The 56,315-nt window shown below is 35.4% G+C and overlaps 1 protein-coding gene across 1 annotated transcript; it reads right to left on the bottom strand.

The window, feature by feature from the left end:
- Nucleotides 1-1,764: 1,764 nt before the first annotated feature.
- Nucleotides 1,765-55,968, bottom strand: LOC146158064 (cholesterol transporter ABCA5-like). Its single transcript, XM_083385650.1, has 38 exons — nucleotides 55,891-55,968; nucleotides 52,174-52,346; nucleotides 51,245-51,308; nucleotides 50,583-50,733; nucleotides 49,590-49,687; nucleotides 49,112-49,248; nucleotides 48,781-48,867; nucleotides 48,206-48,347; nucleotides 45,816-46,001; nucleotides 43,240-43,384; nucleotides 42,534-42,696; nucleotides 41,089-41,255; nucleotides 40,409-40,605; nucleotides 38,253-38,372; nucleotides 35,657-35,795; nucleotides 34,133-34,223; nucleotides 31,270-31,409; nucleotides 29,777-29,917; nucleotides 28,044-28,198; nucleotides 27,016-27,133; nucleotides 25,893-26,009; nucleotides 24,330-24,454; nucleotides 23,534-23,675; nucleotides 23,050-23,159; nucleotides 21,200-21,367; nucleotides 18,370-18,483; nucleotides 17,914-18,051; nucleotides 17,349-17,536; nucleotides 15,775-15,937; nucleotides 15,312-15,410; nucleotides 14,563-14,691; nucleotides 12,935-13,006; nucleotides 11,801-11,901; nucleotides 10,346-10,516; nucleotides 9,826-9,945; nucleotides 8,817-8,940; nucleotides 7,998-8,162; nucleotides 1,765-5,288 (listed from the first exon to the last, which is right to left on the bottom strand). Exons 1-38 carry the CDS (start codon nucleotides 55,966-55,968, stop codon nucleotides 5,205-5,207), a joined length of 5,022 nt encoding a protein of 1,673 aa, XP_083241776.1. The 3' UTR covers nucleotides 1,765-5,204.
- Between the last annotated feature and the right edge of the window lie 347 nt (nucleotides 55,969-56,315).

Below are 56,315 nucleotides of genomic sequence, written 5' to 3'. Positions count from 1 at the left end.
GAGAAAAAATTGTCAAATATTTATTAATTATAAAGACAAGTTATAGGTTTGCTTCGCAGCAAAATTTATATTAAGACCACTGACAATCAATCTTGTAAAAGTGCACCATGTCCAACCTATAACACTCAACTTCGGGCCACATCCGCTTTTGCCTGCTAAAGCACCGAAACTGTGGAGGCACAACATTGGGAGTATATGGACACTGACAAATAAGACCCGTTGAAAGAATATAGAATAACTAGGGAATAACACCCTGGTAAAGTATAATGGAACTGCGCTATACCCCCTGATATAATATAGTAGAACCGCGCTATTCCCCCCTTGCAAAATATACAAAAACCGCACACCCTGTCTAGTTTTAAGTTGTATTTTATGATCAAATTACTATGATTAAAATAGTTTTTGCTATTTATTTATGTGGATGTAGAAGAGTGTTTCTCAACCTAAAGGCTGGTTCACAGTAGACCCGTCAGCGTCTGGCGTCTAGCGGCTAACGTCGTCCAGTTCACACATAACGCGTTGCCAGCGTTAACGGCAAATTTCCTCGCTTCTAACCGAAAGCGTCAAAGTTGAAATATTTCAACTTTTTCGCAACAGAAAGCGAAAAACGTTTTCCGCAACCGCTAGACGCGTCAAACCAGCCTTAAGGGTCGCGACCTAAAATTGATTCGCCTTTGATTTGTTGTAGTTTTAGATTGCTAGATTTATTCAGACTGGTTCTAAGATGGAGCTATCCGTCATTATTTATGCTAATTTTTAGAAAATTGGATTGCCAAAACTTTATTCAACCTAAAAACAAACTTTTTAAATTATTTCCAATCGTAAGAATGCCACATGATTGTCTTTAAACCAACAAAAATAACAAATTACAAAAAAATAATCTAAAAAATGTAGTAAAAATTCAATAAGTTTCTTGAAAAAGTAAACGCTTTTAAGACGGGCAGTTCGCTTAAGCTTTGTTTATGACGTCGCACAAACCTTGATTATGACGTCACAGAGCGACGACGGCGATTCTGATTCGCGGAATCGGAATCTGATGACGACAGCAGCGGCAACTCGAGCTCGGATGATGATGACGACAGCTCGTCGTCAAACTCTGAGTGACGTAACGGTGTAGGGCGACGATGACGTCATCGCACTTTTAAACTTATACGCGATTTTATTCTATTTTTTTCGCCTTTTTTTATTTGAATCTCTGTATTTTTTGCATCGTGTCAGCAAATTGCGCAACTGCCATTGTTTTTATGTAAACAACACGACAATGTCGCCACAAAATCGAGTCTGGTTTATCACCAAAGTTTATTTGTTTGTTACTTTTCGCGCCCCTTAGTCATTACGGAAAAAATGCATTTTGGAATTACATAAGTCTAGGTCATTTGTATAATAAGTCAATCTAAGTCAAATTATTTGCAAAATAACTTTATTCTAAATTAGGTCACTAGCAAAAAATGCGCAAACTCAAGTCGTTTGGAAAATAACTTATTTTATAACTGAATTGGAAGTACCGTCGTTTCAACAAGTATAGAAAGTGACGTCCATGACAAAGTATTTGACATAGTCCGGTCATCCGCCAACACTGGTTTTATTTCAAACTGTTGGAATAACTTGACTTATTTCGGTTAGTGCAAAATTGACCGCTTTTAAACTATCAATATTCATTAAAACAAAAAACAACTTTCACTCCATGTACTTCTTTATTTGCAATATAATTAGTAAACATTGCGACTTTACGATTTACACGAAATGCAAAACACCTGAGGCGGCCAATCACAGTTCACGGCGCTATTGCATTTTAATGCTGGACTAAAAGCGAAGTGCAAATGGGTTAGGGCAGTGGTTCTCAAAGTTTTTTTTGAATTTTTCCATTAAAGACTCGAACAATGTTAATTCCTCCACAAAAAATCTACAAAAGGAATATTGCCAAAACTGGATATGACGTGCAAGATGCGTTTTTATGATTTATCTCAGAGATAACTGTGAACATTACAAAAGTAGGGAACGATTATAAAGCAATGGAAAAATGCAAAAAACAATTTTACCGAACGAAATATACATAAGGTATTTACAAAGCGTTAGTTATTGTTAATGTGAACTATGAGCTTCATGTTTAAACAAAACAATGAAAATTGAGGAGAAAAGCATGCCAGTTTTGCCCGAAGATCACCGCGTTTGCAAATGTCAAGTGTTCCTGTTTTTTATATAAATATCTGTAATGGCACTAAAACCACATTCAAATAAATATGTAGCCGGAAATGGAAGAAGTGTTTGCTCTGCACCCGTTAATTTGGCATACTTAGCTCAATATTGTGGATCCAACCACATTAGCCGTTTTTTAAATGAATAAATTGGTTAAAGTCGCTTTTGAGCATTTGCTTTGGAATTTTGCAGAATTTAAAATATATACCGGACCTGGATAACCTCTTATGTTTTTTTTCTTCTGGTGCTAGTGAACTTACTTACTGTGATAAAACAATATATATTGTAAATCAAACAGATTTAAATATCAAATCAAAAAAGTGAGCCATTTTCATCCACTTTTCCTCCCCAATTCCTCTATGGAACAAATTTCCTCCCAAAAATTTAAAATTCCCCCCAAAGGCTCCCTTTGAGAACCACAGGGTTAGAGGAACATTTCAACAAATACGACACATGTTTGGTCAATTTACAAGGCCGCTTGAAAAAAAACACCTATTTTTTCGAAGTTGTATTTCATTTGTTTTAACCTGTTTAAATTGAAGGCTGAAAAATGAAGGAGAAATTGTTTTCTAAAGTTGGCCTCTGAAATAAAGAAACGAATATGTGAATAATTCACATGTAAAAGATTTTAAGTAGACCACCAAATTTGGCTCAAAGGGCGAACTGCGTAAAAAATAAATAGGATTTTAAGCACAGTAAAAAATAATTTGGCGGCTTACTTTGCAAGAAGCGCATTCATGTTATTAAAAATTGGACGGTTCACATAAAGTCGAAAACCGTGAAATACGAAGGGAAAACGATTGGATATAAAATTATTTGAAATAATTAAAAGTTTTACTGATTGAAAACACTCTGACAACTATATACGAACCTATCTTAAGGAGTAAGTATCTCAAAGGCAGTCTAATAGTGACACTACAACAGAAAAGTTATTATTTTCAGTTTGGATAAACACGGTCTGGTTTAACATTACCAGATTCTGATATTTTAAATACGATATTTCATGAATTCCATCTCCACACTACTTGTATATGTAAAAGGGGTATATACTTTATTGCTTTTTGTAATTTATTGTGCCAGTATTAAAGACTTTTTTGGCGAAAATGTCAAAAACAGAAAAAATTTAAGTGTCAAGTTAAATTTTATATCAGATGATACAAAGTTTTCGATTGAGCAATTTGCGAAAACATAATAAAAATATTTACAACATCTAATTCTGCGATTTAAAATTTACAATGCAATTTCAATTGGAATTTTTTTAGGCGGTTAGTGGTTTTATAGCGTTGGAAATTTCAATTAAAAAGTAATTCGTACAACAATTCTATACCCGCCTTCATTATAAAACACTTGAGTTAAACTAACAGAACGAATAGCGAAAGTTAAGTAACTATAAACAAAGACGTTTCGACACATTAGACCAAGGGTTTCTTTCTGGTTATGTTCAATAGTAATAGGGGGTCCATGAAGGCCTAATTGAAACCTTAGTGTAAAACCTAAGACAAGGAACCATTTTTTTAAGAAAAAAGTTTAATTGAAACACACACTTTTTCACCTTTTTTCTTAAATGTATTTAAACTTCATTTCAGTTTCATATTTGTTTGTCCGAAAACAGCAGTTTTCTTAAATCTTTTTGTTTTACAACATTAATTTATGGCGTCATCTCTAAAAAAATGTCCGCCGACCCTTGGTCTCCCCGAAATAAAACAATTCTTAGGGGTCCGCGTAAAAAAAGTTCCCCTGGCCTAAACGATGTACTTTTACACTCCCATTGTGCCATGCAATATTGCCAACAAATAAAATATATATTTTAAATAATCTTTTAAAAATAAAACAGGAAAAGAAACGTTAAAATCTGCAGTTCTGCCGGGACGGTAAAAAGTAAGAATTGGTGCATAGGCTTGTACAGTAACAATGGTTTTCAATTCAGAAAAAAAATTGAGGCGCTTAAAGTTGTGTTAAAACCCGCATTAATTGCCGAAAGGCACAAAATAAAAAAAAATCCGTTAAAAAAAAACTGTTTGGCTGCCTGTGAATATGGCAAGGCCACTGTTTCTCAAGCTTTTTTTCGCGGCGACCGAAACATTAGCATATAAGTTGGACAGCGAAGTTTTGGCGGTCCAGTTCTATTCAATTAACTAAGTAAAAACATACTTTAAATCTCATAAACTTTAATTTCAAAAAACAGAAGATTACTTCTAACAAGACTTTGTACGCAACACATAAAACTAACTTCCTAAATTAAATCAATCGATTAAGTAAAGTAATGGACAGGATTATAACCATAGAAAAAATATAAAATTCAAGGACCAAAAATAGTTCTACGAAAAAAATGTAGTTTTTAAATTTCCTCTTCGCGAAGGATCCTAGAATTCGGCAAATCAACAAATCAACCTTAAGCATCGGTTAAAACCACAAACTGCAGTTAACTATGTGTAAGTTTAAAGCGGATAAAACATAAGATAAATCACATCAATAAATCACCATTTTAAATAACATAAGCCATGTGTTTATATTTCCCACAAATTATTTTAGAATAATCTTGTTCAGGACTAATATAATTGAACCAAACCTATAAACACTTAGTCGATGACCCAAACAAATTAAACAGCCACATAAACTAGGGTCGTGCCCCATGTTTGAGAAACACTGCGCTGTGCATTTAAATACTGCGATTTTTCGTGGTTAGTTTGGCCACAAAAGCGATTACTGCCACCAACTAATAAAAAACGGGACAAAAATTAAAAGTTTATCGTGTACCGTACCAGTAAAAGGTTTACAAGAAGTATATTAATCAAAAATAAAAGAATTAACACGCGTAGATTATCACGGGCACATTAAAAAAAGACAATTAAAATCGGCAAAGCCTTTATATTAAAGATATATTCGAAATGTTCAAAATGGTACCTACTTCTGTATGGGCTTTGATATTCTTATTACGTTTATATTTACAACCTGCCATAAGTTCAAGTATATTTATTTTCCCACTCTTCGTTTCCCACTCTATGCTCCTAAACCTCCTCCGAAGCTGCTCTTGCTCTTTCCTCCTCTTCATTTTCGGCCAAGTCTTGTTCACGCGCAAATCGCAAGAAAACCTGCGGAGAAAATTGAGCAAGTGGCATACATGGGTATTGTGTCATATTTGTTTCTCGACTTGCTTACCTCTGAGCCCGTGTGGCTCAGTTGGTAGAGCGACAGTCGCGGTATCACCGTATAAGCGAGGTCGTGAGTTCGAACCTCACTGTTAACTTGTATTACCAGGTTGTTTCCCTTCTGGGCATTTGTAACCAAGGTCGTGAGTTCGAACCTCACTGCAGGCTTGCATTATCAGGATGTAACATCCAGACTTCTCTCTAAACCTGTTCATCTCTAATGGTAGAGTGTCGGTCCCGGTATGACCAAGGTGTGAGTTCGATCGAACCTCACTGCAAGTTTGTATTAAAGGATGTAATAATGTAATGGTTGTTTCTCGACTTGTTCTCTCTAAACCTGTATATTCAGTTGGTAGAGCGACGGTCCCGGTATGACAGAGGTTATGAGTTCGGACAGGATGCAGCAATGTTGTCATGTTGTGTCGAGACTTGTTTCTGTCTGAACCTGAGTAGCTCTGTCGGTAGAACGACAGCCTCTGTGTATGACTGTATGATTAAGATCGTGAGTTCTAACCTCGCTAAAGGCTTGTAGTAACAGGGTATATCGAACAATGTTGTCATGGTTGTTTCTCTCTGAGCCTCTGTAGCTCAGTTGGTAGAGAGAGTTGTACACGAATAATATGAGGTCGAGAGTTCGAACTACTCCACAGGCTTGAATTAACAGGATGTAGCAAGCAAGTAATGGTTGTTTCTCGACTTGTTCCCTCTGAGCCGGTGTATCTTATGTATCTCAGTTGGTAGAGCGACGGTTTCGGTATGACAGTGAGTTCGAACCTTTCGAATGATGTCATGGTTGTTTCTCGGCGTAGCTGAGTTGGTAGAGCGACGAACGAGGTCGTGAGTTCGAACCTCACTGCAGACTTGTATTACCAGTATGTAATAATGTAATGGTTGTTTCCCTCTGACCCTGTGTGTGTGTATAGCTAACTTGGTTGAAGCGACGGTTCCGGTATGGTGAACCTCACTGCAGGCTTGTTTCTCGACTTGCTCTCGTCTGTGAGCCTGAATAGCTCTCAGTTGGTAGAGCGACGGTCTCTGTATGAGTGTATCACTGCAGGATTGTATTAACAGGATGTAGCAAGCAATTGATTGCGTCATGGTTGCTTCTCGACTTGTTCCTTTCTGAGCCTGTATGGCTCAGTTGGTAGAGAGATGTACACGGATGTCTGAGGTCTTGAATAAACGGAATGGCATGGTTGTGTCTAGACGTGCCTCTCTGAGCCTGTGTAGTTGGTAGAGCGACACTCACCGCACAATTGCATTACCAGGATGTAGCAAGCAATGGTTGTTTCTCGAATTGTTCCTCTCTGAGCCTGTGTAGCTTAGTTGGTAGAGCGACTGTCTCTGTATGAGTGTATAATTGAGATCGTGAGTTCGAACCTCACTGAAGGCTTGTATATTAGCAAATGATGTCATGTATGTGTATCTCCTCTGCTCAGTTGATAGAGCTCTCTGAGCCTGTGTATCCCTCACTTGGTATAGAGCGACATTCTAGGTATGGAAGGCCAAAGGTCTTGAGTTCAAACCTCACTGCAAGGATGGAGCAAGCAGTTCGCGAATCGCTCCTCTCTGAGCGCCTGCCTATCTACTTCAACGATCTAACGCTTCCTGGAAGTAAGCTCCTTGCCTTCACCTCCGCGACTGGCCATAAGCATACCTAGGGCGACAAGTAATGTTGTCATGGTAGTCTGAGTTCGCAGGCTTGTTATATATAACAGGATCTAATGACATCATGGTTGTTTCGCGATTTGTGTTTCTCTCTGAACCTGTGGATTATCTCAGTTACTGCGACAGTCTCGGTATAGTATCCCGCTGTATGACCGAGGTCATGAGTTCGAACCTCACAGTAGGCTTGTATACAGGATGTCACGAACTCGATGCAGCAAGCAATTATGGTTGTGCCTCTGTATGTATCTCAGTTGGTAGAGCGACGGTTACGGTATGACCGAGGTCATGAGTTCGAACCTCACAGTAGGCTTGTATAAACAGGATGTCACGAACTCGATGCAGCAAGCAATTATGGTTGTGCCTCTGTATGTATCTCAGTTGGTAGAGCGACGGTTACGGTATGACCGAGGTCGTGAGTTCGAACCTCACAGTAGGCTTATATAAACAGGATGTCAGCAAGCAATTATGGTTGTGCCTCTGTATGTATATCTCAATATCTCAGTTGGTAGAGCGACGGTTACGGTATGACCATAGTAGGCTTGTATAAACAGGGTCACGAACTCGATGCAGCAAGCAATTATGGTTGTGCCTCTGTATGTATCTCAGTTGGTAGAGCGACGGTTACGGTATGACCGAGGTCGTGAGTTCGAACCTCACAGTAGGCTTATATAAACAGGATGTCAGCAAGCAATTATGGTTGTGCCTCTGTATGTATATCTCAATATCTCAGTTGGTAGAGCGACGGTTACGGTATGACCATAGTAGGCTTGTATAAACAGGGTCACGAACTCGATGCAGCAAGCAATTATGGTTGTGCCTCTGTATGTATCTCAGTTGGTAGAGCGACGGTTACGGCATGGCCGAGGTCGTGAGTTCGAACCTCACAGTAGGCTTATATAAACAGGATGTCACGAACTCGGACTAAATGACTGGACTCTGACTTGTCTAGATTCTAGAACACTGAACATCCGCACACACGCTTACTTGTTCGAGTGTGGCCTGGCTGAAGCTGTATTCTTCAATCCCCAGTTGTTCTTTGGCCGACTCGAACTGGCCGAAGACGGACGACAGCGACCGAACGTTGTCTTGTGTTACTTTGTACACGAAACGGTTGCTGAACTTTTCGGGTTCGCTTACTTCGCCGAACAGCTAAAAAAGAGACACGGAGATTTTCACTTGGCAAATAATTTCTGCAAAAAACAATAAAAATTTACAAAAAACAATAAATGATTAAAAAAATATGTGTAAATGCTTTTGTAGGCTGCCACGTTTTTTTTGCTCTCAACAGTGGAACTTTTAGCTAGTTTTTTTTTAGCATCGGCTTACTTTTTTAAATCGTAAGAACGGCCTCAAATTAGCGGTATTTTTTAATTTGAGGTTCGAATATCTCACAACTGTCTTCACTGGACTAATTTTCATAAAGGCTCAGAAAAAAGTTTACTCTGTTAATAAAAAATGGAATGAATTCAGGAACGAGTTTAATTAGAAATAAGAAAATTTTTGCATCATTTCGCTAGAAAATAGCTGGTTTATTACGTATACTTATTACTTGTGTTGAGGGTCAAATATCTCTAAACTAGACCAATTTTTAAAGCATATCATCTCCAAATCAATTCAACGTAAAGTTATTGGCATAAAAAACGTTAGAGGTTAGAGTGTTAAAGTTAATAAAATCACCCGATTATGAGCAAAAGCGCAAGTTTTACGTGAAAAAAGGGATGAATACCTCAATTTAACCAAACAAATCTTCAACCAGCATTTAAGTCTCTACGAAAACACAACATAATGGTTAGGATTAAAAACCTGGGTGACGAATTCCCTGAGAGCTTGGTCAGCCGCTTCTTCGTCACTTTGATGTTTGAGCTTAACTTCGAGCACATATCCCTGACCAAACTTGCTCTTCAGATGCTGAGTGGAGCCGATGCATCTGTGGGCGAACATATAAATAGTCCCTTGTATTGAGACGTACATATACACAATTTGTATTCTGTGATCAAACCCTTCTGGAGCCGTTAGTCAACGATAACGGCACCAATACATAGTACACAAGATGCCTTCAGAAAGCTTAACCTTAATTGTTAGTCAGTACGATTCCAGAAGGGCTTGAGTACAGGTTATAAACGTTCATATACACAATGTTTTTTCTGCGATAACGGCACCAACACATAGTACACAAGATGCCTTCAGAAAGCTTTACCTTATTTGTTAGTCATCACCAATTTTAAACGTACATATACACAATGTGTATGTTGTGATCAAGCCCTTCTGGAGTCGTACTAGCCAACGATAACGGCACATAATGATATACACGAAACGCCTTTGGAAAGATTTACCGAAATCATTCAGCCTAATCAGGAGTTTAAACCGGGCAAATTTTTAATCCGAACATACACGACTTTCTAGAAATAAATATTTCTAAACCTATTTAAAAGGAAATTAGAAAAGGTTAAATAAAGAAAAATTGCATTGCAGGTTTTCCAATTTGTTTTAGAAATACATACTTAAAACTAATTTTTCAAAAAAACAGTGCAAACTTGCGTTTTTAAATCTTCACTCGAACAACAAAAATTGCGTTGGAGCGCAGTACAAAGTTTCGCCTAGTTGCAATATCATTGGCCTTAGAATATTTCCTCTAAATGTTATCGTTTGTACATTTAATAAAAAGATATTTGCCGGAAGAACAATTTCACATTTCATTTAAATCCTTTCAACACTGTTCGCAAATGTTGCTTACTAGTTATTACTTTAATTTTTTTTATTTTATTTATATTTACAAAGCCTAAATTACAAGCTCTAGTAGAGATAAACCTACTTTAGATTGCCTAGAACCATGATGGCAACTCTTGAGCAGAGGGCGTCGGCTTCTTCCATGTAATGCGTTGTGAGGATTGCTCCACGACTTGTGCCTTCGAAAGCACTGCTTATTGTATCCCTGGATCATAAGAAAAAAGGTTAAGCACACGGTTAAGAAGGTGTCACTGTTTAACGACTAACATTATATTATTAACAAGATTTCACAACCGTGATTTTAAACGATTTGAATAAATGCCTAATTAATTTTTAACATCATATGGTAAGAATGAATCAAGATTTATTCGAAAAGTTCACAAAATACTTCTGTCTTGGCTTAATATTTATTTTATATAGAACTTTGTTTAAGATAAAAAGTATCAAACGACTAAACTAAGAAAAAAAAACGGGGCAACACACACAGTAACTTCCCCGTAAAAAAACTAAAACAAAACGGAAAAATATAAAAAATGGAAAAAAGCTGGAAGCGAAAAATCTTCTCAAAAAACCAGAAAAAAATGCTGTAAAACAAATATGCTCACCACATAAATCGCTTTGTCTTCGGATCCATTCCAGTCGAAGGTTCGTCGAGAAGTACCACCTGGGGATTCCCCATCATAGCGATGGCAAAGCACAGTTTCCGCTTGGTGCCGCCAGAGAGCGACTTGGCCCGTTTGTTTTTGTGTTCAGTAACACCAAGAGCCTCTATAAAGCTGGGACGAGATGTTGGTGTTAAGTGTTGCAACGACTAAGCAGCGGTTCTTAGCCTATGGGTAATTACCCACATATGGGTAATTTCAGCGTAGCAGGTGGGTAATCAGCTGAACCAGATATATTTAGAATTATGATTGTAACAAACAATGTCCCAGCTGTAAGTGGTAAAGTTGCTTTATTACTTGCACTTTCTTGATGTTTTGAGTCCGTTTAAATTTTAAAACAACCAAACAAGCACAGTGATATTTAACATTTTTAGAATTGTTCAAACCCCCTAAACAAGCTGTTAGGTCTGAAGTCAGATTTGCGGTGCAGTATCTAAAATCGCACCTAATATTGCATCGATTGTATACAAAAAACAAGAGCAAATGTCTCACTAACACTATTAATTTCGTTCTTCAAATTAAGTTGTTTTGTTAAATAACGATGTTTTGTATTTTTAGTGTGGCAAAATAGCAAAATGGATAAAATTAGATTTTGGAAAATGGGACTTTGATCTGGACAGAAATGGGTAATAAGGGAAAAAAGATTAAGAACCCCTGGACTTAAGTCAATGACTTGACTTGAGTTTACTATTTTCGAATAACTTAACCTAACTTGCACTCAAGTACACAAAAGTCATTGTTTTTTAAGTGTTTTATTTCGACGTTTATCTTGGTCTTATTTCGATCTTATGGCTGGAGTCATTTCAATCGTAAACATTTCGTAGCAAACTAAACGTACAAATTTGCTTACACACTCCGAAATCGTGACCGTCGCAAAAAATCGAGAGCTTGGTTTTAAGGTGAGTGTTGTACTGACTTTGAACTTAAGCGACTGACTTAATTTAGTTTACAGTTTTTTAAAGGACCTGACCTGACTTAAGTTAAGTTAATTGGACAAATGGCTTGGGTTGAAATCAAGTGTTTTTATAAAGCAATTTTTTAATAATAAACTTGGATAATCGTTTATCCCAATTTTTGCACATAAAACATTTGCTCGCGTTTTTTGCTATTTTTTAGTTTATTTATTTCTCATAATCAGACATGTTTACCAATTTTTAAAGAATAGTTTATAATTGTTTAACGTTTAACTTAAGTTATTGCTCATAATCAGATTAGTTTATCAGTTAACGGTTTATTTTAATGGCAAATATTTAACTTGCAGTTGATTTCCTCTAATAATAACTTAACTGGGACTTGAATTGCTAGCTATTCAAATAGACATTACTTAGACTTGAGTTATTCTGCAATTGACTTCTTTATAATACTGTGTAACTTTAATAACAAGTTCTTGTAAACCACCTTTTGGACGTAGACTTGAGTCGGTTGCTTGGAATCCCATGAGCGGTAGCGTAAATCTCGAGATGTTCTTGCAAAGTTATGTTCTCCCATAGCGAGTTGTCCTGGCAACAACAACACGTCAATCAACTTTTACGATATATCCTAACGCCGTTTTTTTACACAGTGTTTCTCGGCCTTTTTCCGTGGCGACACCAAATGCCAATCGTATTAGTATCATATCAAAGCTTTGACGACCCGTTTCGCATTATTGAACTTTTTGTAAGCGAACAAACATAAAAAATAGCATAAATTAAAGGAATTTAATTAATATGAGCCATGCCTTCGCAATTTTCTTAATTTTTCGGAGAAATTACTCAGAGCCATTCTAACCATGTTAACAACTGCAGTCGGGGACCCAACCTAATGAAACGGCCACACAATGTTCGGTCGCGACCCATAGGTTGAAAAACACTGGTTCAACCAAAGGGGTCACCAAACTTTTTCATGAAAACAAACTATAAACTCCATTTGTAATTTAAAACAGGACAATACAGCATTTTATATTTAAAAACCCCTAAAACGAAGTTTCAAGTATAGTTTGTCAAGTTTCCCATTGCGATAAGCGTAAATTATTAAAAATGGTGCTTTCAATTAAAATCAAAAAAATAAAAAATATCAGCAAATCGCATCAAAAGTTTCGTCATACTTGTCAGTTGGCCTAGTCATGTATTTAAAAAAATCTATTTTAGAAATTAATTTACGACAGGGGTGTCCAACATGAGGCACGCGGCCTAATAAAAAATGACACGCAAGCCCCCAAAATATACAGCCAATTGTTAAAAAAGCTAAATTTGTTATACAGCCAATTGTCATTGTTTGTTCACATGACAAAACAATCCCAGCAATTAAGACAACAAACAATTTCTTCTGATATTATAGGATATACTATAACCGTTACAGCACTATACTGTTTTTATTTTTTTGTATAAAAGCGCTTTTAATATTAGAAGAAAAAAAGTTTCTAAACTTTGGCACGGGAAGAAGTTAGAAGATAAAAATTGGCACGTCGGCATGTTTGAGTTGGACACCCCTGATTTACGAGGACATATATTATTATGGTTGAGCCTTTAGATGTAAAACAATACACTCAGTTACCTGTGAGCAATATCCCATATCCTGGTGAGCTGCAGAAAGGTTCGAGGTAATTTCGTGTCCAGAAACATGAACCTTAACAAAAGAAAAGTATATTTAAAGTTAAAAAAAAAATTTAAAGTTTGAAAGTAAAAATGACTTGACTTAAGTCTTTTGGGCAAAGTAATCGTTGAAATGAAGTGTTTTTCATTAGGCATTTTTATTATAAAATTTGGTTATTTTTGCTCATGTTTGCACATAAAACAACTTGCTTGCTATATGTTGGGGTTTTGTGGTATTTTTTAGTCGAGTTATTGATCATAATCGAACCAGTTTACCAATTTTATTAGATAAGAGTTTATTTTTATGTTATTGAATTGCTCTAATAAAGACTTGTCTGGGAATTTGACTTGGTATTTATTCAAAACGACTTGACTTAGGACTTGACTTGGGCTTGAGTAATTTCAAAATGACTTGTCTGAGACTTAAGTAATTTCAAAATGACTTGACTGGGACTTAAGCAATTTCAAAATGACTTGTCTGAGACTTAAGTAATTTCAAAATGACTTGTCTGAGACTTAAGTAATTTCAAAATGACTTGTCTGAGACTTAAGTAATTTCAAAATGACTTGACTGGGACTTAAGCAATTTCAAAATGACTTGTCTGGGACTTAAGCAATTTCAAAATGACTTGACTGGGACTTAAGCAATTTCAAAATGACTTGACTGGGACTTAAGTAATTTCAAAATGACTTGTCTGAGACTTGAGCAATTTCAAAATGACTTGTCTGAGACTTAAGTTATTTCAAAATGACTTGACTGGGACTTAAGTAATTTCAAAATGACTTGTCTGAGACTTAAGCAATTTCAAAATGACAAGCAATTTCAAAATGACTTGACTGGGACTTAAGTAATTTCAAAATGACTTGTCTGAGACTTGAGCAATTTCAAAATGACTTGTCTGAGACTTAAGTTATTTCAAAATGACAAGCAATTTCAAAATGACTTGACTGGGACTTAAGTAATTTCAAAATGACTTGTCTGAGACTTAAGTAATTTCAAAATGACTTGTCTGAGACTTAAGCAATTTCAAAATGACTTGTCTGAGACTTGAGTAATTTCAAAATGACTTGACTGGGACTTAAGTAATTTCAAAATGACTTGTCTGAGACTTAAGTAATTTCAAAATGACTTGACTGGGACTTAAGCAATTTCAAAATGACTTGTCTGAGACTTAGGCAATTTCAAAATGACTTGACTGGGACTTAAGCAATTTCAAAATGACTTGTCTGAGACTTAAGCAATTACAAAATGACTTGTCTGAGACTTAAGTAATTTCAAAATGACTTGTCTGAGACTTAAGTAATTTCAAAATGACTTGTCTGAGACTTAAGCAATTTCAAAATGACAAGCAATTTCAAAATGACTTGACTGGGACTTAAGCAATTTCAAAATGACTTGTCTGGGACTTAAGTTATTTCAAAACGACTTGACTTAGGACTTGACTTGGGCTTGAGTAATTTCAAAATGACTTGACTGGGACTTAAGCAATTTCAAAATGACTTGACGGAGACTTAAGTAATTTCAAAATGACTTGACTTGGGCTTGAGTAATTTCAAAATGACTTGCTTTACAAACCACAAACTATTTACTTTTCCACCGGAGGGCGCAGTGTCGGCGGTGATCATACTGACGACGGTGGTCTTGCCGGCGCCGTTTGGGCCAAGAAGGCCGAGAACCTGACCGGGAACCACCGACAGTGATACGTCATCTACAGCCACCTGTGGGTTGGGTGAAAAAAATTAAGAAAATTTAGGTTTTTAAAGACTCAAAATTTTAAGCATAATGGCTGGAGGTTGCAGTTAGACGTAAAATGAATATTAAAGCCCATACAGAAGTAGGAAGCATTTTAAACGTTTGAATAAATGTTAAGATAATGGCCGAAGGTTATAGTTAGACGTTGTAAGAATATTAAATCCCATACAGAAGTATGTAGCATTTTGTGGACATTTCGAATAAATCTTTATTCATTTTCAACTTCTATATACGCTTTGGGACTCTTACTGTGTCTTACTACAACCTCTATCTAGCCAATAGCCATTATAATCCAAAGTTTATTCAATAACGTATCTTTTTCACAGACTTGCCAATACTCTACAATCTAACACTTAAGTTTGGACGATTCAAGCTGTGCAAGCGTCAGCTTGTAAACTGCGATTCAAGCTCGAATCATGAAAATGATAGCTACTCTGTATGGGCTTTGGTGTTCATATTATATTTTAAAATTGGATTGCTCTATAAAAAAGCCAAAACCAAAACAGTATGAGTTCCAAGGTCAACATAATAACAAACAGTCAAAATTTTGTTCACTACGACACTTTTATATAAAGGTGTTTCTCACTTTGGTGATATCTTGTTTCTTCTGCTTGGTGCAAGGTTTCCGCTTCGCTCGTTTTACGAATTCCTTGTGAAGCTTGTGGACCAACACAACTGGCTGCTCCTGGAACACATAAGGTAAGCTTTCAGTTATATGCGGACGTCAATAGGCTAGAGTGGCCCAAGTAAAAAACATAGACGCCATGTGGAAAAACCATTAACTTGATTCATTTAAAATTATTAACTTAAGTACGCTTAAGTCAGTTAATTTTATTAACTTAACTGCACTTGCGTCAAATCAGTCAACTTAAGTCATTACAAAGAAGTAATTGAGACTTTAAAGTTGATGTAAGTGAACTTAAGTCAAGTCAATAAAACGTTAACTTGAGTGCCGATGGGATTTTAAAGTGATTGAAAAGCGTTTAAACGGCGATTCACTTAAGAAACAAAAACTTAAAATGGTGCAGAAAAAAGCAATCGTTACCGACCTCGTCCAGACTCCGGTGCGTCACGATGCGCGCCACCTTGTTCTCCTCGTCTCTTACGTCATTATCTATGACGTCAGAAGTAGCAGCAGTTGAGCCGTTGGATTGTGGTCGGTCGTTGTGGGGAGTGGCGGGCCCGCTGTCCCTCACGGCGCGGTATCGAGATCTAGAAGTGAAAGTTGAAAAAAAAAAACGTTTTTCCTTCAGTTCTAGAGGTTAGAGCAGCGGTTCCCAAACTTTTCCAAAAAATTTTGCCTGGTGGACCCTTTGCAATTATTTTGAAATTTCGCGGCCCTATATAAATCCAAGGTTCGGTTGACCCATGTTTCTGTCACGATTCTTTGTAACAACTTTCTAACTAATGCGAACGATAGCAGGTAGTACAGCAAAATATGCTTGATTATATCACAGGAGACATCAACACGCTATATTATCGAATAATAAAGCATGAATAAAGACTAATAATGATGACAGATAATGTTTAAAACAAAGACCGCAAAAGCCTAATATTAAAAAACTTAAGACTAATTCTCATTTGCGTTTTTTTTCTATTAAAAAACTTAAGACTAATTTCTCATTTGCTTTTTTCTCATTTCACCCCCTGAAACTTCTGTACTGTACGGACCCCAGTTCGAGAACCGCTGGGTGAGAGCATAATGGTTGGAGGTTGTAAAACGTAGCAAGAATTCTAAAGCCGATGCATTGCGTCATGTTGAAATGTTTCGAAGTTGAAAATGATTAGAGATAGATTCGAAAGGTTCAAAATGCTATCTACTTCTGTATGGCCTTTAATATTCTTATTACGTCTATTTTTTTGTTTTGTTTTTTATTTGACTCAAAAAAAGTTTTTTGCACTTTTCGAAAATGTTCTATTTGGCGTGTTGCATTTTAGAACCAAAACGAATGATTTGGTTTCCAAACACACACGAGGGCATTTGGAATACATGAACGAGATTTAGAGGTAAAAGTTAAAAAACAACGTTAGGTACACTGTGCACGGATCTGTAATGTAGCTTGATAATAAATGTCAAAATTAAAATGTCGCGTAGATCGACATCATCTTGGTAAAGGCGTTTTGATGCGAACCTGTTTCATCTTCAGGTAACGCCGATTCAGTTAAACGAAATGTCAGATTAACTGATGATGATACAAGTGTGAATTGAAACGTCTTTATCAAGATGATTTTTCGATTGACCCGGCCTTTTTGGTTTTGAGATTCATTAAACAAATTTTTTTTACCCTATAAAAAACGTGCTATTTCGCTTGTTGCATTTGAAAAAACGAAAACTTGTAGAAAGAATTGTCCCAAAACACATATGAGGCTTTTTCGAACACCTACACAAAATTGCAGGATGTTTTTGACTGATTTTTAATAACGTTTTGTTTATTTTGTGCGGTCAGACCCAAAAAGTCTAAATTCAACTCTCTCTCTAAGTAAGCCCAGTGTCGGCCCAACACTATTCTGGTACTGGTAGCCGTAAAAAAACACATTTACAAAATCACTCCACTGAAATATAAACAATTATCTCGGGTGTGTACCACAATAAGTGTTTCCATTCGAAAACAAGGGCGTCTACCTTGTTTTGAAAACATCTGACGCCTTGCCGCCATCCTTGACCACAGTAAGCACGAGCAGGAGTAGGCTGAGTAGAGCAATGTGAACGTAAGTCATGAGGATTGAGAAGGGAACCATTGGCTTGCTCCAATCGAAATAAACATGGACGGGTACCACACTTAGACCGAGGAACTCGTATTCAGTGTAGATCTAAGGATAGGTAAAAACTATTAAAATATAAATTATTGAGTGGTAATTTGAAGATATACGTGTTTACACATTTCTTACGATTAATATGATTAATTTTTGAATTGTATTTTCGAATTATATACTGAAATATGTTTATAAGTTTATAATTGTTGAGCGGTAATTTAAAGATATTTGCGTGTTTAAACATATTTCAGAGTTAATTTTTAAATATATTCAAGTAACGTTTTAAAATATAAGAGCACCTAATTTTTTCGTTTTATCATTTCAAACATGTACGGGTACCACACTAAGACCAAGGAATGTATATTGGGTGTAGATCTAAGACTGGTTAAAAACGGCTTTATTATAAATTATTCAGCGTTAATTTAAACAAATACCTTATTAATGTAGTAAATGCCACTGAATCCTGAATACATTGGACTGATGAGCACGAACACAACATTGATGTAAGTGGCTGCATCAGAAGATCCAAGCTGATCCACCAATGACACGATCAAATACGGGAAGAGAGTTATCTGTCACAAGAAAAACGATTAATATATTTTGAGTGCATGAAGAGTGAAGACAGATTGCCTATATTTATTATAGGACAACGACATATGACTTGTATACTTTCCTAAGAAGAACTGAAACTAGATTTTTATCTAACAATAAGTAAAACATAAAACAAAAATTAAAGTAAAAAACACATGAAAATAGAAAAAAATATTCATAAGGTAAACCAGAAAAAAAAAAAATTACGGTCATGTTCGCAAAAAAATCGTTTGAATGAAAAAAAAAATAAATTACAATTTTTAAAAAAGTTTAAATGTAGACAGAACAAAATCGCTCACCACTTGTGCTAGGCTGATCCAAGCACTCTGAGCAGTCTCGTATTTGTCGAACATGAAGCTACCACAATATGACGTCAGAACACCGGCACCGCCCCAGCCAATCAGGAGCAAGACCTGCGAGAAGTGTGTGACGTCACAGTTAGTGTTTCTAAACCTTTTTCGCGGCGTCCCAAACACTTGGCGTAGGTGTAACAGTGAAGCTTAGTCGACCTGATTCTGTATACTGATGATTTCGTGAGCTTAAAGTGAACGAAATATTATAAAACACTACCATTAATAAACTTAGATTGCAATTTTAAAAATCCCACTGGACGTATAAAACACGTCATAGTAGCTGCGGCATGGTAGTGTCAAGGGGATGGGAGTTTCATTTTCGATGCACGTGGATGCACATCCTTAGGTCCGCCACATCATTTACGTCTTGTACACAACACAATGCGCCTCAACCTTTAACCCAAATACTTTTTTGGCGACCCAATTTTCCTCACTGAACTTTTTGAAAGCGACCGAAGCATGATGGATTACCAAAAATAAGTTCAATTAACACAGGCCATGCGTTCGTAATGCTTCCGCAATTTTTGTCAATTTTGACAAAGAATCTTACTGACAACCAATCTCTTTCGTACCAGTGTTGTAATGACTTAAGCCAATTATTTGACCTGGGTGCACTTAAGTCACTGTTTTTCACGACTTGACTTAGTCTGCGGGGCAAAATGATTTGACTTGGCAAAAGTTTTTTGAACAAATTACTTGATTTAAACGTAAGTCATTTTGTCAAATATCTTGGATTAACATATAGTGGTTTTTTATTAAAATTTATCTCAAGCACGAGTTTACCAGATTTAATAGTTTAACGTTTTGCGAAGTTGACCTCATAATGACTTAACTTGTTATTTATTTTAAAGGACTTGACTTGGACTTAAGTTGTTTTTCAAATGAGTTGACTGGGACTTTACTTACAACACTGGACGCTTTTTTGGTAAATTTTGAAAATCTCTTACTGAGAACCAATCTCAATAAATCGAACAGTTGTGTTCTTGACCAGCGCAATGAAGTAAAAGGAATGAAACGAAACCAACCATGGTTTGAGTAGCACAGATACCATAGCAGCAGGGGCGTATCCAGAAATTTAAAAAGGGGGGGGTCCCGAATTTTCAACTTGGGGAATTCCCAGTTTTTCCGTCTGACGTTAATGACGTCATAAAATAGTGACGAATATGACGTCATAAAATAGCGATTGTGATAACGTCATAAATAATAAAAAAGTCATCAGAAACGAAACAACCGATTAACTTCCAGCAAAAGAGAACCTTTAGACGCAAAACGCACACGTGCGTTGCCGACACTCCTGCCAGGCGCCAGCCGCGAAACCGCTTAGTGTGCAATCGTTAACTTCAGGCGAAAAACTAAACCAAGACCGTGAAATATCTGTGATTGATTTTGGTAGATCCATGTACGGGACTACGCTAAATTACAAGCACGTCTATCGCCCCTGCAATACTAAACGAAGATCGTTTTCCGGGGTGTTATTAGACTAGCACAACATAAAAACGCCACTTCAATAGTTAATCAAAATCAATGTTTTTAACCTTTTTAATTGAGGGCACACCTGTCGAGCCAAGCGAGCGCGATTTTTTTGGTATAACGGCATTTCTTTTAAATTTATTGCAAGTTTTAGTACATTGGCGAAACTAAAAGATAAAAAAATAAAAATATATGTCCAATATTTTTGAATACGTTTTCCGTTTGTCCGCGACGCACTTGGCAGCCTTCTACGGCGCAACGGTAAAGAAGCTCTGTCGTAGTTGAAAAGACAGCATTAAATATAAAAAAACGGCTGTAAAAAAATCATTCGCGCGAAGCGCGAAAATTTTTCGCACTTACGTAGTTAAAATAGTCGAAAAGTGTATGAAATGGATTCGTTTACAGTTAGAGGCAGCGGGCCCGATGAATTACAGCGGGCCGTAGGTTGCCGACCCCTGTCTTACACCAACATCTGAAAAACGGCGTTTTGCGTTTGATTTTGGTTTCGCATTAGCTTAAGACGCGAGACCCAATTACATTTAAAAACACGCAGCTTTTGGACGGTGAGTTTAAACGCTGAAAAAACGAACAAAAAACGATATTATCACCTACGAAAAGGGGGGAGTCCGAACCCCCAAATCCCCCCCCCCTGGATACGCCACTGCATAGCAGCACACCAACCAATAACCATGTGAATTGCTAACAGTCGGCGCGCAACCAACTTAAACGACGATCCTAGGTTAAGAAACAAAATAAGCAATTGCATAAACTAGTTGGAACCTAATAGATACGAGCCGTGTATTTGAATTGTTTTCTCAATTTTCCCAAACCAAAAATTCTTAATAAATTAAAAAAAGTAAAACTGCGAAACAATTTTGGGTCGCTACCCATGGATTGAGAAACACTGCAATAGTTGTAATCGCGCTGGGGAAATTGCCGGGCTTGTAATAGATAGATTGTAGGGTGATGCCAAAATCTGCCGGTAAAAAAACAACCAAAAGGAATGACCTGTACGAGGGTAAACCATATACATAACCAAAATAACGAGGAAAATTGTATGTTAAAAAGATATGAGGAAATAAATATGCTGTTACCAGGCATAGTATACTCAAAAAAGCGAGACTTAAAAACATTTTTTTTCATCGTTCCGGTAGGAAAATTATCCTATTTTCTCCCCTGCCTAGTTGTGACGTAATTTTGTGACGCCATCTTTGAATATTTTACTGCGTTAAAAAAAAAAAAAAATTCCAATTATCGTTTTAGTATAAAAAATAACTTTCACCCCAGACTTGAACGTAACACTTACCAAAGCGCCAAGTGCGCCGCTGCCAAAAGCGCTGACTTGGAATGCCAGGATTGACATGATGAAAACAATTGCAACCACGAGGTACCAGGAGTAGTCGATTGAAAATGAGGAAAGCCAGTAGAGTCTGGTTGTAACACCAGATACACGAAGCTGGGTGTTGATCTTCAACTGTAAAGAAGAAAAAAATGTTTATTTTCGCACAAGTGTTGTTATGACTTGACTTCCCTAAGTCCCAGTTTAAAATTAAATTGACTTGTTAAGAAAAAATGGGCTATTTCGTACCACTGTTGAAATGACTCAAGTGTCTTGACTTGAGTGCGCTTAAGTCACTGTTTTTAAAAGATTGGACCTAAGCCTTTGGGGCAACATGACTTGACTTAAGTTGGGTGGGCAAAATGACTTGACTTGAGTATTTAAACTAAATGACTTGACTTACATTTAAGTCATTTTGTCAAATATTTGGGAATTACATTAAGGGTTTTTTATTAAAATTTGCCCGAGTTTACCAGATTTAATAGTTAAACGTTTTACTTTTATATAGAGTTAGCTCCACCAGGCAACATATCAATAACTATAAATCGCTCTTCTGGTGTAAACAAAGTATAAACCGACGTTTCGGCAGCAGATACCAGCTGACCTCAGCAAGGTTAATAATTAAAACGAGAGTGCGTTAGCCATCTTATATACTGAGAAGTAAAAAATTGAAAAAACCTAGATTAAAATTAATAATTCTAGACGTCGCTGAAGTATGCGATAAGCTGTGACGCGCCGGAGTCTTTTTACTTTTATGTCAATAACACGACTTGAAGTTGACTTGCTCATAATTAACAGACTTGAATTGGCTTAAGCTATTTTTCAAATGAGTTGACTGGGACTTTACTTACAACCAGACTTGGGCAACTAGATTTATTTTATCTTTTTAAAATTAGATTAGAATTATAATTTGATCGTTTTGAGTTTTCTCAAATTAGGTTAGAATTAGTATTACCGAATTCCTAAAAAAAAAAAAAATTTCAACTAGAATCACATATAATGATTTACATTCAATTTAATTTAATCGCAAATTGTTCTTATAAGAACGCAAATGATAAATATGTGTGTGCTAATTTTATGCCGTTTTATGCTTTTTAGACTGTAAAAAGTACATAAAATTCGTTGTAATCAAAGAGTTCGAATTGAATTTATGTTAGCTGAGAGACTAAAAATTGGTTAACTGAGAGACTAAAAATTTGTTAGCTGAGAGACTAAAAATTGGTTAACTGAGAGACTAAAAATTGGTTAGCTGAGAGACTAAAAATTGGTTAGCTGAGAGACTAAAAATTGGTTAACAGAGAGACTAAAAATTGGTTAGCTGAGAGACTAAAAATTGGTTAGCTGAGAGACTAAAAATTGGTTAGCTGAGAGACTAAAAATTGGTTAGCTGAGAGACTAAAAATTGGTTAACTAGAGACTAAAAATTGGTTAGCTGAGAGACTAAAAATTGGTTAGCTGAGAGACTAAAAATTGGTTAGCTGAGAGACTAAAAATTGGTTAACTGAGAGACTAAAAATTGGTTAGCTGAGAGACTAAAAATTGGTTAGCTGAGAGACTAAAAATTGGTTAGCTGAGAGACTAAAAATTGGTTAGCTGAGAGACTAAAAATTGGTTAACTGAGAGACTAAAAATTGGTTAACTGAGAGACTAAAAATGCCGTTGGACAAAGTAGATTTTTTGGAAAAATCTGAATTAGATTAGAACTAGAATTATCTAGTTGTACAAGTCTGCTTACAACACTGGATGTGTGTGGTAGAATTTTGCACAAACAACAGAAATTTTCCGAGTAAACGAACTGTTTATCTTTATCAACCTACCTCTCTTTCTTGTACTGGGTTAATAGCTCCGAAGGTGAGGGTCAGTAGCAAAGCCATACCAGCCATCATTGAACCCCCGAGCAAACCTCCACTGAAAGATATACTCCGCTCTGAACATGTTCAATATGTCTCGTTTATTTAAGTGCAAAATTTTACCTTTATTCTGTCGGAGTAGGGATGTCTGATAAATGACATTTTATCTATACTCTGGACAGGTTTAATATTGCAAGATTTCGAGGCTATTTTACTATACAACTACAGGGTTGCCGCACAGTTTTATTAAAAAATTTAAGAAATTTTTTAGACTTTTCAAAGGAATTTACAGCCTTTCAAAGACCTAAATTTGGGTCGCTTGACGTATTTTTAATATATTTTGAAACCAAAACAGTCTAAATGCAGTGGTCAACAGTCAAGACAATAAAAAATGTTAAAAAAATGATTTTTTTCCGGTCTTGGGCGTTATTATTTAAAGTGCATGACGTACCCTGAGCGGGCCACCTCTTGTTGTAGGTTGTGATGGTAGGTATGGACTGGTTGTATGAGGAGAGGGATGCCGATCCTATGGTGTTCAGCAAAGCTGGGAGGGAATGGACGCCATTGGTGTTGTACAGCGCAACGTAGTTCAACTGGAAAAAGGAAGAATTAAAAAGGTTATTTAGACCAGTGCTCCTTAAACTTTTTTAGTTTTGTTTACCCCTAGCATCGATTTCCAGATTATCGGATCTGTTAATGATCACTTTAGCTAATAACTAAGTAAACAAGGTTATTGTTAAGTAGACCAGCCGGTTTAATTCTATCTGGCGGTGGAAGTTTCACCTCTCTAAAAAAGACTCAGGACTCGACGGAGTCGGTTTGTTTTGCTGGAGTCCGACTCAACAACCGGGACTCAAGTGAGACCTCGTATTGAGTAAAACTACCGGAGCCCAGAGTCCGACGTGCGCATGCGCAGTATCAACTTTTAGAACTGATATGGCGGCCAAGTGGAATTGTAAAGGTGGAATAACATAACAGTGGATATTTTCCAACCATGTATTGTGGATGTATGGATTATATGACACTCTTAGGAGTGAATTGATTTATATACAGTTTATTCATTTACTTAAAATGGCGGAATACAGGCTGTTGAGTCGGAGTCGGACTCAGGACTCGACAAAATCGCACATTTGACCGGAGTCAGAGTCGGACTCGGGTTATTTTTAACCAACTTCACAGCCCTGCTTTCACCAAATGATCTCAAAAAACGGTTTTTAATACTTTAGTCACAAAGTTACTTGACTTACCTTGGTAGCTGTGTACTCCAACATATCTGATGCCAATTGGTTTTTGGCGTCGATTAGGTTCGTTAGATCGTTCATTTCCACAATTTTGTTGGTGATTTGGCTCAAGAAAAAATCCAGCGAGGAACCTATAGAAAAAAAAAATGGATAAACAAAGTCTATAAGGTGATATTTTTTTACGTGCAATGGCCATTGAATGCGTCTATTTTACATTCGTTGTTGTAACTTATTTAGGTGGAAAAATTCTTTAAACTAAGTATAAAGTATTTTTCAATACATTGACTAGGTTTGTCCGATACTTTACACTTTATTCCAAGTCCGATATTTTGGACAAAAAGTATCGCGATCCCATACCAAATGACGTCACTATTGTGCTATGCAAGCAAAAAAGAAAAAATTAAAACGTTCAAAGGCATTATTTTATCATTAGGCAGCCATTTACTTTTGTGGCAGAAGTTTAGTTACATCCAGGTAGTAACATACTTTTAGAAAAATTTACTTTTTAAGGAATAAACCAATGCGTTGGATAACATACCATAGCTAAAGTACACCGAAAGCTATTGCAGACTCACCGAATCTGTCGATCATTGATGCAAGCAGGACAGGCGAGAAAAACAACTGGCCTGCAGTGAGGTTCGAACTCACGACCTCCGGTCAAGCCGGGACCGTCACTCTACCAACTGAGCTATGCAGGCTCAGAGAGGAGCGAGTCGAGAAACAACCATACGCCAATGATGTTACAACCTGTTAGTACGAGCAACCTCGTTGAAGGGGATTCACAGTACCATATCATTTATTCAATGAAACATGCACATATATGTGTGTTAATAACTGAGATCTAGCCCTTCTGAAGCTGCTTTTTGCCAACGATTACGGTGAGTCTGCGATGGCTTTCGGTGTACTAATTATACGTAAGCCGTAGTCGTTGGTCAAAAAGCAGCTTCGAAGGGCTAGATCTCAGTTGTTAACACACATATGTGTGAATGTTTCGTTGGACCATAGCTAACGTTCCAATCTTAATTTCGTATCAGATTCGCAACCGACACCACCCTAGTATCGGACGAGTACCGATACTACCGCTAACAATCGGTTATCGACTCCGAGATTATCGGACATTCCTAGTAGCCAAACCACACATGGTGATACGGAGACATCCTATTAATTACATTTACATTGGCTATTGTCTTACTTATGTTAAGTTGACTTATAATCTGATTTGAAAAAGCAACAAAACCTTCTACTGTTCAAGAGTGGTTAAACACGTAGGAAAATATTTGTACGTCTAACAACAACCTCCAGCCATTATCTTAAGAATTATTCCAAACGTTCGAAATGCTTTCTACTTCTGTATTGACTTTAATATTCATTCTAAGTCTAAGTACAATCTCCAGCCATTATGGTAAGACTTATTCGAAACGTTCACAAAATGTTACTTAATTCGGTGTGGGCTTTTACGAAAAATTAAACTTATTTTTTTCTATAATAAATTCGAGCTTTAACTTTATGTTTAGTTTATTACCTCGGCCAGAAAAAAACACAATGTTAAAGCAACTTTAACCTGCTCACCGGTCGAGTTCTTCATGAGTAGAGTCGAGTTGTAAGCTGAGGGGTTGATGTCCACTAGGGGGGGATCGACCGTACTGTCGGAGGGGACCGTGATGCTCATCACTGCGCATGCGCCAACTGAACACCGAAAATTTGTCGTTATTTGATGAGTCATGTATTGGCACAGTGGTTCAAATTTTTTTTTGCGACGCTATTTAAAAAAATGTTGGACTTTTTCACAAATTTTACTAAATGTTAAACCAAAGCCGATTTATTATTTTTTTTTCTTTGAGAATCTTAATCTTTTGTGCCTTTATAATGTAAAACTTCGAATAGAAATGTCCTGGGATAACATTATTGATAAGCATTAAACAACCGCAATTTACTTTAGAAAGGGAAAAAATCTAACAAAAAAACAACAAATTTTAATGCAGATAAATAATTCAGATATGTACCTTTCAGCGGTAATGGGTTCATTTCATACTCGTAGAATCCTAATTAACTTGTACGGAATACAAATATTCGATTTTGAACCCGTTAATTTCTAAAAATACTCGTTAATTAAGCATACTAGTCGCGAATCTAATTAGCGGCGCCTTACAACGAGACCGGTATGAAGTATTTTTAAAAGTTTAAATCGATCTGTTTTATTTTTGACCCTGTTGTAATCGGCTATTGCTATGGCTATTCCCACTGAGGTTGCCACTCTTTGGCCTTTCGTTGGCCCTACCCCCCGATCTCTCATTTTGTGTATTCTGGTTTCTGGTCCAAGTTTGTTTTTTTTGGAAACAGGTGGGAAATACATAAATTGCAGTAGATTACATTTATTCAACAAAACATTCACACATTTGTGTGTTAACAACTGAGATCTAGCCCTTCTGAAGCTGCTTTTGACCAACGATTACGGCTTACATATCATTAGTACGCCGAAAGGCAATACAATGGCTTAAATGGCTTTCGGTGTACTACATTATATTATGTAATTAAATAAAATAATGTGTGTTTGTTACGACTAAAAAGTAGTTGAAAAAAGACTTTATTGTTATCAAAACTTAATATGACATTAATAAAAACTAAGTTTTTTTTCTTGGATAGTCCTTTGTGCAACCCCAGTTTAAGTACCCCTGAACTAGCGGCGACTTACTGACGAGTCCGATAGGCAGTATGAACCCAAAGAACACAGCACCGGGATTTCGGATGTAGACGAGGAACATTCTCCACAACATCGCTTTGTAGATCGAAAACCAATTCCTTTCACCGCCCTGGAAAAGTGTTTTTAACAGGTTTTAGTTGATATTTATATGGACCGAAAATTTATTTTCGGGACATATCTTGTTTTTGCCGCTATTCTTTTTTGGTTTCCTTTGGTTTCCTATGGTTTCCTATGGTTTCCTATGGTTTCCTATGGTTTCCTATGGTTTCCTATGGTTTCCTATGGCATGTTTCAGACCGAATTTTGTTCGAAGCTTTATAGAAAAAGTAGACATCGTAGAACCTTCAAATTTTAAGACATGGCGTAGAGTGGTATGTAGGTGCTTTGTAGAATTTTATGAGGCTGCACCCCCAGGAACCTTTGCTTAGGGGGCAAAAACCTGAAATATTGCGTTTTAGCTCTCTGTAGCTAACGACTGCCATCTAGCAGCAGAAAAACTTTCATACAAAATTCGTTAATATTCGCTTGCTTTGTCCAGTTTGTGAAGTGACGAAGCGACTGACGCCTGCTGCGCTTTATTGTCCCGCTCGTGAGACTTTCATTGTGCGAAGTGACTCGTCCAAAACTGGACACGTGCGACTTGCATTTTATTCCTATTAACATCATTACTATGATCAAATATGCAAAATTTATAAAATTTAAACGTTCAACTAATATTTATGTAAAACAGATTCACAATAGGACAAATTCTCTTATATGAACTTTTAAATTTCCAGCGTCCTGCTGGTAAGTTATACCAATTAAAAAGAAATTAAGTAAACCAAACAGTTTTTTCGGTTAATAACAATATTTTATTGTTCCTGGCCAGAAAAGTGCCAAAAAATTGAAAATCTTTTTAAGCAAAAAAAAGAAAAAAATAAGTTTTTCCTTTTTAAAAAAATTCGGATTTTTTTCCGTAAAACCTACTAAAATGTTTCTTTAAATCTCAGCAAAATTTTTTCCATACATATGGCACTAACCTCGGAATCTCTTGGATTAAATGCGGAGTTTGAAGGAACTCGTACAGCGACCGACTCCGTCCTATTCTCATTTGTTCCGTACCCGGAGTTTGTAAAACCAACAGCCGCTGAACTTAGTGGCTTCTGTAATGATGAATCGGTCGGTAGGAGGGGCCCTGGGTGGGGTGAAGAAAAATTTAGTTGCTAGTGATTTTAGATTCAAGTTATTTGCAAATTAACAACTTAATTAAGTCATAGACAAGTCATGTGCAAAATGAGTTTGGGTAAGTCCCAGTCAGCTATTTGTAGAATGACTTAAGTTGCAGTCAACTTATTTGTAAAATTACTTAAATCCCATTCAAGTTATTTACAAAATGACTCAAGTTATTTGCAAATTACCTTGAGTCACAACCAATCAATTATTTATATTAGACTTTATGTGGCAATAAAACGACGAACCTAGGCCCGCTTATTGTACGGCAGGCGAATCGCAAAACTTTGTGCTGCTATAAATAGTAAATAATTAAACCAGTAAAAGAAGGTGAATCATAGCAAAAAAACTCGTGGGGTATCTCTTAAACTGAGCGATTTGTAAACAAAGACCTTCGAGTTAAAATCACCTAGGACTGCTGTCTTCTTACAGAATAATATGGCATGTTTGCACACTTGTTAAAAGGAACTTTATGTCAGACTTGAACAACTAGATAATTCTAGTTTTTTAAATCAAAGAATTAGAGCGAAATGCGGCTAATTCTAATCCAAATTAATTTGTGAATTTGGTGCTCTAATTGTAGTGCAATCTAATTGTTAATTTAACTAAAAATGCTAGTTTGTCCCACGGCATTTTTGGCCACTTAGTCAAAACAAAGAAAATCTTATAAAAATGAAATGCAAAATTAAATTGAATGAAAGAAATTAAATTGAATGAAAGTTAAACTACTTTAACAAGTAATGAAAAAAGGCGACAGTAAAAATTTCGAACATTATCTTAATTATTTTTTCTGAACATTTACCAACGCCCAACAAAACGATTAGAAAGATTATTATATTACTTTGCTAAATAACTAAAAAGGTCGATTACGGAAATTTCGAAATCGTGATTTTGCCAATCTATAACAATAGTCGTGTGAAATTCACCATTTTAAAACTACCAAAATTTTTTTTAGTGACGTCTTATTCTGTTTATTCGAAATTCATGGTTGTGTTAAATCCGTCAATCAATGGGGTTAGAGAGGGTCATCTGTCAATCAATAGGTTGAAAAGGGGCTAGCTGTCAATCAACGTGGTTAGAGAGGGTCATCTGTCAATCAATGGGGTTGGGGAGGGTCCAACTGTCAATCAATAGGTTGGAAAGGGGCTAGCTGTCAATCAACGTGGTTAGAGAGGGTCATCTGTCAATCAATGGGGTTGGGGAAGGGCCAGCTGTAAATCAATAGGTTGGAAAGGGGCTAGCTGTCAGCTGTCAATCAATGGGGTTAGAGAGGGTCATCTGTCAATCAATAGGGTTGGGGAGGGTCATCTGTCAATCAATAGGGTTGGGGAAGGGCCAGTTGTAAATCAATAGGTTGGAAAGGGGCCAGCTGTCAATCAATGGGGTTGGGGAGGGACCAACTGTCAATCACTGTGGAGTCGCGTGAAATTCACCAAAACGCAACGAATTTTGAGTCAAACTTTTATTTCCAACCCAAGCAAAAAAAAACGCCTAAATCTCGAATAACGCGCATTCCATATCCACTGTTACGTCACACACCCACCATTGTCAGCGTCGCTCGCGTCCTCATCAGCTTCGTCTTCTTCCCCGATCTTAAGGAAAACCTCCTCCAGAGTTGTCATGGAAACGCCGAAGCTCTGTACGTTCAGTTTCTCACCGTTCTCCTCCAAATCACGGAACAAGTCTTAGGGAATAGAAAAAAGTGTTTTTATTTCTATTAACCCTAGTTTTTTTCTTTTTTTTCTGTTTTTTTTATTTATTTTTATATTTTGTGTTTATTGAATTTCAGTTTTGTCGCCGTTTTACTTCAAACTCGAAACAAGTCTGTGAAATAGAAATAAGGGTTGCAGTGAGGATTTTTTAAATATCTTTAAATTTTTTCTACTTTTTTTAAAAATTTTATTGTCGATTTTTTTTGCTTATTTTTTCTTCATTTTGTGTTAATTTTATTTATTTTAGACTTTTTTAAACTTAGTTGGTTTGGATCTACGCAAACAGAAGCGGAATAGGGATGTTTTTTACTTTTTTTATCAACTAAAAATTGTTGAATTTCAAAATATAATTCTTTTGCTTCATTGTTTCAATTTTTACCGTATTCAATATCTTTTGTTTAAAGTTTAATTAATTCAAATTTGTCCTGAATTAATATTTTTAAATTTTCAAAGTGCAACGTTTTTTTTTTTGCGATCTTAAATTCTTCATTTATCCAAAAAGTAATAGCGCTAAAAATTAGAAGAATTGAAACAAGTATTTTCCCTCCATTACTAAGTGATCAACATTCAACGAACAAAAACGCCAGAGCTGAGGAGTCGGCTTAAAAAATTCGCGTCCTGATTCCCGCTTAGGAAAAAAATTCGCTTCCTGATTCCCGCTTAGGAAAAAAATTCGCGTCCTGATTCCGACTCCGACTCTACAGCTTGTAAATAACAGCCTGAATATACAGCAATCCAATCATAGCGGAGTCATATAATCATCCACACACAATACATGGTTGGAAATATTACGCAATATGCTTTTTTACCTTTAAAATTTAGAATTAAACATCGCCTTTACAATTTACAGTTTGCTTATTAGTTTCGAAATTTGGTACTGCGCATGCGCACGTCGGATTTGGGACTCAAGTATTTTTAAAGTCCCGAGTCCGACTCCAGCCAAACTAACCGACTCAGGCGAGTCTTGAGTCCGTTGAGTCCCGGTTTTGATTCCTAACCCCTGATTTGAGGTTTTCTAAGATTTTTAAAAATATATAAATATATGTTTACATGTTTTTTAAATATGTTTACATGTTTTTTTATATTTAATTTTTTTAATTTTATTTTGAATTTTATTTTTAATTTTTTTCTTTGGTTTCGCCTTACTTTTAGTTTGCTTAAATGCACGTATTAGGATTACTGTTCGGAGAACGTTTTTTGTTTATTTTGTAAATGAAAAATTGTTCAATTCGAAAATTACTGCTTTGCTTCATCCAAATTGTTCCATTTTTTCCGGTCTTTAAAATATTAAAAAAAATATGTATTTACTTAACCCGTAACTTACCGGCAAAGTTAGCTACTTGTGCAAGTGGTAGAGTGTATCCCAGCTCGAACCCGATTGACCTCTGTAGTTCCGCACCAGACACGTGCGAATGAACACAAGCAGTGATTGGTTCATGGTTGCTGCTCGATTTGGCAACCACTCTGCAATAAATAACAAATAATAACATTTCAGGGTTGTCACACAATTGAATATTTGTAGGTTTTTTTGTGAGAAGACCTAAAATTGTATCGTTCGTCGATTTTTTAATATAATTTAAAAACAATTTTTTTTAATATAATTTAAAAACAAAACAGTATTGATTGCCATTACAAGGTTGACACACAATTTTATGAACAACATTTGAAGACATTTAAAGCAATGATGAATGGATGGTTGAACGATTTTAAAATATAATTGGAAAACACCAAAAACGGTTTAAATGTCATGGTCAACAGTCAACATTATGAAAACACAATTATTTTAATTGAATATTTCTAATTGATCACAATCCCACAATGATGATCAACAAATAATAACATTACAGGGTTGCCACATAATTTATGAATAAAATCAAAAAAACAGTATTTGAAAGAAAATTTGTAGTTTTTTATGTAGGAAGACCTAAAATGGGTTTGCTTAACCGCTTTGTACTTGCGCTACGTATAATATTAGAAACTAGACGGGGGTGCGGTTGTTGTATATTTTGTAGGGGGCATATTTTCAGGGCTTAGTGTTTATTTTTATTTTGTTTTAATTTTTTTTTTAAACTGATTTTATTTATTTATTTATTTATTTTTTCAATTTTTTTTTTTCATATTCATTTTTTAATTTTTATTTTTTATTTTATACTTTTATTTTTTAATATTTTGTATTTTGTTTTGTGCATTTTATATTATATATTTCATATTTTGTTTTTCATTTTCCTTAACTTGTTTCTGCAAGCAAAAACAGATATGGGCCGAAAACTTCCCCACTTTGATGCGAAAGGGGTTCAAATATGGCGTAGTATTTGGAAACATATATTTGATATATAGAATTTACGTAGAAAATGTGTATGGCCATTTTATTACATTTTGGCCAGCTTACGTGTTTGAAAAGCAAATATTATCATTCTCCTAAAGACTTAAAATGGTTTAACGCCTATGGTTTGCAATAACTTTTACTCGGTAATTTTTACCATGGCTTGGTCCGAGCAATCACTGTTAAAACAAACTTTAAATCTGTAGCAAACAATATGAAACACACTATTATGTGCCTAATACGCAAACTATTAAATCGAAAGTTTTGCTAGATGTTTAGGCCTGATGTTGGTAGTATGCTGGTTGGAGCAAGATGCACGACAGGTGCTAACAGAGAGGCGTACACTGCCTTAAGATTTCGCATTTAAACTCGCGGCGGTAAATACACCCTATTGACACTTGATTATTAGGCGAAGCTTATCGCGAAGTTATTGGTCGCCCGAAAAAAAGCTAACGCCGCATTTAAAGCAAGCATTGTAAATATGTCGCCGATATTCTGCCTTGAACATCTCTACTCGCAATGCTTCCCTCCGTTAATTGTACGGTGGGTGAAACTTTATTCACGGCCTTACCTCTTTGTATATTACCGCGACAATACGATGAAATACGATTTGGATAATATTTGCTATTTGCACCTGTATAGTATGTTACTCCAATCCAACATATCAATACACAATTTCAAGTTGTGTAGGCCTGGTGTTGATATGTTGGATTAGAGTTACCACCAGATTTCGCATTTAAATTTGCGGCGGTAAAATAAGTTGTTTCTTAAAAGCATTAAGTAATTTTACTAAAGAGAAGCCTCGTTTTAAAATGCAAGTCGCACGAGTCCAGTTTAGGACGTGCCACTTCGCACAATGGTCTCACGCGCGGGACAATAAAGCCCAGCAGGCGGTAAGTCGCTTCGTCACTTCACAAGCTGGACAAAGCAAGCGAATATGAACGAATTCTGTATGAAAGTTTTTCTGCTGCTAGATGGCAGTCGTTAGCTAGAAAGTGCTAAAACGCAATATTTCTGAAGGTTCTACGATGTCTACTTTTTCTATAAAGCTTCGGACAAAACTCGGTCTGAAACATACCATAGGAAACCAAAAAAGAATAACGGCAAAAACAAGATATGTCCCGAAAATAAATTTTCGGCCCATATAAATAGCGGCAAAAACAAGATATGTCCCGAAAATAAATTTTCGGCCCATATAAATAGCGGCAAAAACAAGATATGTCCCGAAAATAAATTTTCGGCCCATATAATTATGACATTGGTTTAAAAGCAAACACAAGATTTTGAAAAATAATACAGTTTTTTTTTAGTAATTTCAATAAAACTATCAAAACAACGAAATTCGAGAGAAGCAAAATGTATCGGCAGCCTTCACCCAATCAGTATAACATTATGAATAAAAAATTTATAAAAATATTTTAAAAACAAAACAGTATTAATGCAATGGCCAGCATAATTCAAACACAATTTTCTAATTGATTAATAACATCACTTTCAAGAAACAAAATTGAACTTAGAAGCAACGACTTTTTTTATTAAGCTTTGGTGTCCAAAAAGAAAATTGTAGAAAACTATTTTTATGAGGATGTAAAATACATGACTATAGATATAATTTTAATAGAAAACCTGTTTGGAAGAAATTTGGGAAACCAATATTTGTCCCCCTTTGCAAATAAATTGAAAAACATTAAGGAGATTTTAAGCTTCAAAAACTTTTTGACAGCCCTGTAATACTAAACAATTCAATTATGACTCAAACAAGCAAACAAGCAAACAATCAATTTTGAAGGTATTTCTTTTACGATTCGATATTATCAGACCCCCAAAGCATTGCCTTTTGCACTAAAGCTATGCAGCAACTTACCCGAGATGGTAACCGACTCCGTACTTGTTTTTGAGGAAAAGTGAAGAACCAACGCAACGAAGCCTTCCTCGACTAATCACAGCTTTGCGATCTATACAAGAAAAAAATACAATGCACTTAAACGTATTCCTTGTATACAGAATCCTTGAGGATCATTTTGGCGTAATTTTTAGTTTCTTGGGTTGCAAGTCAAATTTTTGGCGTGAAAATAAGTTTATAAACAGACTGAAAATGTGCGAATTGCGCTTATGTAAACCAAAAAATTAAAAACTTTACTCTTTTAAATAAAGTATTTAAGTAATTTGTATCATTTTGATAAAAAAACGGATTTAGAAACTCACACTAAACCATGTACAATGTTTTCAAAAAAGTTAGCTCAACAAATGGCGTACAGGGGCGTATCCAGAATTAAAAAAGGGGGGGTCCCGAATTTTCAACTTGGGAATTCCCCACTTTTTTGTCTGACGTTAATGACGTCAAAAAATAGTGACGAATATGACGTCATAAAATAGCGATTGTGATAACGTCATAAATAATACCGCTTAGTGTGCAATCGTTAACTTCAGGAGTAAATCGAAAACAAGACCGTGAAAGATATGTGATTGATTTTGGTAGATCCATGTACGGGACTAGGCTAAATTACAAGCACGTCTTTCGCCACCTGCAGTACTAAACGGAGATCGTTTTTCCGGGTGTTATTCGACTAGCACAACATAAAAACGCCAGTAAAAATAGTTCTAAAATCAGTGTTGTTAACCTTTTTAAGAGAGGGCACACCTGGCGAGCGAGCGCGATTTTTTTTTGATATAACGGCATTTCTTTTAAATTTATTGCAAGTTTTATTACATTGCCGAAACTAAAAAAATAAAAAAATATGTCCAATATTTTTGAATACGTTTTCCATTTGTCCGCGACGCACTTGGCAGCCCTCCATGGCGCAACGGTAAAGCAGCGCTGTTCAAAAACAGCATTAAAATGTAAACAAAACGGACGCATTAAAGTCATTCGCGCGAAGCGCAAAAATTTTTCGCACTTACGTCGTTAAAATAGTCGAAAATGATTTGAAATGGCAAACTGCGAAAAACATCAGCACCGCCTAACTCGACGTTATAAGCGAGAAAAAGGCGGAGGCCGCTTGATTTATTAATTGTCGAAACACACACTTGCTACTCAGCCAACCTGAACGAATAAGGAAATGCGAGAGAAAAAATATCCTGCGTTTACGGTCGACCAAACAAGAAACGAAAAACGGCGTTTTGCGTTTGATTTTGGTTTCGCATCAGCTCAAGACGCGTGACCCAATTACATTTAAAAACACGCAGCTTCGGACGGTGAGTGTAAACGCTGACAGAAACGAACAAAAAACAATATTGTCCCTTACGAAAAGGGGGAGGGGGTCCTAACCCCCAAGCTAATAACGACGTACCACCAACCAGTAAAATAAGTGTTTACCATTTAATATACGACGTATTACCAAAGAAAAACTACTTATTTAAACAAACTACGTTACAAAGCAAGCTTTACCAGCCAAGATATCAGCTTCGTCCATAAAGTGCGTGGTTAGCAGAGTAATCCTCCCTTCTTTACGGGATCGAAGTACGTCCCATAGTTTGTTACGGGAGAAGGGATCCATACCAGCTGTTGGTTCATCAAGGATCAGAATCTAAAGCACAAGAAAAACTCAAAATTAAGGTGGTTTTTGACGTTTTTTACCAGTGGTGGCCGTATTTTATGGGTTCTTAGTACTTTTTAGCCCCCCCTAGCGAACATTTTGGTAAACATTACGTCACGAAACGTCATAAGAAAGGTCCGTGAGGTCATAATGAAAACCATGTGCAGCAAAATATGAGAATCTAAGTTATAATTTATACTTTATTGAATATATTTTTTAATAATTAAAATTTGAATAGCAGGAAGGGCAGAACTGTATGTTTGGAAATGTCCGATGTTATCGGATCGTGGTCGATACTCAATACCGATAACAAACTCTTAGATCCAGTAATTAACAAATTGTTCGGAATGTAGGCTGAATTATGATCTGTTACGGAATACATTTATCGATGGCGCCAGGTAAAACACAAGGTTGACCAATATCAACCGAAATTTCAAATCCGGTAAAGTATTTTAGCTCTAAAAAACAAGAATAATATAAGCAAAAAAATATTTTTAAAAAGTTTACAGAAAAAGGGGTAAGCGTCGCCCGTGGCCACTTGTTTTGCTGGCGTCTGACTCCCGCTTCAATTGGCCTTAGAATGGCCGCTGTAATGCCTAAGCCATGTTTTCAGAGTGCCGGCCAGTCTTATTTGCCAAATATGACGTAACTTTCGTGTCCTTTTTCTTCCTACGTATTGGCTATATACATGTCGTTTCTTAGCGGCTTTGAGTTTTTTCTAGAGAAGTCTTTTGCGAAGTCTTAGCCGACAGTCGCTGCAATAGGCGGTGGCTGTCTGTCTCACATTAACTTGAAAATAAATTTACGTTCACTAATGCTATTTGATAACGTTTTACTGCACATTGCAACAATATACTTTTGATTGGTATTCTAGTTGTGGTATTGACAGGTAGCATATCTGACCAGAAACCTTTGCAAACAACAAGGACTCGCGAGGTTGCGTCCCGCCGGGCAACTGTATGGGGTCAGGGGCCAAGCTCCAGTGCACAGGTTGCGGTGGGGCGTAACAGTAGATCGACATAATCTAGAATCTAGATTAGGACGTTTCTATACGAACCTGTATATCTTCAGTTAATGTGGCTGAGAAGCAAATCAAAGCTTCACATAAAAGGTGGAACGCAATTTTTATTACTGTGAATTCTTATTGTAAGTATACTTTTACTAAAATTTGTGCTAAACCTACAGATTGAAGCGAATGAATTATAATGCTGCAAATTCACTGAAAAACGAACAAAGTTTCTTTCAGTTTTGCATTTTTACGCAAATTTAAGCTGCCAAATTTGTGCTATTACCACCATAGAGTCAGCGGGGATGAATTATTTACATTGCTACGACATTGCGTTGCTAAAGCAGAATTTTAATTTAATAGTCGTAAAAACAAAAATTAATTTACGGAAAAATCTCTTCTAAGTTAACGATCATTTTTAGGAATAATGCTGTGTCTGCTATATTGGTTTCATTTCCTTTGATCTACTCTTCTGGCCTCTAATTGCAGTTTCCTCTTTACTAAAAAATTGACTTTTCAAATTAGAAACACATACGTTCGACCACAAACCATGACTGAACGTTCGATTCAAATGAAATCGGAACCTTACAATCCTACTTGTGGACGAACGGCGATACAACCATTGAGTATCGGCGCCGATTCGAAAATATCGCATATTCCTGGAAGCTAATGCGATACCAGAAAGAAATTATTTTTAGCAACATTATCATTTTGAAAAAAAACTTAAGCTGACGATGCAGGTGGGTGCGGACCGCGATATTTTTGTCCAAAATATCGGAGATCGGTATCAAAATAGAAAGTCAAGTATCGGAAATCACTACTTGTATGACGTTAAACTTTACAAAAAATCTAAAGCAACATTGACAATTAACGAACAGCAAAAAACACCCCTATTACAAGATTGCCACTGCAAAGGGTTACATTAATTACAACTGAGAGCACTCAGTACCTTTGGATCTCCCATCACAGCGATTCCCAACCGAAAGACTTAAGTCAAGTCAGTCATTTTTTCCAAAAGACTTAAGTCAAGTCAAGTAATTTAAAAACAGTGACTTAAGTCAAGTCAAGTAATTTGAAAACAGTGACTTAAGTCAAGTCAAGTAATTTGAAAACAGTGACTTAAGTCAAGTCAGTCATTTTTTCCAAAAGACTTAAGTCAAGTCAAGTAATTTGAAAACAGTGACTTAAGTCAAGTCAGTCATTTTTTCCAAAATACTTAAGTCAAGTCAAGTAATTTGAAAACAGTGACTTAAGTCAAGTCAAGTAATTTGAAAACAGTGACTTAAGTCAAGTCAAGTAATTTGAAAACAGTGACTTAAGTCAAGTCAAGTAATTTGAAAACAGTGACTTAAGTCAAGTCAAGTAATTTTGTCCAAAACAGCTACTAAGTGCACTTAGTCAAGTCATTGACTTAAGTCATTACAACTGAGAGCACTCAGTACCTTTGGATCTCCCATCACAGCGATTCCCACCGACAGTTTTCGCTTCTGACCTCCCGACAGTTTGTTGGCAAAAGTGTGACGTTGGTCTTCCAATCCAACCAACTTAATGGTTCGTTCGATCTAAACGAAAAAATGCGGTTTATATTAGAAACGTTGTAAGGAAATTTATAAAAAAATCCAAAGACATTTAGTGTTCAGAAAAAATGTAGACCAGCGTTGTAAACAAGTTTATTAAATGAATTCAAAAGACTTTTCAGAGAAATAAGGGCCGTAAATTACTATCGAGCATTAGTTTTTGAATCTAATTCGAAAACCAAACATGAATGTGATGGTCGACATGATTGCAAACAGATTTGTAATTGCTTTTTACCGGCAATTTTATAGATATAACTTAAGCTGGACATGAAATAAATTCAATGACTTTCCAGGCAATATTTGTAGGTTTTTAGTAACTTAAAATTAGATCGCTCACATTTTTTTGGATATAAGTCCAAAACCAAACAATATAAATGCCGTTAAAAACACAATCAAAAAAATTATTATTTTTTTAGCAGCAATTTATAAATACATGACTTAGGCTGAACATTAGGCTTGTTCAAAAAAACACTTTTTTGTCAACTTTCAGTGGGGACCCCCTGGAATTTGTTTGTGGGGTTTTAGACGCAACCTAGCAATTCCAAGGGGTCCCCACTGAAAGTTGACAAAAAAGTGTTTTTTTGAACAACCCTACTGGACATAGAACAAATCTAAAAAACGCCACGATCTAAATATTATGACAGCGAAGCTTGGGCCCCGATTCTATTCAGTGAACCTTTAAATCAACCAGGCATTCGTACGCTGTTTGAAATAATGGCATATATTAAAAAAAGTGATTTGGGAAAATAGGTTTAGGTGTTCATTAAAAAAACGTAGTTGTGCTAAAATGAGCTAAAATATACTGCAAAGCCAAATCAGGTAAACGCGAAATAAAACATAACAGATATGTCCAATTTTTGCATTCACGTTGTCAAAAATGGGGGGAAAATATAGCTTTAAATCAGTGTTTATCAACCTTATTTTCACGGCCATCCAAATACTAAGGGTAAGTATAACAACGAAACTTTGACGAGCAAACCTATATTTGCTGAACTATTATTATTAAATCAACAAAACATAATATAAAAGCGCAAACAAACGGTGCAAGCTAATAAGACCAAGTTTAAACGGCAGGGGTAAATAATAAGGTCACGTGATTGCGGTTCACACGTGATGTATCACGTGAACTCACGGCAAACAAATGAATCAATGATCGGCCAGAACACAATAAAAGTACTTTTGGACCAAAACCGCTATCGATTTTTGTGTTCAAAATCAGGGCTGGAGAGCCACAGTAAAACAATGTCGGTAAACAAATGAATAAATGGTCGGTCAGTTTATTTGCAGCCACGTTTTTGATTTTTGTCTTACAAAATGTTGGAGAAAAAGCTCAGAACCAATCTTAATAAACCTAACCATGTAAAGTACAGCAGTCGGCGACTTAACTAAATCAAACAGCACCCAATAATGGGTCGACACTAATATTGCGGTTTCACGTGAGCTCACGGCAAACAAATCAATCAATGATCGATCAGAACACAATAAAAACAAAATCAGACTAAAACCGCTATCGTTTTTTTAAGCCAGGGCAACGGAGCTACGTTAAAACATCATTGGCTCAAGCTCTGTAGCTGTAATTTTTTTAAAGATGCTTCAGCACAGGCTGATATAAGTTACCCTGCCCGACTAAAAAGTACAAAATTAAAAAACTGGTCTAAAATTTACACCACATTTCTTGCTTCAAATTAAAAAAAAAATATTTCTTTAAACCTCTGTAATACAAATTATTTTTGGCCCGGATTTGGATTTTGAAAACATTTTTTTACTGGTTAACAGATAGAAATCTCAAAATGAGCAAAACACATATATAAAGGTAAAATCAAGCTTCCCCGCTAAATTTAATACAACCTTTCTACACAACGACAAAACAAATATTTACCTTTACAAAAATCTTTAAAAAAAAATTATTATCCTTACTTTAAAAAAGAAACTGAAAAACAACCTATTTATCGTATATTTAGTATATATGTATATATTAGTTTTATTGGAATTTTTTTTAATTATTTTTAGTATTTTTTTACCTCTGCCTTTCCCTCTTTCCCACTGAGTCCCTTAATCCCTGCGAAGATGTTGAGATGTTCCTCCACTGATATTTGGTCGATGAGGATGTTGTGTTGGGGACATACACCGGTCATCCGACGTATCTCGGTCATGTGACCTGCATTGCTGACGTCATACCCGTACACTGTAGCACTACCGCTGGTTGCATCCGTGAAACCTGTAAAAAAGTGATTTTTGGGGTTATTTATTCATGTTTTAATCGACACTGTTGCACTACCACTCGTTGCATCAGTAAAACCTATAAATAAATTGATTTTTTTTTTAATCATGTTTTATCAGCGTGGTCCAACTACCAGGCCACACATGGCTACATTTTCCCTATTGAATTTTCTCTTTAGAGCAGTGTTATAATGAAGTCTTAAGGATTTGTTTTCAGATTACGTGACTAGACAGGCTTTTTGACGATAACACTGTAGCACTACCACTGGTTGCATCGAAAAGACACACAAAAAGTTATTTTTATTCTTAAAAAAAGGAAATCTCACCACAATTTAGCATTTTTTCGTAATTTAAGTAAGAAATATACCAATTCAGCTGTGTAGCACGAATTTTTGTTCGAAAAAATATCGTATGTGCACATGCTACGAGATGCAGACTGGATGAAAATATGGCGATTACACACAGTCATCAGACTCCAAACCTGTAAGTATGTTGAATAGCGTTGTTTTCCCGGCCCCGTTATGTCCGAGCAAAGCAGTGATCTGACCCTCGTATATGTCCATAGAGAAGTTTTTCACCGCCACAGTAGGCTCACTTTGCTTGGTCAGGATGCCATCAGAACTGTACACCTTGGTTATGTTTCGGATCCTGCGGGGAAAAATAAATATAAATTAATTAATATCTGTTTTGCTTAAATCAGGGTTCTTAAAACTTTTTTAACGCGGACCTCTGAAAAGACTAATAGACACAAAAGCGAGTTTTATATTTATTTTTTCACTAGAATAGTTTTGTATTTATTTTATTGAGAGGTTCTTCACTTTACACTTTTTTACCGCGGACCACGAAAAAATGTTTTGGTTCATAGGTGCAATGATCAGGATAAGCATAAAATTTTAAAGAGTTAGGTTACTGAGAAATTTTTACTTGGAAGTGAAAAACGTTGGATTAAAAAGATAAAATATTAACAAGATTTTGGGGGCGCTTCAATAATAGCACGAGAATCAGACTACAGGAAAATATTATTTTTGGAATCGTGGAATATTCATAAGAAGAGTAACACCATGAACGTCAAAACTGACGTGATGCTTTCTGCATGCTACAAGCACCTGCTGAAGGACTAGAGGCAGTCGCTAATTATTTTCTTATCGTTTCGTTGCTCGCGTTTATTTCTGCTTTTTTCCTTTTGTGCTTTCCATTTATTGTACGAGCATTCAGTGTCAATCACCCTGACGAAGGCGGCTTGTATAGGTTGCCGAAACGTTGGTTAACAATTACACTTACCAGTTGTTTTTTGGTTTATATTAACAAGATTTGTCTGTCAGAATTAATCAATAACTGTTGCCAACAACTTTATACATAAGACACAAAATATTGTAAAACAAGGATAAAATGCACAAATAATGTGAGTTTAAATTGGCACTGATAGTATAGGACAGGGGTTCTTAACCTTTTGTATGTTTTACCCTTTTAACAAAGATCAATATCAGATTTACCACCAATATATAAAATGGTTCCATTTTTTTTAAAACGACAGTAGCAAATTATATCAGTTATGATGTAAACAATGAAGTTACTAAGAGATAAGGATGTTGCCAATTAACTAAAATAGCCATCATCGCGAAAAATAATGTTACCGACACTAGATGATAAAGAATTAATAGGCTAACTTCGAATTAGCAGTTAATCTGAACTGGGAAAGTAGGCCACCAATACCTACGGCTTGCACACTTTTTCTGTCCTGTTAACTGATGTGGATATTTTGATTGATAGCTCATTTACCCCCTAATACGAAAAAAATTACCCCCTGGGGTAAATTTACACCAGGTTAAGAAAGGCTGGTATAGGACGATCACCGATACTTCCACTTGCCCTTGCCATCGAGTATTAGCTCCGATCCAATATTATCGGACACTGCTTTACACTTACTGTACTGCTTCTTTGCCGACCAGTTCTTGTTCGATTGGCTCGATGTGATCGGAAAGGTCAGGTCCAGTACTACATTGTCGCTGTAGCGTTGTTTTCTTATTCGTCGGGCACCAGAATGAAGGTTTTAGGAAGAAGATTGGAGACTTGTGCTGGCCGTATTCGCCTGTTGGGAATTGAGACTTTTTATAATCTTTTTTTTATCTTTCTTAAACGGGAGAATTATAATGCGAATAAAAAATAATAAAAAAAGAAAAAAGGTTTTGCGAAGTAAATTCTAAGAAGGCATTCAAAAACTTTTAAAAACCCTAGAATTATAATGGAACTTGCGAATCCAATTAAACTTTATGGATTTTTTTCGGCTTTAGTTAGTAAAACTGCAAAAGTTATAATGTAACTTAAAATTCAGAGATTTTTCTTCGGTTTTACGAAGTAAATTGCAATAACAGGGCTGCCACACTATACTAGGTTTTTTTTAGAAAATTATATTTATGAAAGTATGCTATTAATAGGTTCTGAAACTACAGTTCTTTAGGTTTTTCTAGTGTTTTAGAACACGTTAATCTTTTTACTTAATTTTTAAAAATTGAGATTATATATTTTTTTACTAATAATCTCTATTTTCAACCCCGAATCGGTACAGTCACACCATAAGAGCAAATAAATAAACCGAAATATAAATACCAACATTTTTTCAACAACCGCTTACCAGGCACCACGTTGTCGAAGTAGAGTGTAAGCAGAAAGTAGATTACGATATCAACTGGCAACATTACAAGGGCTACTCCGATGGGATACTGGGTGCTCCACAAGTTGGCAAAAGTAACACCAGTCGATAAATCAAGAGCAACAACCTTAAGGTAAAATAAAATAAAAAAATTTTTCGTAGTTTTAGCGGTTTGACATGCTCAGTGTTGTGATGACCAAAGCCAATGAATTAATTAAATAAAATAATAAAATAGAAATTAACATATAAATAAATTGAAAAGGAATTGGGGATCAATTAGCTATGGTAGGAACATTAAAGCCGGCGAAAGTAGGTAGCATTTTGTGAACTTTTTAAGTAACTGTTGAAAACGGATAAGAGTTATTAGAAACATTAAAAATGTTTGCCTAATTTGAAGTTTCTGTAAAATCTGTTTTTACAGTAGTTTTGAATTGACTTGACATTATTACTGGATTTAACAGCACTAGATATGACATAAACCAGCGTGCAACTAGAGAAGACTTATGCACTTTTTATAACAGAAAAAACAAATAAATATTTAATATAAAAATACAAAAAAAATATTTTTTAAATTATCTTCAATGGAATAAACGTATGTAGACATAATAAATATGTTACCAAAATGTATTAATGTTTATACTGTTGCTGCCAGGCATCGTTTCAGCGGTAAAATTGTTCTTCCGGCAAAAAAAAACAATTATTCAATTGATAAATTTATTAATTGCTCTTAAGGCTTACAAAATGCATTATTGAACAGTTGCATGTATTTGCTTATAAATAAACAAACAGAATGCAGATGTTTTATGTTTATAACTGTTTTCCAACAGTTTAAAACGTTGCGTCGCAAAATCTCATTGAAATTTTATCACCTAAAAGAGCTAAATGAAGTCACGCCTAGCGAAAAATGTTTATTAACCAATCTGAAAATGTCAAATATCATGTAAATCGTTCTTTGTGAATGGTAAAAGCCTAAAAAATCAGGTGATTTTTTTATTTTTTATTTTTTTTTTCCTTATTCTTTCTAATTTTTTATTTTTATACGCGGTGCTACGTAAAGCATTCATTTTTTTGCCAAAACGGGTTTGAAGTCATTTAACCTTCAAATTGGCTACTTGACCGTGGCCCTCTTTTGCGAGCAGGTAGAATGTCGCGGCAAAGTACTGTAGGTACAAACCTTCGTTATTATCGACTACATGCCCAGATGGAATCATGAATAGGCGGAAAAACTTTAAGCGTTACAAAGCACAACCGGATCACATGGGCTCGTTAAGTTTAAAAACACAATAGCTGCATCATCTTGCGCTTTTACCACTGCAAGGAAGCTGTCATTTGATAACAAAAGTAATGGCTCCAGTGTTTCTGGTCTATCCGAGGTTCGTACCCACTACTTAGCAAGAAGGCTGTCGTAATGTGCATCTAATTCGCAACTATAACTATCTTTGCGAAGCTAAAATTTTTCGATCTTTCGTGCATAAAACGAAATCCACAAATCGTTTTGACGTATGTAATGACACTCGCTTGGCTCAATACAAAACAGAGCCGAATAAAAAACATACCTTGACGGAGTACAAGAATGAGCTTGGCAATGATTACTGACTAAGTTAATTTAATGTAAAATGACTGATTTGCCGTTGGACTTCGTTTAACCTTAACGGCTGTATTTGTTATTAACATGGAGTAGTAAAATAAGTGAACACACGGTAAATACAATGCTAGGTAATTTTATAAGCGGGGGGCCACGAGGGTTAATTCTATCGAAGGGGGCACAAAGCATAAAAGGTTGAGAACCACTGACCAAGACATTTGCGGTCAAAATACGACCGTGGTAAATAATTGATTCCAAAGCCAGACCGATTTGCGGCTTGAACAAACAACAAAACATGTGCGTTTGGCTTTGAGTCTTTTTTTAGAAGTCAGTGATTGTCAGCTCAATGTAAGATGGATTAGTTCTTGCAAATCGGCTATACAATGCAATACTCGGCGAGCAGTTAGCGTAAGTATGACAGCGAAGCTTTGGCACGCAATTTCTTTACTATATACATCAATAAATTCGTATTTATTTAACACGCGTCTTCGTACGGCTTCTGTAATTTTTTACATATCGGATAAATTTTGGTGAGAATCAATCCTAATAAATCAAACATGTGAACTGCAGTCGGCGACCCAAGTGAAAAGCTCTAACTTTAATTCCACTCTAATTTGAAAAAAAAATGCTGTAATTTGAAAAAATGAAATGCTCCAATTTTATTCATAAAAATCTGTATGTCCAAGTCTGTTGCAAAAAAGTTATGGTAACATTTAGAGAAGACTCGGGTAACTAGATAATCTTAGTTTTTAATTCTTTGAATTAGAGCAAAATGCGGCTAATTCTAATTCTAATCTAATTTCTAAATTGCTTGTGTGCTCTAATTCTAGTCAAAATCTAATTCGGATTTTACGAAAAATTCTACTTTGTCCAACGACATTTTAGTTTCTCAGTCGCAAAAAGGGTTTTTCAGTAGGACCCAACGAAAGGGAAAAAATCTAGATAATGGTATTTTACTTCTACTTAGTTTCACCTGTCCAATTGCGATTGCAAAGCAAGCTGGCGAAAGTAGACTGAGCGCCCAGTAAGCCGACACAGAGATAGTTGTTAGACTCGGTAGCAGGGCTAGAAGGGACATGAAGATTGGAAGAAGAAATCCGACAGCTCCAGCAGACTTTGGGTTGCTGAAGAATGTGCTTAGCATGAAGCCCATCGCTTCCTGTATAGAAAAACATGAAGTTTAAATTGAGTTTTATAGGCATTATATCAGGCTTGGACAATATGAAAATCAAAAAAAAATAAATTAGAGCAAAATTTAATGAAACAAAAAATTCTAATCCAATTTGCGAACTAACTATGAGTTCTAATTCTAGTTCTAATCTTATTCGAATTCCACCACAAATGCTAATTTAGTCTCTCAGCCAAAACAAAGATTTTGAAATAAATCTCTTTGGTTGCAACGGCTTTTTTGATGAAAGCATGGGCTATGCTAAAACGTATTAGAATAGATCATTTCAGTTGAAATTCGTTGTTAGGAATTTGATAATTCTAATTTTAATCTAATTTGGAAAAATTCAAATGCTCAAATGTTAATCCTAATTTAATTAAAAAAAAATAAAATAAATCCAGTTGTCCAAGTCTGCAATGCCGGTATTCTGGTATAGCAGATATTAACGGGTCCGACTCTTTTAAGTATTGTTGACGAAAGTCCAATTGTGTACCCTTGATTTTTGCTGGTAAAAACTGTCCAAGACAAGAAACTAAATTTTTTTTTATTCATGCGTTTTTTAAGTAACAATTGCTATTGTAACCTAACTTAGTTGTCAGTGAACCATTTTATAATGTTATTTCGATTGCAGCTTTTGATAGTTTTAGTGGGTCAATGATGTCAGATACTTATTATTCTGCAATTGAGGGATTTTAGTTAAATACTGATATCCGGAATTTTTGGCAAAATGTATATACTGATAAGTATAGGGCGATTATTTTTTGACTTTGACAAAAAAGTCAAATTTTCTCAAAATTTACACGAACCTTAACCCAAATCAATAAATAATAACGTATTGATGCGTAAAAGAGCGATCCGGTCAAATAACCTATAGGCACCTTCTGAGGCTATTTACCCGGCTGACAAAGTAATTTAAATCGATTTCCGAAAAAATCGTTAAAATGATGAAAAACTGGAAAAATAAATCTAATACTACAACCACCCAAACGCTAATAATAACCCAAATCAATAAATAATCACGTATGGGGCAAATAGCTGCCTAAAAAAGACACTCACTAGCTGAGCCACTATTCCAGGGGTGGGCAAACTGCGGCTCTCCGGCATGTTTTTTGTGGCTCTTCTAGTCGAATCGTAAAATTCCAATAAATGGCAACGCTGCCAAGAGTACCCGTTTACGAACGTTTCTCTCTTTTTCATATCTTTATTTAGGCCAGCATTTCGTTTATGATGTTACACTAGACAGAGTCCGAAGAGTTAGTTAACAAAAGACTTTTATAAATAATGTGCGTGCTATTTTGCTATTACCGTTATCATTGTGTGTTGTTATATCACAATTCTGTTAATATTGCTCAATTTGCATTATTAACCGTTTTAGTAGAGAAATAATTTTAAGGCTTTCTGGTACTTGTTTATACTGCAAATGGCTCTTCCATTGAATACATTTGCCCACCCCTGCACTATACAAACGCGAACCGCCCACTAAAAATAGGAAATACAGCGCCGTAATTCCCGCGTAGAAAAACTCAAACCAGACTTGTTTGTAACCTAAAGTCCTAAACAACATAAATGAAAATATGTGGTTCGGTCGTTTATTGAAAAACGGTGAAACAAAAACTTACCTCATTAATTTAAGATGCGATTAATTTATTTAAAAAATGTATTTTTTTATATCAAATTAAAATCGGAGTTTTTAGCAACGATTCAAGACCAAAGGCAGCGATTTCTGCCTTGAATTTTTTCAAAAAACTATAGATAAAAACTGGGGTTTACTAAAACTTTCAGCTAAATGGAAGTTTAACCTAATAAAAAGCAAACTGCCATTAAATGTTGAATTTCGTCTATTTGGTTGTTTGAGCATAGTTATAACGTAATTTGGTATCAGCCTAATTATAAAAATTTAAATTGGGATAGTGGGACAATAAATATAATAATAATAATAATAATAGTTAAACCACCCGAACCCCAACGCTAATTCGCACCCTAACCAAAATAATAATGTGCGTTGATTTAATAATATTTGAACAATGTGGTAGGATTCTAAACCAGTGCCCAAAGAATTGTTTTTCGCCTTAAATTTGCAACAAATAACTAGTTAGTATTAAAAAAAAACGGCGCTTTTTGTTAAAAATATAGGCTATCGGTTTTACCACAAAATATGAAATATTCTACATTTTTGAACATGTGTGTTTACTTACCAGACTGAGGCCGTAGAAGAAAAACAGCAAGAAGAGAATTAGAAAGTCGCAGTTTGGAAAGAGCTGTCCGAATTTTGACAGGAGACTCATAACCATCGTCATCACAAATATGATTATGATGTAAACAATGGACCATGACAACCTAAAAATTAAATAAAAACATCAAAATGATACCTGCCTTAATATTCGAATAGTCCTACGGCCGACCCCTAAGGGCTACATGGACCCCAGTTTAAGAACCCCTGCCTTAATCTATAGGCTGGCTAACGTTTGAAATATATATTTTCTTGACAAAAGTTGTGTTTCACTCCAGTTTTTAAACTTTATATTTCACCTCGTTTTGGTTATTAACCCTGACGAGATCATCTGCTATCTGTTGCCAAATCGTCGATTTATTACTTATTTTAAACTGAAGAGCGATTTTATCTAGTGCCATTTAAATAAATATAAATTATAAAATTGTTCGTTCGACAAATATTTTTTGTTGAATACGCCAATTCTTCGGTCAATAAGTCTTTCAAAATCGGGCACATACTAAAAAACGTTGAAAGTTACTTAAAATAGTTTAAACATACCAAAGAGCTAGACTTGAAAGACCCATCATTTTCATTCCTTCTTTAATCTTCTTTTTTTTTTCAAATACGACCAAATTCAACAACATCCTGGAATAACCCAAACACTGGTTATTGATGCATAAGTACTTGTTGTGCATAGGTTATTAGTTTCAAGTAGTTTACAGACACATTGGCTTATATTTTTTTTTCAATATGAGACAGAACAGAGTTTAAAAACACATTTTTGTTTTAATGAAGTTATTACAGATCTTTAAAAAAAAAAAAGTTTTTTGTACAATCTTGGGACAAAAAACACTGAATTTAAAAACACAGTTATTTGCAAGATACTTACGCCATGAAAGGTGCAAAGGCGATGGTCAGGTAGAGTGAACTGACCAATTGAAAAGTAACACTGTTCTGATAGGCCTCTGCTTTTGGATATCGCTGTGTAGCTATCGTTGGACTCTCGTACGATGAATTATAAAAAACCTATGAAACAAGAAATAATTTATAATTTTTCACAGCTTTTGAAGAATTATGCAATGTTTTTTTAGTCATATACAATTTTTTTGTGTTAGTTTAACAAAACTTAAAAAAGTTATTAAAAATTCAATACTTTCTTAAAGAACTGTAATCAACACTTATGAAGCAGTTTGTTTGTATTTAAAAAGAAAATATATTTTAGTCATTAATCATTATATTAAAATAAAATAAGCCTATGCAGGTGTTTGAATCAACTCATTTAATCAAATGGACTTACATATAAAAAATAGGAGATACAAGAGATCAAACTATCTAAATTCTAAACCTTAGGTTAAATGCATACCAACCTGAATAAGAGCAGAGTCTATAATGTTTTGTAAAGCCGCAAAACCACTCTTTAAATAATTATCAGCACTCCAGAAATCTGATCCGTTCCGGCAGGAAGCTTAAAAATAAGGGAAAAATGCATAAGAAATTCACTTTAAATGTGCCAAAAAAGTCAATGGTTAGCTTAAAAAAATGTTAACAGAATGCAATAAGGACGTCACTGTGAGCCAAATTAGAGATATACCAGTATATCCGTGCTGACAAGAACCTTAGAAAGAAAGAAAACATGCATAACATATTCCATTTAATATTAGTCAAAAAAACAGCTCCTTTGGTAATTGTAATTGTTAACCAACGTTTCGGCAACCTATTCAAATCGCCTTCTTTAAGGTGAATGACACCGAATGCTCGTAGTACAATATATGGAAAATACACAAAGAAAAATACAAGAGAACCTTCTCTTTAAATGTGCCTACTAAAATGGGTGGTTAGCTTAAAAAATATGTTAACAGGATGTGATAGATGTTACTGTGAAGTAAACTAGAGATATACCAATATACAGGTTACTCAAAAATATCGGCTGATATTCTGGTCCTACCATTATATCGGTATCTGTAATTTTTGGCTGATTTTGCAAAAAACATATGAAGCTTTAATTTAAAACAAACAAACTTTCTATTTTCACACCTTGGAAATTTGTCTTAAGTTTGCATAAATAGAATTTGGTTTGCAGCTGTTAGCATGATGCAAAGTTAATATACAAACGAAGACTTGTTAAATGAATTAACGGCCAAAAAAATGTTTACCGGTCGATCTCTAGTATAATTTTTTTTGTGTGTCAAAACAAACGAAAGAGACAAACAAATGAGAACTACTCTGGTAAACTATGCATTTATCTTTATACAAAAAACTTACATTAGCAACCTGTAAAAAATAAGTTAGAAAAAAGCTAATAACATTTTCTTGTTAAACAATCACATCTGGTAACGCTTCAAAAGAATTGCGCAAATTACCAGGAGAGTAGTCGTACAATTCCTCGCCAGGGACACTTTGAAAAGAAAATCGCAGCGCATATTTTGTAGCCACGCCACTTTCAGGAAAGTAAACGCCGATGGGTGGAGAGGAAGAATTAGCTACAAGTAGAAAAGCTGCGTCCATATCAGCCTAAAACAACAGTAAATAAAGAGAAACTTGAGATACTTTTATGCGAGGTGACAGTTTTAAGGAAAGCGGGGAGCTTTAAATATTAAGGGCCTTTTGCACCAAACGTCGACCAAGGGGTTAATTTTACCGGCCTACAACGTATTTCCTTAAAAATATATTTTATAAAATTGGCATTTTTTACCAAATTTGATTATATATTTCAATTTTTCTACATAAAACAGCTTTCTTTTTACATGTTGCTATTTTTTTTTTAGTTGAGTCAATGCTCATAATCGTACAAGTTTACATATAATAGTTCAACATTTTATTTTAATATTAATCATTGGCTTAAAGGTGCTCTAATTATGACTTGACCTGGGAAACTGACGACCTTGGAGTGGGACTTGTCTTGTTATTTTTTGAAAAGACTCAACTTGCATTTACGTTATTTTTCAATGACTTGACTGGGACTTGAGTCACTTCAAAATGACTTGTTTACAACACTGGTAATTTTTATATGTGATTTACCGACCTGGTTGGAGAACATAGTGTAGTTTGATCCTGTCAGAACATTTCCTTTGATGTAACTCATTAACCTAACAAGAAAACAGTATATGGCAAGAAAAATTAAATGCTTGATTATTTATGAAACAGATAACGAGTAGGATTTGCAAGTCAAGGATCAGTTATAAATAAGTAAAAATATGTGGGTGGAATTTACCATGAATTTATCTGCAAAGAAGCTTTTTAAGACTACTAAAAATAAAATTTCCAATAGATAGGAAATGATATGGGGAAATTTCCAGATTAAAATAAGTAAAAATGTAGAAACTAAAAATCTGTTTCTACAGATGAAAAACTTTAAAATTTCACTCTGTTTAATTTATCTTAATTTGAAATAAAATCGTTTGCATCTAAACCAAAGTTCCTCAACCCTTTTTGTTGCGACTCAATTACTCAGCGTACAAAGAACTGAAAAGTTTGCAACCACTATCTCTTCATTTAAGTTTTACAAACAAAACTTAAGATTTAAGACACCATTCTTATATCTGCAAATTTAATTTATATGAGCCATGTCTTTGTAGTTCACCGAGTTTTATCAAATTTTGAAGAAATATTTATGAGAACCAGTCTCAAGAAATTTAACCAATAAAATAATTGTAGCGAACCAACAAAATCGCTTTTAGAGTGATTTAATTAACTCCATGAAAAACAATACAACATTTTACTTACTGTTATGTATCATTTACATAGCTTTTCTGTTCACTAAAATACTTTTAGGTTGTGGCCCACAGGTTGAGAAACACTGTTTAAAATGAACTAATTTTTGGGTTGTTAAGTTTTGTATTTTGTATAATTTAAGTCACTTGATGTGAAAAAATAAATCATTTTTAAATCATTTTTTTTGTTAATTCCATGGAAAACGACATTATACCCATATAAGGTTTACAGTTTACATACCTTTCTGCGTCAGGAAAATTTGGCGCCACATAAAAGGTTGAGAAGTTGGAGATTGGGTTTCGGAGAAGCGGGGTGCTGTAGTTGTTTGGGGCCATGGGGTAAAAAGTCGGCTTATACACTGCAACCTTTAGGATCACAAGTAGGACAACGGAATATATCGGCATGATGACCTCCTGCAAAAAAAAATAAGAAGTTGCAACAGAACTAGAGTAACAGCAAGTTGTCCTGAATATTCAGATTTGATATTTAATTCGCCAGTCAGCCAGTGTCCAATAATAAGCACTGACAAAATGTTCACTTGCTGTCTGTAAGTTTTGTCCTACCAAATTGTTTTTCAAATAGTTTAAACTTCTTTTCTATTTTAGTGTGTGTTTATATATATTTATAGATTTTGTGCACCAACTGTGAATTTTTCTCTCTTTAAAAGTAATTTTCCAATAATTTAATCTGCATTCTGTTTTGTGTGCACATAGTTCTTGCATGGCAAAGCAGGTATTGTTAACGGTTTACACTAAAATTGGCCTTTTAGGCAAGGTGTGTGTGTGGGGGGAGGGGGTGGGGGGGTTGTATCAAAACAGTTCAATTTGGTGCCATCATTACTTTTGGGGTCATCAGCATTTTTTGAGAACTTTTTTTTTTAATCGCGTGATTAGGCGACAGTCTTATAAGAAAAAAAGAATACTTTTTGTCGTGACACCATTTACAGCGAGTCCCACACCAGATTAAGGAACAAATATATATATAACAAAAGAGAACAGAAGTTGGCGCTCCTTCACTATTGTACGTAAAAATTAATGAAAAATTTTTTTTCTTTAAATGCCGCATACCACAACACATATTGTTTGGGTTAGCGTTTGGTTGAGGGTGGGTCAAGTAACTATTAATAATAAACATAATACTACTTGACCCACCCACACCCAAACGCTAACCCGCACCCTAACCCAAACAATATGCGTTGTGGTATGCGGTATTATTATTTTTTTTTTTTGCATAACTTTTCACGTACATAAGTGAAAGAGCGCCCAGAAGCTTTCCTTTGTTTGAAATAACCGTTGGAACTAACCTGATGTATTTGGATGCTGCATTTTTTATTAAGCACAATTACTTAGATGCCCATTATTTTCCATCTTACCCCTTTTTTAGAGACGGGCTCAAAACCAAAATGTTGTGCGCACAATGTACGCTTGTCATATGTGCACGAACCAAAACGTAATGTGCACTTGCGATATGTGCACGGTTCAGTGCACATTTGAAGGTGCACATTGTGCACTTGCGATATTTGCATCAAATGTACACTAAATCTGCATCTAATGTGCACCTCACTTGAATTTGATGAGCTATTAATGTGCTGGTGCGGCAAAGGTAGCTAAAAAGTTGCACACTCTGTTTTCCGTGATCACTTTTTCCACCGCGTGTGATGGTAAGGGGCTATTTGTCCGGCAGCCGATTATTATTATCGAACTTAAAAACAGACAGACAGGCAGATGTAGGATTTGTACTTTTCTTACTTACCAGAAGATATACAGATTGTCACAAATTTAATTATTGTAGACCCTTTGTACCGGACTAATGCGTTTGTCCGCGGGAATCGCCGTTCGGGTCAGCTCAGTTTTTCTAGCGCTGCGTGACAACTTTGTGTGCGGTTGCGTTTTGGATGGCGTTGTGTTGCATCGTCATTCGTCGGGTGGATACCGAGAGAATCGGACGCATTTTGAGCACGGTTTGCAATCTCGTTGGTTAGAGGCAAGAATAATTTTTGCATTTAAGCTAAGTTACGTGACGTATTAAAAAAACAGCAACGCATTGATAATATATAGAAAAAATGAAAAATCAACGTTTTATTTAATCAATATTCATATTTTCGTCATAAAATTTCGAACATGGCGTTAACTTAGTTCTGTAAAATACAAGTTGTGACGTCATGCTGGAGTGAACCGCTTTTGTTTACAGGTTGGGGTTCGGTTAAGGTTTATGTTCTTTCAAATTATTCCGTTGAGTTCCGGTTCTGGTCTTTAAAATTTTACAAAAAACGGTTCAGATTCGGTAACAGTTCGGCATTCTTTATCTTATTGGATGCTGCATAAATGCAGGCCTATGCCTTTACTTTTCATTTTCAGTAATTATTTTTTTCTCTGTAATCTAACATTATATATTTTTTTATGTTTCTGTAGCATTTTTCTACGTTCGTCTTTAACTTCCCTTTAGTGTATTGATTTTTAATTTTTTTATTTCGACAGCCTTCCCGTTTTTATTCATTTTTCATTTATTTTTACTATAATTTTATTTTCCTTTGTCATTTGAGGTTATATTTAATTTGTTTCTGTCGCATTTTCATATTACCTACCTATCGATAGTATTTCGTTTATAATCTTGCTTAAAGTATTTCGCAAATATTGATGCTGCACTTTTCCGTTTAAAATTTTTCTATTCAACCATTTCGAACTTTTTATCTTACGATTGGTATTTCGCCCTGAAGTGAATATTTTTGTTCCCTTAATTGTTTTTGTGCTATATGCGTGCCGTGGCTCCTTCAATTTTCTGGTATTTATAAAATAAACTTTTGTGTTGAAGTTTTTTAAATTTACGCAATTATGGCCTGACTTAACGTTGTACAATCACTCATTTTAAATGTATTTCATAATAAAAATGCTTGTATTTTTTTAAATGCAGTGTATCAGAGAGGTCGATCGAGCCACTAATTACGAAAGTTATTTTTAGGATTCATTGATCATTTAAAAACAAAAAATCTAAGCAGACGTATCGCTATTCAATGTTCAACTAATTCTAACCAATTTTTAAGTTAACAAAATTAAAATGCAATATTGCAGTTGAATTAGATTAAAAATGGTCAAACATAGATCTTTAAATACAAGAAGTGTTGCCTTATTACGTTTGAAAGGTCCTATCAACATGCAATTGGTTAGGGGTGCCCAAAACGTGACATTTTTTTTTACCAATATCGCGAACAAAAAGTATCACAATCCGATACCCAATGACGTCATAACCATGCCCACATAAGCAGAGTAGTTAAAAATTATGAACGTTTAAAAATACTTTTACGGGTTTTAAGGCTAAATTTGCAGGTTTAATTACCTCCAGTTGTTAACTTATTTGTTTGGTAAATTTAACCCATATAGTCGAAAATCCATACAATTGGGACTCAATTAAAAAAAAAGAATTATAAAAAGAATCGATCGAAAAATAACATGCATAATAAATTTACTCAATATAATCGGAAATCCATAAAATTGGAACTCAAACAGAAAATATATCATAATAAAAGAATGGCACGAAAGATAACATGTATTTTTTACTTGATCTTTTCCATACAAAAACATCATCGAAAAATTCGTTTAATATGAAGTTATTTATTTTTCTGTATAACGTTCACTGGTACATTGTAAGTTGCACATTGAGCGATAGTGCACAATGTGCACTTAACCGTGCACATATCGCAAGTGCACAATGTGCACCTTGGAATGTGCACCGAACTGTGCAGATATCGCAAGTTCACATTGTGCACGTTTTGCTTTTGAGTCGTGTTGCTTTTTTAGGTGGTAGTTTATAAAATGTACATGTCTTACAAGTACAACAAATACATAAAAAACTTACTTCTTATTTAATGGCATAACCTAATGTGTGTGGATAATAGAGCAAAAAAAATACAAAATTATAATCTTATAGGCACAATTTTTAGTTTTCATGCAGACAAAATACCTGAATGATGCTTTTTGTCCGTTTCTTTAGCAGGTAGGTTCTGTACATTAGGGTGGTTGTCTGCTGCCATAACCCCATTTTGACAGGGCAGCAGTTTGAAACAGTAATTTAACACAATCTAGGTTGCAGCCTTTCAACACAATACAGCAGCACAGTGAAAATAAATTAATAAGTTATTAACTCTTCAAATCCAATATAGCTAAACTAGGGACTGGCGTAGAACCCTACAATTTTTACTGGCGTAGAACCCGACTTTAGCGTAGAGAGTTCGTAGGGAGGTGTAAGAAGGCTGCTGGCTCTGTAGACGAGAGCCGGCGGCTGCCTAAGTCTCTTACAAGTTCTTAATCCGACTCCAAAGGAGCAGGCCGCTAGAATACCTGTCTTTAACTTCTTGTACTCTAGGCAAAGACAATCCACTCAGTAGA

Source organism: Ascidiella aspersa, chromosome 3 (genome assembly GCF_963924565.1).
Source record: "Ascidiella aspersa chromosome 3, kaAscAspe10.2, whole genome shotgun sequence".
Taxonomy (NCBI): Eukaryota; Metazoa; Chordata; class Ascidiacea; order Phlebobranchia; family Ascidiidae; genus Ascidiella; species Ascidiella aspersa.
This window is presented reverse-complemented; position numbering and strand designations above follow the sequence as displayed.

Bases quoted from the DNA above. Each gene is read 5' to 3' on its own strand.
- LOC146158064 (XM_083385650.1), bottom strand. From the start codon at position 55,968: ATGGGGTTATGGCAGCAGACAACCACCCTAATGTACAGAACCTACCTG. The intron at 52,347-55,890 runs GTATTTTGTCTG...TTTTTTTTGCAG, and splicing joins GGACAAAAAGCATCATTCAG to GAGGTCATCATGCCGATATA. The intron at 29,918-31,269 runs GTAAGTTACGGG...CTATTCCCTAAG, and splicing joins ACAAGTAGCTAACTTTGCCG to ACTTGTTCCGTGATTTGGAG.